General features: G+C 36.3%; 1 protein-coding gene across 1 annotated transcript; it reads right to left on the reverse strand.

The window, feature by feature from the left end:
* Positions 1-5,602: 5,602 nt before the first annotated feature.
* Positions 5,603-59,816, reverse strand: FAM160B1 (family with sequence similarity 160 member B1). The gene is made up of 17 exons (XM_036735058.1): positions 59,444-59,816; positions 51,774-51,852; positions 47,616-47,785; positions 44,131-44,235; positions 43,642-43,764; positions 35,073-35,366; positions 34,675-34,871; positions 33,638-33,752; positions 31,783-31,859; positions 31,487-31,679; positions 31,108-31,277; positions 21,752-21,895; positions 20,699-20,789; positions 16,502-16,645; positions 10,099-10,239; positions 8,948-9,051; positions 5,603-8,846 (listed from the first exon to the last, which is right to left on the reverse strand). The coding sequence occupies exons 1-17, from the start codon at positions 59,486-59,488 to the stop codon at positions 8,741-8,743; spliced, it is 2,298 nt and encodes a 765-aa protein (XP_036590953.1). The 5' UTR covers positions 59,489-59,816; the 3' UTR covers positions 5,603-8,740.
* Positions 59,817-60,948: the final 1,132 nt, after the last annotated feature.

Below are 60,948 nucleotides of genomic sequence, written 5' to 3' on the forward strand. Positions count from 1 at the left end.
CCTAGAAGTGGAATTGCTGGGTCAAAGGGTATGAACATTTCTATAGCCCCTTGGGCGTAGTTCCAAACCGCCCTCCAAAATGGCTGGATCAGCTCACAACTCCACCAGCAATGCAACAATGTTCCAATTTCCCCACATCCTTTCCAGCATTTATCATTCTCCTGATTTGTTATTTTAGCCAATCTGACAGGAGAGATGTGGTATCTAAGAGTTGTTTTGATTTGCATTTCTCTAATCAGCAGCGATCCAGAGCATTTTTCCATATGCCTGTAGATAGCTTTAATTTCTTCCTCTGAAAACTGCCTGTTCATATCCTTTGACCATTTCTCAATTGGGGATACAGACAGATTTTTTTAGATCAGTTGGCATGTTTCCATGCTAGGAATTCCTCACACTGATGAAACTGCAGGCCCAGACCAACATTTTTAAAAAGCAACATTATCATGAAGCCATTGAAGACTTATAAAATCGATTCCGGGTCAAGCCCAACTGAGGCTAATCCAATAATTCAGGGATCATGAAAATGCAATGAAAACAACCTTGCTTAAAATAAGAATTAAATGCTATTCCCCTCTGCCTCTTCTTTCACCACTACAATTACCTTGCCAAGTCAGAAAGGTATCCCTGCAGGGCAGTACGAATTCAGCTAAACCTCCAATGTTCAGTGAACATTTATTAAGAACTTACTATGTGCTAAGGACTGGGGATACAAAGAAAGGAAGAAGACATTACCTGCTCTCTAGGAGGACAGTCTTTTTTTTTTCTTTTTTTTAAATTTAATTTATTTAATATATTTAGTTTTCAGCATTGATTTTCACAAGACTTTGAATTGAGAATTTTCTCCCCATTTCTACCCTCCCCCCCACTCCAAGATGGTGTATATTCTTGTTGCCCTGTTCCCCAGTCAGCCCTCCCTTCTGTCACCCCACACCCCTCCCATCCTGTTCTCCCTTCCTTTCTTATAGGGCAAGATAAATTTCTACACCTTATTGCCTGTGTATCTTATTTCCTAGTTGCATGCAAAAACTTTTTTTTGTTGTTTTTGAACGTCTGTTTTTAAAACTTTGAGTTCCAAATTCTCTCCCCTCTTCCCTCCCCACCCGCCCTCCCTAGGGTGGCAAGCAATTCAACATAGACCACACGTGTGTCATTATGCAAAACCCTTCCACAATACTCATGTTGCAAAAGACTAACTATATTTTGCTCCTTCCTAACCTATCCCCCTTTATTAAATTTTCTCCCTTGACCCTGTCCTTTTTCAAAGTGTTTGTTTTTTATTATCTCCTCCCTGTATCTGCCCCCCTTCTATCATCCCCCCTTCTTTAATCTTCTTCCTCCTTCTTTCCTGTGGGGTAAGATACCCAATTGAGTGTGTATGGTATTGCCTCCTCAGGTCAAATCTGATGAGAGCAAGATTCACTCATTCTCCCTCACCTGCCCCCTCTTCCCTTGCTAGAGAACTGCTTTTTCTTGCCACTTTTATGTGAGATAATTTACCCCATTCTATCTCTCCCTTTCTCCCTCTCTCAATATATTCCTCTCTCATCCCTTAATTTTATTTTTTTCGGATATCATCCCTTCATATTCAACTCACCCTGTGCCCTCTGTGTGTGTATATATATATATATATATATATATATATATATATATATATATATATACACACACACACATACATACACACATATATACACACACACACACATATATGCATATTAGGAGCACAGTCTTAATGAGGGAGACAAAATGCAAACAACTATGTACAAACTAGCTTATGTGTGGGATAAACTGGAGACAATCAACAGAAGGAAGGTACTTAGAATGAAGAGAAATTAGGAAAGGATTCCTCCAGAAGGTGAAACTTTGTTGGGACTTGAAGGAAATTATCCTAGCCTACATTAAAGATAAGATTGAGAAAAGATTCAGACAATGTGCCCATGCAGGTACTATTCCCATGCTCAGGACTATGTACAAGCATACCTCATTTTACTCTCTTTATTGCACTTCACAAATATGTGTCGAGAAAGGCTCAGTGTCATTCTTCCAGCAGCATGTACTCACATTGTGTCTCTGTCACATTTTGGTAATTCTTGCAATATTTCAAATTTTCTTCGTTATTATTACATCTTTTATGGTAATCTGTGATCAGTGATCTTTATTAGTATTAGATCTTCCTTAGTATTGTAATTGTTCTGGGGTATTTTGAACCACACTCACAGTAAACAATCGCTAAATGTTTTGTGTTCTAACTGTTCCACTGACCAGCCATTTCTCATCTCTTTCTCCCTCTCCTAGGGCCTATTTTCTGAGACACAATATTGAAATTAGGCCAATTAATAACCCTACAATGGCCTCTGAGTGTTCAAGCGAAAGGGCCAATTGATGTGACAAACTTCATTGTCCCAGGTCAGCAAGCCATTAATATTGAAGAAAGATTTTCCTCCACCAGCAAAAAGACTATCACTTGCTGCAGGTTCAGATGGTTAGCATTTTGCAGCAAAAAAAAAAAAGTATTTTAAAATTAAGGTTATGTACATTTTTTTAAAGACATGTTACTGCACACTCAATGGATGACAGTATGGTGTAAACACTTTTCCCAATGGGAAACCAAAAACATTGTGTGATTCACTTTATTGTGATATTCACCTTATTGAGGTGGTCTGGTACCAAACCTATAGTATCTCTGAGGCATGCCTGTAATTATACCTGACACGGTCAACTATGGGGGAAGTCGTTAACTTAATACCTTTCAGACAAGACATTAACTTCGATGTCTTTCTGATCCGTGCTCAGTAATTTTTGAATTCAGTTGTACTGATTCCAACCCACATAATTGTTTCTGATCCTCGCTTCATGGACTATTACAGCTAAGTGGATCTCTACAGATCACCTCATTTTACCAATAAGGAGACTGAAGGCCAGAAGCAAAGGGACTTGTTCAAGGTCACATTGATAAGAGGCACAAATGCGACTTAAAACCAGGTCCCTCAACTCCTAAGTCCACTGTTCTTTTCATGAAAGCATGTTGCCTCTTCCAAGTTTTCACCGTGCAGCCCAGACAATCAAGCTCATATTTAGGAGCTATAGCGATAAGCAAAAGGGCTACTACTGAGACCTAGCTAACCCAGGGAAGGGATTGCCTTTTAAGCCAGGATATTACTTACCTGACATCCAGAAAGGTCTAAGCCATAAAAAACCCACAGGCTTCCTTTTCTTCTCAGATCCATTAGTAATTTAATTCACTATTTCTACATGTGCTTCCTATTTTACAGTCTACATCCTGGGAAGAAAAGGTCTTTTAAACCATAATATTTAACTACTGCTCCTGCCCTCTTGAGAGATATGAGCCATAATGGGGAGAAAGCACAGAGAACACAAACAAAAACACAACAATTTGAGTTACCGTTTTGCACCAATGCCAAAAAATGTAATTTTAATCAATCAACAAGCATTTTCTAAGAGCCTAATATATGCTAGCCATCGTGCAATGTACTGAGATGGGGGGATACAGATATAAAAGGCAGACAGGCCTTACCTTGTGAAGGAGCTTCCATTCTACTGAGGAGATACCCCTTAGGCAGAGATCAGTATATGCAAGCCATGCAGAAAATAGTAATTTTGTTGGGAGCAGCATTACCTACTGGAAATCATAGGATCATAGAACTAGAGCTAGAAGGGATCTCTGAGGTTATCTAGTAAACCCTAATTTAATGAATGAAGAAACTCAGGCCCAGGAAAATTAAGTGACTTGCCCAAGCTCACACAGGTAATAAGCATCAGAAGTGAACCCAGGGCCTGACTCCACAGCCAGGAGAAAGGTCACTTTATGGTGACATGCAGGCGTTGATTCCTGCTGGGAAATAGGATTTCCAGGAGGAAGGATTCCAGGAATGAGGGACAACCTGTACAAAGGCACTGAGGGGAGATGAAATGCTGCATCCCAAGAACAGCAAACAGACCAGGATGGCTGGAGCATAAACTAAATGAGGAAAGAGAGTCATTAGCCCAGCAAGGGGGAGGAATCAGACTGTGAATGGCTTTAAAAAGACCAAACTGAAGAGTTTTTTATTTTATAGTGGAGGCAAAAGTGAACCATTAAAATTTTTGTGAGCATGAATATGACAGAGAATATCAATGAAGGATGTACTGGGGATGAGAGAGAGCGGATGAGAGAGAACAGACCTGTGAGGAGGCTTTTGAAATAATGTGTATGAGAGGCCATGAAGGTTTGAACTACAGTGGTCACGCTGCAAGTGGACAGAAGAGGATGTATGCAAGAGATTCTGGAGGTAGAATTGACAACACTTGGCCACTGATTGGATAAGAGAGTAAATGCAAATTAAGATTTCACGATGATTCCCCAGTTGTGAACCTGGATGACTGGTGGTGACCTTGGCAGAAACAGGGAAGTTAGAAGGAAGAGGAAAGCATGATGAGTTTAGTACTCAGTATGTTCAGTTTGAGATACCTATAGGACACCCAGGTGGAGAAATCTAGAAGGCAACTGGAAATGCAGGACTCAAGCACAGAAGAGATGAGAACTACATATGTGATGTAAATTTGCCATAGAAATAGAAAAGTGACTCAGTTCTTCCTGAATTAACTTTTCACAGTATGGCTAAATTGTTTTATTTGAAGTGCTGTGGATTCTCAAATCAGACACATCTATAGTCAAATGTTAAGTATTAAAGAGTCAAATTTAAGTGATTTCCATTCTGGAATATTTTCAATGTTGCCTCCCATCATTTTTTTTTTTAAAGAAGTACAGAGGTGGATCTGGACCACCGGTGATTTCTTCATTGTGTAGAGATCCTGATGTGGAAACTCCCTCCATTGATGCATATGTAGTTTCTAATACATGCAGTGGTCAAATAAGAAAAAAAAAAAAACAACCATAGGAAAATACACCTGGTAGCTGGTATGTTGTTCCCATAGTAGTTTGCCACATAAGTTGTTTGGCATGGACCATGTTATGACAATAACTCCTCTCTCTCTCTTTCTCTCTCTCTCTCTTTCTCTCTGTAGCAGGCCTTGAATTTTCCAAGTTCTTGGGATTATGACACTGCTTTAAGGGATGAAATACTGGTAAATACTTAATTCATAAAAATTATAGATATACTTGGAAACACACACACACACACACACACACACACACACACACACACACACCATCCTGCAACTTTCTGTATAAATGGCTGGCAAAAGAGAGGAGAAGCAATGGTTAAGGGCTTCCACTCCTAATACATAAATCTCTTCTGCTGGTGTATCCTCATCCCATTATCTTCTCTACTTTCATATTCTAAAGCTTTAGGTTAAAAGGCAGGGATGAAAAGATGCTAGGCAGTCTGAGTAAATGGCTGGCTATGTTTCTTTCAGACTATGCTGTACACTATACTTATTCTATTCGGCTACCAATTCAGAGAATTTTATACTTAACTAAATGGCTAATCATCAGGCAAAATAGTAATAAGTTTTTGAAATCAAATGGTATTTGAAATGAAGTGACATTACGGTTACAGTGTTGTCATATAAACCATCCTTCCTTTAAATACATGCAACAAATTATACAATTCAAATTCCAAAAATATAAACATACATGTAGTTTAAATTAAATTAATTTATTTTTAGAATATCCCTCTTAGTCCTGCATGCATTGGTTAGCACAAAGTTGAACTTTATCACAATCTTCTTTGTAAAAGTTAAAGTATGTACTCTGATCACTGCTTGGGATAGTTTCTTCACTGGATAACCCCATGACTGCCAAACCATGGTAACACTGTTGAGTCAGCAATTTATACAAAGTTCAATAGAAAAAATTTACTGAATATCCTCTGTTTAATGTAAACAAGGCAGGAGGCAAACAAAGAGTTTATATAACACTATTTTACAGGGCCTGAAATGATTATCAATTGTGTGTTAAAGCACTGGATTATTACCATGGCATAGATATCTGGATTTATTATATAACCCAAAATATAAACACCATGTAATTTGTAAGTTAGCATTTTACAGTTTCTTTCTATTAATGCCTATAAACTTCATAATTAAGTGGTAATTTTACATTTGTACAATAATTTATGGAAATAACTTATCAACTTATGAAGTAATTCCATAATTTGAGCCCTGTAAAATTAGGTGTAACAATTTTTACACTAGCAACAGTGTAAGCAAGCTAAGGATTTTGGTCCTTATATATACACACAAGTAATGTACAACCAGACTGAAAAGCTGTGTATTAACTCACAGCTCCCATATTGCACAGACAGATATATTATGAGAACTATACATAGTCACAACATAAGCATTTCAATGGTAATAGGCTAAGACTGATGCTCATTATGAAAACTTCAATAGGGTTTGAAAACAGCAACTATATTGGTGGAGGAAAAAAATTTTTTTAAATGTGCACCCCTATTTACACAAATATGCAGCAAAGCTAAAATTAAATTTGGGATCTGCTTAAGGTGATCATCTCAGTGGTGTTTTTTAGTCCAATCCTAGCTATAAACAATCTTTTATTTAAATGTTCACTGATAGGAAATAAAGAGCCCTATACACGGAACAACAATAAAAACTAGCTATTTAGTGCAACTTTCCACTGACAAATCCAGATGCAACATTAAGTGATTTTTCATATCTTCTTAAACATGAAAAGTGCATGTGAAAATTAGAAAAAATTAAAAATAAAAGGAAAGTATATTTTAATTGTTAACTTATTTGGAAAAGTCACTGTATTAATAATTATGGTTTCATAAGCAGCACCCATTACAAAAACAAGTCCTAAAGCTCTTAGCTTGATTTCATGGATGAGCTGGAACACCCATTTCTGAGAGCGAGAACTGAACAGTATTTGGCTTGAGAGGTAACAGCATCACAGTGACATCTTAAGCATTAAACAATTCTATACCACACATAAGAAAATATTAATAAGCAACATTTACCTTAATGCATTAAATTTTAAATAACCCAAATAAGTAAACAATTTCTACACTAGAATAAGAATGCAGTACTTTTTGCATGAACTGACTGATAATAATAGCAGACTGAATGAGAAACCATTATAAAAATCTTTTAAAAGAAAACTACACATGATGTTAATACCTGCAGTTTAGGAATTAGATTATTTTTGTTATTTTACTTTGAAAATTTGGAATGTCATTACAAATTTAGATTAAATTACTTAGAAACATACATTCTTTTAAAAAGGTGGTGAATCTACTACTGTTAAGAATACTCATAATTATTTGATATCCTGTTCTTATATAATAATGAAAAGAAGCTTTATGAAACATAAAAGAACAGAAAAATGAAATAAAAGCAAAAGCCCTAAATACACAAAGGTTTATAATTTGGTCCTATATATAGGCAGTGCAGTCTTCATATATGCAAATATGTGCTAAGTAAATATACCTTCTCAAAGAGGCAGTGACAGATTCCCTTTAAACAACTATAGAGCTAACTTCTTTCCCCCAAATATCTTTAAGTGGACTGGTAATGAAGAAAAAGAAAGTGCAGCTGCTTAACTTTTAAAATGTTAACAACAAAAAAAGCTCCTAAACAGACAAACTTAGAAAAACTGATCTGAGTACTAAGAATCAATTAGATTAAAAGGCCAAGTGGCAGCAGCAAACACTGCTTTGTCCACAAGGCACTCATGACCAGAGCCGTTTGGATAAGCTACCTAAAAATCCAAGAGATCCCTTCAGCACTCACTTTCTACACATACATACGCACAGCAATTTACTAAAATCCTTTCACATACAAGCAGGACATTGAAAGACTATGATTTCTTTTTCTTTTAGACTCCTATACGACAAAGACTTCAATAAAGAAAAATGTAAACATTGAGGATGTTGGCATTCTGATTGCTGCTTACTAAAGTGGTATCAAGTCAGTTCCTTGCTTAGAAACTACCATGAAATTCAACAGGATAATAAAAAAATCACAAAACACATTGCCAAGGCACAAAATGTTCTTAACCCAATTTGTGTTAAATAAGCTTCTTAAAAAATACTGTTTTAGCAAACACAGTGGCAAATATGCTAGTTTAAATAAACTGGGACCAACATATGAAAGAAATTCTTAACACTGCTAAGTGAGATTAAAATAATATTTTGAAAAATATGTAATTGATTAAATATCCAGTACATGAATTAAGAATTTCTTCACTGTACTAAATTATCCTTTTTCTTATAAAAGATTGAAGGAAGCTAATTTGTTCTAAAAATTCTTATCTTCGGTTATCACATCCTACTTCTCCCTACTTATTTCTGTACTGAATGAATTTTTCTTTTTATGCATGTATAGCATTTTCTGATTCCCACTTTCCTTTCATGTTGTTTGATAAGAATTCTGGCATCAAAAAGTTACAAAAACCAGTGATTTTTCTTTGCTACATGTCAATCCAAAAGTACATACGCACTGAGCTTCAGAGTGTCAAAAAGCCCCACTATCTAAAATGATATTAAAATAAGACAAGATCATCAAAGTTATAACATCAGAAATTTTTACAGCTTTTGAAACAGTCATTAGAAATGTTTGTTTCCTGAAGTTCCTTTGATTGCATCCTGGGTTCAATGACGTGCAATTATATACAGAACCATTACAATAAAGACAATGTCAAAAACTGTACACTTATTACCAAGAATGTCCATTCAGTTGTGTCCTCCATGTTTCTGGCCAGTTTAAGGCTTCATCCTTTCTTGCCTGGGTGACATGGAGGCTACCATAAAGATATTCTTCAGGGTGTTGATGAAGTGTGATACTTCACAAATGCAATTGCTGCTAGTTCCTTACAAAACTCTTCTAGCACAATCACACCCTCTAGTAACGTCATGTGGTCAATCCTGGTAAACAGAAAAGAGCTTGGGTAATTACAAGGGAATCATCACAAAACAGCAATATGTTTACGATGTTTTATATGACAACACGAGAAACTATGACTTACATTGGGCCTTCAGGCTCCAAGCCAAGTAGTCGTTTTCTGACCAGCAGAAGTTTGGGGGTGAAATCTGGAATCCGCTGGATTCGGACCATAAGGTCTCCAACAACCTGTAACACACAGAAACAAAAGACACTATGTCCCTGAAATCCCATGCATGGGAACATCCTGAAAAATAAGAGCAGTTCACAGTAGTGTAAGTAGGGGGAATAAAGCTAAGGTTGGTTTCAGGAAAATTTGGTTTAAATTTAGGCTCTGATCTTAAAAGCTTAATTCTTTCTAGACAATGGTTGCCTTGTGTAGAAAAGAGGACAATAATATACGCTCAATCTACCTATAAGAGAATTAAAGTGCTGGTGTTCTGGTTAAGTGACCTGCCCAAGGTCACAGACATCATAAGGAGCAGTTCAAATCCAGAACTTCTGATTCCCACATTTAGTTCCATATTACAGTTTCTTTATCTATAGCTAAAGCAGAATTTCACAGACTCACGGACTAAGATCAGCATGGTGCAATGGAAACATGGAAAGAACACTGGACTTTAAGTAAAAGGACCTGAGTCCAACTCATAGTTCTGTCACTCTCTGGGTGACCTTGGGTAAGTCTATTAACCTCTTCAGCCTTTGTTTCTTCATTTGTAAAATGATGGGGCTGGACTAAGTAAGTTCCATAGTCCCTTCCAGCTCTAGAGCTATGATCTTATGATTGTTAGAGCAGGAAGGGACCTTAGAGCTTGTCTAATCCAATACCTTCATTTTAGTGCTAAAGAAACTAAGTCAAAAGGAAAGAAGTAAATTGCACATTTTACTCACATAGCTATTTAAAAAGCAAGACTCAAATGACTCCAAGTCCAATGTCCAGTATATATTAAGCATAACACCCATATGTGTTCACCGTCTTTTCGTGGTGGGTATATGTCTAATCTAACTGTTTTATATTAAGCCATTTCTTTATATATAACCTAAGTCATAGAATATAGGGGTTGGAAGAGATTTTGGAGTAGTGCATGTAAACTTGTTTCCGGGATTATGTATAAAATATTTCCTTTTGTGTGTACTTTATTAAATCTGGTATGTAATGCTATATATTTCCTTAATAATTTTAACAATATGCTGGCACTTTTATAGACCCTATAACACACAATATTAATCACTCACCCTGACAATAACAGAAAAAAGTGATCTACAGCCAGAAGCCAGATTCACATATGGATCCAAAAGGTACTCATGTATATGAGGATGAGGGAAAAGAGAAAGTCTGGATAACACTGATGTTACTTGTAAATTAACATCATATGGCTGTGGAAAGGAAAAAACAAAAAGAGAAGCATCTTAGGTGATTTTTCTTATAAATTTAATACCATTCTACTTAATTTACTGCTCAACCTAAATTCATCAGAAAACACAATCCACTATCTTACTTTTCCATTATGATATGCTGCAGCCAAAAGTAAAACAAATCTGTCACCATTAACCCTAACAACCTCAGCCAAAAAATTCTAACCCAAAAAACCTTAGATTTTTTTCATACACAGATACAGATACAGACACAGAAACATAACTAAGGTACTTCCTTTGTATTTTTCACTGTCTAATGTAGAAATCTCAGAAATCCTAATTTTTTGACTTAGGGAAAATCACTTTACTTCTGTGGGTGTTCATTGCCTTCTCCATAAAATGAAGAGGTACTGCTTCTCAGCATTTTGGCTAAGAACAAGTATGAGGCTGGACTATAGAAGTAGGTCTGTTCTAGTTCCTAAAACGTTCAATAAGCCATTTTCCCAACAGATAAGCAATCAAGATTAACATCTATATAATGCATATGGAAAACTGTAATATGGTCTCTCCTCTCCCTCCATGGGGAGATAGTGTGGGCGGAAAGGAGCCATGAATATAGTAGGGATGTAGGTGAAGGGGAAGGAAGAACGATTTATGATCATGTTCAACGCATTGTTCAATAATATTAAAGATAATTCATGGGAGACTCAACCAAATAGCTTTCTAAAAAGAAAACAAAAAAACAAACCTAGTCATGCCAGGTATAAATCTGGCAAACACGGGTAGTTTATAATAACAAGGCATGTTTTTTCAAGTGCTAAAAGAAACAAAGCTGGTATTCATTTGAGTAAATGGAAGACTTCAGTTGTATGGTCTCAATCAAATCTAGCTTTATCACTAAATTAATGAATTATCTTTTCAAAAGGTTTATTTATGAGCCACTCCCAATCTGAGAATTTTATCGGTTTTTGCCAGAACAGAAGAGAAACATACATTCCCTATCTTCATCTGTACTTTCTTTCTCTGATAATGACAGAGTTGTTCCCTGACAAGATACTACTAAGATAGCAAGAGCAACAGCTGGTGTATAAACTTTCATTTTTCTTTAGTTTCAAGCTGAAATGAAACGTTAAAAAAAAATAACTAAAGCAAGAATTCTACTTAAGGGTTATACTCTTGGTATCAAAGAATATGAAAGGATAACTCAAACTATGAAGAAATTTTTATATGAGATGGTCTTGAATTTTTAAGCTTATTTTAGTTCTGCCATTCGGCACCTAAGAAAAATATAATTAGAATGATAAATAGAAAATATTATGAATCGAAGTCCAAAATTTATTTATTTTGGACTACTAGAACCATTTGAGCACTAACTATATGATGTGACATTAATGATGGATCAGAATAAATTAAAACCCTTATCTAAAAACCACAATCATTTTACCTTAGGATATTTGTCTTTAATATTTCCTTTTTTAAAGGTACTAAGAAATCCAAAGAAAAAAATTAAAATTGAAGGAGGCTCAAGTTGAATCCTGAAATTCTTGCTTCCCAACATTTAGACTAATTAGCACATTTCTCAGAGTATTTAATGGTCAACCCGTCAGTTAAAAAAATTTATTAAATGTCCACTAGGTGCTGCACTGTGCTAAGCACTGGAACGATGACAAATAACAAGTTGTTTACATATACTAACTGATATCATAAATAGATAGCCAACTAAAGCTGTTAGTCAGAATAGGAGTAGCATTTATTGAATCTTCAGTGTTCAGATATTGTGCCCAACATATCATAACTGAATGACCAACTAGCTCACTGGTGCCTAGGAGAGATTTTCAACAAGGTAAATAAGGTAGTAAGATTAAAGAGTAGTATAACTCTTATATATACTAGACACCAAAACATTACCTAAGACCTATAGAAACCTTAATTTCCAAAAGCTTATACCACTCAAATACTACAGAACTTCTTGCGATAAACTTTTCATAAAAAGGATGCACTGGGGTGGAGCCAAGATGGCGGCTGGAAAGCAGGGACTTGCTTAAGCTCTCCCCCAGATCCCTCCAAACACCTATAAAAAAATCAGTCTCAGGCCATGGAAGAGCTCAAAAAGGATTTGGAAAAGCAAGTAAGAGAAGTAGAGGAAAAATTGGGAAGAGAAATGAGAGTGATGTGAGAAAACCATGAAAAACAAATCAATGACTGGCTAAAGGAGATCCAAAAACATACTGAAAAAAATAACACCTTAAAAAATAGACTAACTCAAATGGCAAAAGAGCTCCAAAAAGCCAATGAGGAGAAGAATGTCTTTAAAGGCAGAATTAGCCAAATGGAAAAGGAAATGCAAAAGACCATTGAAGAAAATACCACCTTAAAAATTGGATTACAGCAAGTGGAAGCTAGTGCCTTCAGGAGAAATCAAGATATTATAAAACAATGTGAAATATCTCATTGGAAAAACCACTGACCTGGAGAATAGATCCAGGAGAGATAATTTTAAAATTACTGGACTACCGGAAAGCAATGATCAAAAAAAGAGCCTAGACATCATCTTTCAAGAAGTTATCAAGGAGAACTGCCCTGATATTCTAAAGCCAAAGGGCAAAATAGAAATTGAAAGAATCCACAGAACGCCTCCTGAAAAAGATCCCAAAAAGAAAACTCCTAGGAATATTGTCACCAAATTCCAGAGTTCCCAGGTCAAGGAGAAAATACTGCAAGCAGCCAGAAAGAAACAATTGGAGTATTGTGGAAACACAATCACGATAACACAAGACCTAGCAGCTTCTACATTAAGGGATCGAAGGGCTTGGACTATCATATTCCAGAGGTGTATGGAGCTAGGATTAAAACCAAGAATCACCTTCCCAGCAAAACTGAGTATCACGCTCCAAGGCAAAATATGGACTTTCAATAAAATAGAGGACTTTCAAGCTTTCTCGATGAAAAGACCAGAGCTGAATAGAAAATCTGACTTTCAAACACAAGAATCAAGAAAAGGTAAACAAGAAAGTGAAGTCATAAGGGACTTACTAAAATTGAACTGTTTTGTTTACATTCCTACATGGAAAGATGATGTTTGTAATTCATGAGACCTTTCTCAGTATTAGGGTAGTTGAAGGGAATACACACACACACACACACACACACACACACACACACACACACACACAGGCAGAGGACACAGGGTGAGTTGAATGTGAAGGGATGATATCTAAAAGATTAAATTAAATCAAGGGGTGAAAGAGGAATATATTGAGAGAGGAAGAAAGGGAGAGATAGAATGGGGTAAATCATCTCACATAAAAGTGGCAAGAAAAAGCAGTTCTGTTGGAAGGGAAGAGGGAGCAGGTAAGGGGGAATGAGTGAATCTTGCTCTCATCAGATTTGACTTGAGGAGGAAATATCATACACACTCAACTGGATATCTTACCCCACAGGAAAGAAAGAGGAAGGGGATAAAAAATGGGGGATGGTAGAAGGGAGGGCAGACAGGGGGAGGAGGTTAATCAAAAGCAAACACTTTTGAAAAGGGACAGGGTTAAGGGAGAAAAATGAATAAAGGGGGACAGGATAGGAGGGAGCAAAATATAGTTATTCTTTCACAACATGAGTACTGTGGAAGGGTTTTGCATAATGAAACATGTGTGGCCTATGTTGAATTGCTTGCCTTCTTAGGGAGGGTGGATGGGGAGGGAAGAGGGGAGAGAATTTGGAACTCAAAGTTTTCAAAGCAGATGTTCAAAAAAAAAAGTTGCTTTTGCATGCAACTGGGAAGATATATAGGAAATGGGGCATAGAAATCTATCTTGCCCTACAAGAAAGTAAGGGAAAAGGGGATGGGGGGGTGGGGTGACAGAAGGGAGGGCTGACTGGAGAATGGGGCAATCAGAATATATGCCATCTTGGAGTGGGGAGGAGGGTAGACATGGGGAGAAAATTTGTAAATCAAAATCTTGTGGAAATTGATGCTGAAAACTAAAAATATTAAATAAAAAAAAATATAGCAGATGTCAAATAGGAAAATTGGTGACAGACCGGTTATTTTTACCCAGGAGAAATCACTGTTTCCTGCCTTCAGAGAATGAATATGGTTAGGGCCCAATTAGTGCAAATAACGAATCCTGTAGTCTTCTGTATCTGAATTCCCACCATTCAAAATTTTAAATATGCAAATATGGTCATTGGTCTCAGCCCAATGGAAACATGCAGTAGGAAACTGAATGTGATTACTTCATGGGATTCATTATCTGTATTAATATGGACATAGATGTATCCTGAATAGAAGTGGACCTTTCATTAATAACCAAGGGTCATAATTTTGAACATATTATGACTATACTCTAACAATGATAATACAATGATACTTGTAAGGTCTACAAAAAAAAAAGGCAATTTAAGCAGCAAGTACTTTGTCCATTCCTTTTTTATTTTGTAGCTAATTCCTAGGCTTTTTGGCCATTCATCAACATTTTCAGAGATTAGAACTTTCTGAATCATCACTTCAGTTATTAAATTCAATTTTTCTTTGAATTCAGGAGATAAGAATTGGTACCAGAATATTGAAAAGAATGAAATTCGAATTAGGATAAGTTTGTTTCTTAGAGGTGATGGAGAAGACACTATGTTGTGATGTGACAGGATGTCTTGACAGTTGTAGCTAGTTGTTTGTACAGCCAATCATGTTTCTCCTGTCTTAACTCAGAGTCTTTTATAAAGAAATCAGTATGACACATTGTTAGCATATTAAAAATTCATCATATTTCACTGCAAAAAAATAAAAAGGATGCATTTATTATTTCTTCTTTTCTGCATTAGGTTGCTCTAATACACAGTCAATTTTTTGTAGGTGCCATGTACAGCTGAAAATAAAGGTATATTCCTTTCTATTCCAAAAAAAACCTTTTCGAAAACTATTCACTATTAAGAGGCAATAGAAAACACAGAAAACCTACATCATTTTGTTTGTTTGTTTTTTTAAAAAACATGGTCTGACCCAATTTATGACATTTCTTTATTTTCTTAATTTTATTTCCTTTACCTGATTTTCCTCAGTACTTAATACTGTCTTTTTAAAGTTAAGGGATGGAATTTTTGTACTATTCCAGGATTTGTTTAAAAATCATTGACACATTTTCTGGAAGATCTCAGAGGGAAGCAATTTGAAAACATATAAAATTTTATTCTATATTGGGTAACTTAAAAGTGTTTTGCTCCCATTTCCCCCAAACTGTGCAGTCAGTAAAAAGTCATGTTTGAAAACTAACTACCCTTTGATATGTTAGTGCGTGAGAGAGAGAATAAGATCCAAACCCACATTACTCACTGGTAAAGGGAGTAAGTAGTTCAAATGTGTATCATCACTGAAGCCCAAGAAAGTCTTCTAGTGTGCCAGTTGATTGTGATTATTTTTATTCATTTTGGAGAAACAAAGTAATATTGTCATTTTTCCTCCCTCACCTGAAAAAATAACCAGAACCCTTCACAAGTTCTTTGCATAAAGATGTTTATGTGATGATCTATTCTCATGGAGTTTCAAAGAGAAAGAGCAGGATTCTTACATATCAAAACTATGAAGGTTTGACTATACCCTTACTTGTAGTCTGGACCAGGAGTCAGCAAACTATGGCCAGGGGGCCAAACAGCCATAAAAAACTATAAAAACTATTCTTAGCTCATGGGCTGTACAAAAACAGGGGACGGGTCAGTTTACTGACCCCAGGTTTAGATCAGCAAGCTTAGTTTTCTAATATGCCAGATAAACATAGATAGTTCAAGTGCTGCAACGGCAAACACAAAATGTTAAAAGCCCTGGAGGAAGGGTTCCCATTGCATTGAGTAGATTCTCATTAGTGGATTTATGAGAGGAATGTAGACAAGAAGTACGTAGGATGAGAGGTGTGCATGGGTTGAGAACGGATACAACAGAAGTAATAGTAGAATAGGTATCAAAAAGATATCAAGGACCCCCCCAAAATCATACTGAACTTGAGCAATTTTACAAGGAAAAAAAGCTAACGAATATTAATTTTCATATAATGTTACCTCTAACTCTCTAATGTTTTTTAAATGTCCATATAAATGCAAGTTTAGCTTCCTAAGCTAATCATTGAGGGAAATTGCTTAGGTCATCAAAAAGGCAGGTTACTAAACTGAGAAAGAGTATATCAAGTAAGACAATCGAAGAATATATAATTGCTATGTTGAAGAGCACAATTTACAGAGAATAGTAATTCTAAAGAACACAAAACACAGTATTCATAAATGTTTAATTTCCAATTACCTGATCAAGAATCCTTCCCATTCTGTCAAACAAAACTTTCAAGAAATGACCCTCAAAGAAAGCTGCTTCTAAATTGCATTTTTCCAATGTTTTCGGAGATCCAGGCCACTCCCATCTTAAGCAGATAGAACAATAGTCCCGAAACTAGGAAAAAGGAATTTGATAGTTGGACTAACAAATTTTAAGCAAAAATGATTTTCAGAAATACATTACTGAATATTTATTCAACAAAACAGGTATATGCTAGATACACAAGAGACTACAGTGGGACACAGTGAAAGGAGTAAAGAGTGCTGGATTTGAACTCAAAAGCCTTGGGTTTGAATCCTGACTACCAGCAATTGTTACCTCAAGCAAATCTCCTTAATCCCTTAGGGCTTTGGTTTCCATTAAATGAGGGGTTTGGAGTAGATGAATCTCCAGAGTGCCTACCAGCTCAATAGCTGTTATCCTCTGATCTTAACTGGGCTTTTCTTGGGGCATGGCTTGTATAGGCTCAAAGGAGGGACATCTAATTGAAATAGTCCTGAGGTGACAAGGTGGCAGAGTGCATAGAGCACAATAACAAAGCACCACTGTCACAAAAAGCTTTCTCAGTCTTTCCTTCAATATTCAATATTCAATAGATGGAAACATCTGGAATGACTTTAAAAGTAATATAAATCCTGACCAAAACACCAAATTTGTTATCAAATGGCACGAAAATGAGTAGATATTTATCAGCAAAAAAAAGCAATGGTATAGCATATGTCCACAGTTAGGGCCTATAACTGCTATTTTAAGAAAGAGGTATTTGCAAATTTAAGTGAGAATTTTTCTCTCATCTCTGATTATAAAATGTGAAGAAGCAACAATAAAAAGAACATCATCTTCTTAAAGAGGCAACTTGCAAAATTTACACAAAAGAATACTCCCTATATTGTATCTTCCTAAATTTACCTTAGTCTAGATAAAAGACATTCATGACAAAATGTAAACTGTAGTTTTAAAAAAAAAAACAAGAAATCACTTTAAAACTGACAAAATGCTTAAAATGCTAAGTTCCTCAAGTTACTGTGAATTTCAAAACACCTGTACAGATTCAAAGTGCTCCTAAAAGAAATAATCAACCTAGCATGAGGAAGATTCATAGCTATGCCATGTCAATATGATAAAAACAACCACACAAAAGTTAATTTATCATTTTAATGTTATAACAATCAAACTACCAAAGAGATACCTTATAGGGTACAATAAAATAATAACAAAACATTTAAAAAAATAAAAGACCTATAATATAAAGGGAAATAATAAAAAGAGGTAGGGATGACAAAGGAACTACACTTCTGGGCTTCAGACTATATGACAAAGCAGCAGTCATCAAAACAATTTAATATTGGTTAAAATAGGAATATTATGTCTTGTATAATACAGGTTACATATTGAAACATTAATAATAACGTGTTTAGTAATATGAATCAATGAAACAGACTGGACAAGAGAGAATCAGAAACAATGGAACTCAAGTTAACTATCAATTTCAAATGATTTTGGTCCTTAGGCTTTAACAGTTTATTTATATAACTCAAATTAAGCATTTTTACACTAAGCTCTTTGAAATTCTGATCCAAAAGTAGTTTTGAAAATTACTCTGATATTTACCAATTATCCAGAGTCCTCTTTAACATCTATATTATATTGTTCCATTGGAGCTTATAAATTTTAGACCTTTTATTCCATTATAAAGTAATATAGTTTTAAAACAAATTTGAAAGAATTGGTTTAAATATATTGTTTTAAACCATAAATCATCTACAAGTACATTTAGGTAATTCACAATTTGGGAGGCCGAAAGATTACAATTTAAGTATTTAGTTGTTTAAAAGAAGGATTCCATGAGAAAATACATTTGAATTTCAAATTAGGGATCCCAGGAACACCTTTCCTTCCACTGTTTGTTTAGCAGCTGGAATGATTTTATGAGAAAACACATTTGAAGTTACAACTTCAGATACAAGAAAGCCCTCTCACCCTGCTGTGCTGAGTCATATAGCACAGGGGAAAGAGCAGTGGATTAGGAACAAGAAGACCCAGTTTTGGATCCTGGTTCTGTCACTTATCACCGACGCGACTGTGCAAATCACTCGGACTCTCTGGGCCCTCTCTTATTTGCAAAATGAGAGAAACATCAGATGGCCCCTTTCCAGGTCTGAATCTATGACTTTGAGTTTTTGGTATCGGCTCTCGGGGCCTGGAGCTTGGTTTGGAGAAAAGCAGTGAATGAGGACTAGGCACAGGGACTAGGGAGTGGGAGAGTCAGGTAAGAGATGTTAGAAAACAGAATGGCTGCTGGGGGAATGAAGAAGTGGTTTATTTTATTTGGGAGCCTGTTCTCAATCCTCCTCCTGCTTGACCTTTCTTCACTCTTTGACAATGTAGGCCACCCTCTTTTTCCTTGATACTCTCTTCTATCTAGTTTCCATGATACTGTTCTGTGCTAGTTCTCCTCCTATCTGACCACTCTTATGTCTCCTTTGCTGATCTTCCTCCAGGTCATAACCACTAAAATAGGTGTTTACCAGGGCTCTCACCCAGGCTTTTTTTCCCCCCTCTATACTATTTCCTTTAGTGATCATATCAGCTCCAATGCATTCAACTGGCAACTCTATGATAATGATACTCAATCTACTTATTCAGCTTTAACCTCTCCTGATCTCCAATTTCACATCTCCAGCTATTTAGTGGACATCTCAAACAGGTTGCCTTGTATTCATCTTTAATATAACATATCCAAAACTGAACTAATTTTCTTCCCCCACCCCTCAAGCTCTTCCTTCTTCCTAACTTCCCTATCACTGTCAAGGGTACTACCATCCTGATAGTCAGGCTCACAACCTGGATGTCATTCTCAACCCCTTGCTCTTTCTTGCCCCCAATATACAATCTATTGCCAAGTCCTGTCAATTTTACCTTTGTAATATCTCTTGTATATGTTTCCTATACTCTTCTAACACTGCCACTACCCTGTGATGCAGGCTCTCAACACCTTACATCTAGAGTACTGCAAAAGCCTGCTGGGTAGTCATCCTGCCATAAGTCTCTTCCCTACTTTAGCCCATCTTCCACTCAGCTGTGAAACCGATGTTCTCAAACTGCAAGTCTGATCAGGTCATCCTCCTATTCAATTAACCACAGTGGACTCCTATCACCTCCAGGATCAAATATAAAATCCTCTGTTTGGTATTCATTACCCTTCACAACCTAGCCCCCTCTTACCTTTCCTGTCCTACTCTTTTTTTACAACTTACTCCCTCCATGTATTCTGCAATCCGGTAACACTGGCTTCCTTGTTGGAATGTCCATTCCATATCCCAATTCTGCATTTTCATTGCTACTCCTCACACCTAGAATTCTCTCCCTCCCTTATCTTTGCCTCCTGGCTTCCTTCAGGTTCTAGCTAAAATCTCACCTTCTACTAGAATCCTTTTTTGAATTCCCTTAATGCCAGTGTCTTATCTTTATTATTTCCAGTTTATCCTTTATATATCTTATCTGTATATTGTTATTTGCATGTTTTTCCCCCTATAAGACTGTAAACTCCTTAAGGATGAGACTGTTTTTTATGTTTCTTTGCATCTCTAGCACTTAGCACAGTGCCTGGCTGGCTTCAATGAGAAAGAAAGAGGTTTTCCCTTCCCAGTCTTTTTTCAGATTGGCTGGTGGAGGAACGAAGATGTGGAAAGTTCTTTCTTTTTTCAAGAGGTAGAGAGGGAAGAGTAAGGAACAGGTGGGCAGGCTTTTCTTCCTCAGTTCTCCCTTATTGTCAGAGTCTATAGAGGCTTCCTCTAATGAGGGAAGGGAGAATTAAGGAGGGTAGGGAAGAGGAAGAAGTGGTAGCTGAGCACTGGCAGCAAGATATATTTTTTCATTCTTTCTCCCTGTTTCTCTCTCCCGATCTTTTCTCCCTCTAACAGCACTGAGTTGAAGAAACCTTGTCTGGTGGGGGCTAGGGGAAGGAGTGCTTAGGAATGACTAGGGGAAGGAAGAAAGGGAGGGAAATAATCTAGTACTAGGAACGTAGAAAGGGGCATAGGTAAGTCACACCTATATACACAAAGAATTAGAAAATATATTTTATACTGTTCTCGTTTCAGAATCTGTACCTCCTTAATGAATTCATTATAAAAATTTAATGAAAAAATTAGTTGCTTTACTTACCTGCCTATGAGCATCTCTGAGGTAGGTGTCATAACCTGTGCCCTCCACCTGGTAGGATGATTTTGCTTCATCAGGTACTAGACAGAGAAAACTTAAAACAAACAAATAAAAAAAAGTAAGACATCCCAAGTACTACTGTGTCTATATTTAACAGTATCTTTAAAGGCAATTGCCTTTGCCTAGTGATGCCTTGAGCAGAAGTAAGTCACTTCAAGAGGAGACTTCTTTGAAAAATTATTGATGATGATAATGTATTACTTGCCTAACTTTACAGCGAATATATAACCAGCAAAATATTTTTCTGTAACTTCAAAAGTCACACTTAAAGGCATTTTTATTGAGCAACTTGGGTTTGTTTTTTGTTTTACCTTAATGCTCATGAACAAGCAGGCATAATATTTGTTCATCAGTGGAAACAGATTTTCAGTTCCCAAGTAAATTTAAGAAATTGTTGATCTTAAGTATTAAGTAAATCTATAAAGACATCAACCCTATCCTAGTATGCGATCTCAAATTAGTGCTTAAGCAAAGAGAGAAGAGAAAGGGTTTTTGGTCATCGGGAAGCAGAGGCAGGTAAATGTCTATATTTTGTTGGCCTCATTCAGTAAAATTTAAACAGAAATAAGAAAAATGGATAGAAACATGTGTTTGGCCAAGAAAATTTATTTGAATCAAAAGACAATACAGTATTGTTTAATGTTTCCCAATTACTATACTATTTAATTCTAAGAATCTATAAGAATAACCAATATTTTGATTCTGTTTAAAAAACACACACACAAATATATATATTTGCATATTTAGACTCTAGTCAAATATGTTTTCTCTTGGGCTTGACTACTACCCTCAGCTTTAATCTTCAAGAATGGCAAATGGTTGTCAGTTTCCTTATATGGTATTAAATAAGTAAAAGCTGTGAAAGTGAAGGTTTCCACTGGCTTCACAATAAGTTTTTGGAAAAATTTAAATGAATAGCTATGTAAATAACAGTCATATGTATTATACATAAAAATCAAAGTACAGACATGTAAATCTATTTAAACAGAAACTTACCTATTTACAATTTTATGGACTTCAGTTTTCCCATCATTTTTGGGGTGTTCTGGAGTAGTAGGTGGTGAAGAACTAAGCCACTCTTGATTTGACAAAGTGTTTTCTGGTGAAAGATCAGTAAATAATGGATCTTCTTCCAAATCCCTAAGTTAAATTTTAGAAATAAGGAAAACATTTTGTTACAACATTTCTAAAATGGGACATGAACCTTAAGAACGCAAAGAAGATGATACTGGAGAACAAAGATTTGGAGCTCTTAAAAAGAGACTTCATATATGAGAACTATAGACTCTTAGCCAAATGAAGTGCATCTAACAAGCAGTAGTAGAATATATTTTTTAATGACTTATAGATACACAAATTGATTTTAGACAGGAAAATGGAGAGGGAGGAGGAAAAAAACCAAACCTATCCATACATTCACTAAGTCAAATACCACAGGAATAAGTGATATGAGAAGAGAAAGGAAAATAAAGCTAAAGGCCCAGCAATTAATTCATAGATCACATCCAAAAAAGGAAGCCAACAATACTCAAGGCCTCAAATTAGAGCAAAGGGTAGGTAATAACTGAATTACAGAGTTTTAACTCAAGAATAAAATTTGGTTATGATAAAGCAAAAGAGAAGTACATTTTATCCAAAAGGAAAACACAAAAAGGGCAATGGAGTAGCACTGTATACCAAGAAGATTTACTCATGTGAGGAGAACCACAAACCAGATTGGGGAAGCATAAAAGAGAACATTTGGGTTAGGACTAACAAAAATACAAAGTAATACCGTGGTAAGCATGCACCTGCCAGAAAGAAATGGACAAAGAGTTTCAGAAACAGATCACAAATCTGCCACATGGGAATGACAGTGAAATCAGGTATTTGGACATCTGCTAATCTCTGATGCTAAATGTAGTTACAGGACTAAAACTCTAGGGCAGAAGCTGGCTTAAAAAAAGCTAAGTTGATCTGAAGGACAAAATTTCCTTGATAAACACAAATGTTTCAAGTAGGGAAGAAAAAAGGCTGATGTTGATGCACTGGCCAATAATGATTTTAGAAAGACATGTACAGAAAGAAGATGAAATCAAGTGCAGACAATAGAATAAAGTGGCACAGTTCATAACGGTGTCAAGAATACTAAAAGTCAGAGTGAGATGAGGTTGGAAATGAATGCTAATATCAAAAATATGCACGTGGGGTTTTTTTTTGTGTTTTTTACAAACTGTGTTTGAGGCAAGAATGAAAAAATCAGACGGACAGTACTGCTACCAGTAGTGAAAAGAATAACAACAGATAATGGGATGATGGAAAGAAGGCAGAATGACTCAACTCTTACTCTGCTACTGACTTCTCTTATAAAGAAACATCTTCAGCTGGAGAAACAAGTGAGACTCAAGCTAAGTAAGCATATGGTAAGATAAAACAAAGCTCAATGAATTCAAGTCACCAGGTCTAGGCAATCTATGTCCTGGGGCAATAAAAAAATTCTTGTGAATGCAAATACTGAATGCCTGTTATGTATTTTGGAAAAAAAAAAAAACTATGGAGAATGGCAGTGGTGCTACAGGTAAGAATGGCAAATGTCCCAACTTCCAAAAAATGGAAATATAGACTTCTTAAACTACAGGTTGATGAACCTGACTGACTTTAATTCCTGGCAAAATTCTAAAATAGATTGTTAAAAGCATGATTTCTAAGCACTTAGAAAGGGATGTGTTGATTAGTAAGTCAGCATAAGTTCACCAAGAGCAAATTATCCAAACCAATATCATTTTTTTTGGACAGGGTTACTAGAATGGCAGACCAGGGGATGATCATAAATACAGTATGTCTGAATGCTTACAAGGTATTTGACAAAGTCTCTAATGTTTGTAGAAAATATAATGAATGTGTTCTGGATGATTGTAAAGTTAGAGAGATTCAGAACTAGTTTAATTACTAAAACCAAAGAAGAAGGACGGTCTGGATTAAAATTTCTACTGAAGTGATCTGGGCATCTGCCTCTGAATTAGATCTGTTTTCATCACTATTTCTATCATTTACTTGCTGAAGGCATAAACATCATGCTTATCAAATTTATAGATGGCACAGCATCAAGGATTTAAACGTAGGATCAGAACAGTTTGGCAGCTGGACGGGGAAGAAAAAGAACTTTTGTTTATTTAAAAAAAAACAACCCTAAAATCCACATTTAAATAAATACAGTTTTCAGGTGGGATGTGATAAGTTTGCCAAAAAAGGGAAGAAAACAAACTTTTATATAATGATAAAGCCTAAAACACCTTGTAAAGGATATACAGTGACTCTTCTTTCATAGGCGAAGAGTTTGGTGGCTTGAAAGGAAAGAAACTTTTATCTATTAAAAACTTGTGTAATGGATGTGGAAGGAATGTTCAGAGTCAGAGACTGTTAGTTAAATTTGTGGCCTGAGGAATGGCTAGGGCTGAAGAGTATTATGGTTCTAGAGCTCATAGATATGTAACTGTTTTAGGCTTAAAAACAACCAAAATGACAAATCAAATGGCTGTTAGGAGATTGTAGGAACTTAGATAAGGAGGGGTGATTTAGTAATTAACAGTAAATGGGAGTTTGCAACTTTTTACCCAGAAAGAGAAAAGCAAGTTCCAAACCAGAGATCTGAGTCACAGAAGGGAGTGACCACATAGGATGAGGTGGTGAAGAATGGACAAGAGAGGGAGGAGGAGAAAGCAGAATATGGTGAGGTAGGCTGTGAGCTGTGTGAAGAAGCCAGCAACATCAGGGTGGGTTAGCTGCTTATTCCTACTCAGCTGCAAAAAGGCTGATTCCATTAGGAGACCACTATTGCTCTTTAGTGTAACAGTTGTGAAGCCTCTCAGATGTATCTATTGCTCTCTTATGCCTTCTCTGGTTTGAAAGGGAAAAGCAGGCAGGGGAAATAAAGGTTTTGAAGCTGATTTACTGTTTGATGGGCTGGCTAACAACTGATAGACTATGCACTGCCCAGAGAGCCAGCAGGATAACCATTAAGATGCAGGGAATTAGCAGTCAATAAAATAGACTAATACTTCTTCAACAGCCTTTTAAGTGTGACTGTGAGTTAAAAGAGCTTGTGAACGCTTCATCAGTTGAGAGTAAAAGAATTAAATTAAGCCAAAAGGAAACCAGTTAGAAACAGGAAATTATCGAGTAGAAAAATGGTTTCCCATGATAGAGATGTTCCTAAATGGATCAATGATATCAAGGCATGCAATTCAGAACTGTGAATGACCCCAAGCACATAGTTTTGCTCATTCAGGTCAACTTTCTGTGTGTTCATGGAAGACTGTGAACCAGGTTTATGGAACAGATTGTCTATTCCTATATTTGCTTATAATGGGTCCTTATAATGCTATAATTATTGTTGCTTTTATCATATTGTTAAGTAAATGGTTATGTATAAGATCTAATATTATCATGATTTTGGGTGACTGGGTTTGTTTTAGTAGAAGCAAACTTATAGCGGTTGTGCTAAGTAGGGGGAGTGTATCCTCCCATAACAGGGTTACCCCTCACAACCAAAAGAAGTTTAAGCATAGTCACCTGGTGGTGGCCCTTCTCTGGGAATTCAGACCTGCCAGTGTAAGGGGGAAGTGAAGGTGATCTAGCCAGGGCAGGGAGAGAGTGAGTGGCCCACATTCCTTGAAAGGGATTACAACATGGAGGTCCATGTCAGAGATGCCACACATATGGATTATATAGATCTAAAAGAAATTTTAGAGGGCATCTAATCTAATACTCTGATTTTACAGGTAAGGAAACTGAGGACCAGAGACCTGTAGTAAATGGCAGAGCCAGGATTCAACATGAAGTCCTATGACCATAAATTTATTGCTCTTTCTAATGTACCAAGCTGCTTCCCATGAAGATAGAGATCTAAAGTTACTAAACAAGAAAATTGGGAACCGAAAATATCTTGATGAGGTAGGATTAAGAGACAAATCTAATAAGATATGGTTTAATAGGAATAGATGTAAAGGACTATGCTTGGGTTAAAATAATCAATGACCTAAGTACATGATGGGAGAGGAATGTACATAAAATAATTCAAGTGAAAAATACACGAAGATTTTAGTGGATTGTAAACAGTATCATTCAAACTTGTGTCATAGAAGTCAAAAAAAAAGCAGCTACTTTGATCTTAAGCTGCTTAAAGAAATAAAATGTGGAGTACAAAGGGCATTATAGTCCCACTGTATCCCTGCATCCTCATGGATGACATCTGGAGTATTTTGTTCATATTTTAGTACCACATTAAGGGAAAAAATATTCCTATGTTTTGTTTTTACTCTACCTTTTAAAAAAATGTATTTCCCACCCCCCTCCTGCCCCTTCACTATCCAGGGAGACAAATCAGTGTTATCATTTGTTTTATATCACCTTCTTTTAAAAAATATCTCTCCCCTACCTTTCACTACCCAGGAAGCCATCACTTGTAACAAAGAATAAATAAAAGGCAGGAACAATTTAGCAAACTAGACAACCTTAACAAAGTCTTAAGATATATGTAATATTCTACACTCACCTCTGCAAAAAAAGGAGGGAAGTTTTTTTTTTCCATTTCTACTTCAAGGTCAAGCTTGATGATTATAATTTTGGGAAACCACATTTTAAGAAAGACAATGACAAGCTCAAGTCTGTCAAAAGTCTGGCAAACAGGGGTATTTTTTAAAAAGGCTACCTGAATGGGAAGCAAACTGATCAGCTCTCATACACCTAGCATTCCAGTAAAACCCTAAAGTTCACACCAGACTGAATCATTTCATCTACCTTTGACCTGCACAAAGTTAGCCAGTCTTGAGTAAAGCTCATGCCAGTACAGTATCCCTGCACAACTAGAGATACATGTAGCCAGCAAAGCTCTGTGGAATAAGAGTAGAAGGCTCCCCTAAGAAAACCCCAAAGTGGTTTGAAAAAAAAGCCATGGAGAAGGTAAAGGAGAGAGGAAAGGGAAATCCTAGAAGCCCCATGGAAGAGCAACACGGAGTAATTAGCAGTGAGCCACCACAGTGCTCAGACTGGGACAGACCAGACTCAGGAGCTATGTGGCCCCTAATACCTTGCCCTGAGATACTAGAAAGGGTTCTGAAGATCCAGTGCTTTGAACCTCAAAGATGAGTGGTGATGATCATGGAGCTAAGCATAAGAAGGTGGAAATCAGGGCAAGAGCCTAGGGATCCCAGGTTGAGAACAAGCAGGGCTGACCATCCAAAACTACAACGGGGTGCTTGAGCCTGGGACAAAGCCCTAGTTGATGAATTTAAGTTGGAAAACTGAGTAAATCAGAGAAAACACCATCTAGCATTTAAAAACTATTTGAATCTAACTCCATAACAACTGTAAAGAGAGGAAAATAAATTTCTGCAAAGACTATTCAAAAATCTAAAAAAAGAAATGAAGGATCAAAAATGAAATACAACTTCTCAAGGAAAGAAATAAAACAAGAATAAGTAGCAAAATCTCACCCAAGAAACGGAATCCCTGAAAACTAGAAAAGACCAAAGAGAAATCAATAACTCTGTGAGACAGCTAGAAAAATCAGAACAAAAGCAAGACTACAAAAATAGAAAATTTAAGATACCTGATATTAAAAACATCCAATTTGGAAAGAGAAATCATTTGAGAATTATTGGACTTTCTGAAAACCATGACTTAAAAAAAATCCCTGGCTGATATATTCTTTAAAATCATTAAAAAAACAGCCCAGAACTTTTAGAATTAAGAAGCAAAATAAAGATGAATAGAATTCACCAATCTCCTCTTGAAAGGAGCCTCAAAAGGAAAATTCTCAGGAATGTCACAGTCAAAATCCAGAGCTCCCATGTCAGAGAAAAAATACTGCAAACATTTAGAATGAAGCTGCTGAAATATCAAAGGACTATGACCAGGATCACATAAGACCTGGAAACTTCTACTAAAAAAAACAGATCTTGGAATATGATATTCAAAAGGCAAAAATATAGGTTTGCAACCAAGAATAATTTACCCTACAAAGCTGAATATAATTCTATAGGGGAAAAAATGACCTTCAATGGAATACAGGACTTTCAGACATTCTTGATGAAAAAACCAGAGCTAAGTGGGAACTTTGAAATAGAACTCCAAGAGTTGAAACTGACAAATGTAATAGTAACTGGAGGGAGCTATATGAAGATACAGTGCTAACATTCCAATGGAGAAGAATAAGTGATGAGGCAGCTAGGTAGTATAGTGAACAGAACATTGGGCTTGGAGTCAGGAAGATTTAAGTTCAAATTCAGACTCAGACACTCGCTAGCTGTGTGACTTTAGGCAAGCAGGGTCTCCATGAGGATCAAATGAGATAATATTAATAAATTGCTTATTAGCACAGGACCTGGCACATAGGACTCATTACACAAATGCTTATTCTCCCCCTTCTTCCCTTCAGAACCTTAATGTATTTAAAAGGAAATGAAATAGTTAAGAAAATCAGAGGCTCTGGAAGTATACTGGTTCTATTCTGAGGGTCTTTAAGAAAGGAAACAGAAGGAAGAGTAAAAGGAAGAAAACATGAATGTAGAAAGAAATAATCATAATCACAGTAGCAGTAATAGTAATAATAATAATAATGTAATGATAGCAGGTAACATTTACACAGCAGTAACCATGTGCCACGCACTGTGCTAAGCACTCTACAATTATCACCACACAACAATCCTGGGAGGCATGCTGTCATTATCCCCATTTTATAATTGAGGGAACTGAGGCGAGCATGGGTTAAGTGACTTGCCCAGGGTAGAAGAAGGGAGTGGAACCTGGTATTTTTCATAATTTAGGTATGTGGAAGGAATGTGCAAATATGGAATAAGGGGAGGTGGGGAGTGGGCATCAGATGAATTTTATTCTTATCTGAAGTGGACAAAGGAAAGTTGAACAACATAAAAACAGCATAGTGTAAAAATGCTTCGACATTAATAAGGAAACAAACAGGATTAGGAAGGTGGCAGGGTTCAAAGAAAATAATGCCAAGGAGAAAAGAATCACAAGGAAAACAACCTTCTTGATCTTGAAAGAGGGCAGAAGGGAGTACCTTAGATTGCCTCTTAGCCAATTAAGAAATGGCTGAACAAACTGGAATACATAATTGTATTAGAGTGAAGTTAGCAGAACCAAGAGAACAATTTATACAAAGGACAACACTGTAAAGGAAAGTAACTCTGAAAGGTCTTCATAACTGTGATCAAAGCAATGGCCAGCTATGTCTTTTGAGATATGTTACCAATTCCTGAAAAAGGGTAGACTGCCACAAGGTCCAGACAAACATGTTTGGATATGGCCACCACATGGATTTGTTTGCCTAACTTTTGCTTTATTTGTAACAATGTTACTTTTATTTTCTCTACTTAAGCTAATGGTAGAAGGAAAAAGAGGTCAGGAGGAGGGTAAGCAATAGTGAAACCCCTCCCTTCAAAAACAGAGACCAAAATAATACTTTTAAATGCACAAAAAAGAATAAAAGGAAACTCAGATAGAAGCACAGACAAGCAGGACAATTTTGAAAGCAACATGTAGAATTTATGCACTTTTAAAAGCCAAAATTTCTTTTGTGTGGATGGGAATGTCCCTTTTTTTTGTATTTAAGTTCATAATTTAAAAAATTAAATTAAAAAAATAAAGCATAGTACTAAGATGAAGTAGGGAAGAGGGGATTGGAAACCATGCCATAAACATAGTTCAAGAAATTGAAGAAGTATTTAGCTTGAAAAGAAGACTTACTGACAGCTGCCTTTGTGTACATGAAGAGTTATCCTGTGGAACTAAGGTTAAATTTGTTTTATCTGGACCCAAAGGACTTAATAGAAGTAGCAGAGGCGTTAAGGTCAGTTAGGTAGCACTGTGCATACAGCACTTGACCTGGAGTCTGGAATACTCATCTTCCTGAGTTCAAATCTGGCCTCAGATATTTATTAGTTGTGTGACCCTGGGCAAGTCACTTCACCCTGTTTGCCTCAGTTTCCTCATCTGTAAAATGAGCTGGAGAAGGAAATAGCAAATCTCTCCAGTGTCTTTGCCAAGAAAACCTCAAATGGGGTCATGAAGAGTCAGACATAACTGAAAAATGACTGAAAAACAACAAAGCAGAGGATCAGATTTCAATTCAACATAAGCAAAATTCCTTAATGATTAAAGACGTTCAGAAGTAGAATGGCCTGCTTCAGAAACATGAAGACTTTCAGTGATAGAGAACAAGTGAAGGCTAGATGATAAACCATCAGCTATCTTCTAGACCAACATGAGTTAGACTAGATATCTCCAACTCTATCAACTAAAAGTTGTACAATATCTCTGAAATTCTATTTCTACTATTTAGATAGTATGTCCTCATTTAGCTGACAAAAAAATAGGGAATATTCTTCTAATATTCCTTAACTAACTATTGACAAGTTAGCTTTTGTTAATCCAAATCAATTTTGTCTTAAGCTTAAAGCAGACAGAACAAATTTTTTTGTGATTAAGAGTATGGTAGGATTAAAACATCCATCTCAGTATGTCTAAAATCTGTGATTTCATCAATGTGGGCATTATTGTTGTGGGTACTTCCTCCAAGCCATCTATAACAAGAGTCCTAGAGAGTTGTCTGGGGCTCAGAAGGATGAAGTGGCTTTCTCATGATTACACAGCTAGTTAAGTGGCAGAAGTGGACTGTGAACCAATGTCTTCCTGATTTTAAGTCTGGTAATCTAGTAGTAAGTCTAGTAGTACTATACTATGCTGTCATGGCAGCTAAGCTTTATTCAACTAAACTACTAGAATGTTTGGGATTTGGGTTTTTCATCTCCTAAAGAAAAATGAGACATGAGGAAAGAGAAAGCAAAAAGTGAAATAGATTATGGGGCACATGAAACCATGCTGTAAGAGAATCAGAGAAGAACAGGATTGTTTAGTTTACAGAGTACTTATAGATAATATGTGGCTGTCTTCATATTTTTAAGGGCTTCATTATATGAAGAAAATATCATTTATTATTTTTTTGTGAATAGGGAAGAATTACAACCAATTATTACTTTTTTGTGCAATGAGAGGTGGGGAGGAGCAGTGAAAAGGAAGATTTCAGCTTAAAGAAAGGTTTTTCAAGAATTACAACTGACCCTAAAATATAACTGGTTCCCTTGTCAAATTGTGATTTCCTGTCATTGGAGCTGTTCACGCAGAGGTTGAATTTAATAATATTTATTTATCCTGTAGGGACACTATAGAAAGCATTCATTCATGCATTAGGTATGAAGTTGGACCAGGTTATTACTCAGATTCTTTCAATTCTAAGATTCCATGTTTAAGAAACTGTCTACTAAAGATGCTCAGTTGACACATTAAAAACTTACACTGCTCCTGCTATTAATCCATTCTCCACCACATCTTTATCTTCTGGGCATAAAGGTTTATATTCTGTGTAGTTTCTTTCTTCAAGATTTCTCAGAACCAAGTTATAAAGAATGTGCTCATTGGGTTTTTGTAATAGATGTTCAAACATCCTTAAAGTCATAATGCTAATCTGTAACCAAAAGTATAAGAATGAATTTTAAAATATCTTGTAAAATTATTATTCTTGCCTTTGTGCATATAGTTTTTGTTTCCAAATTTTAGTAACTAAATACATGGAAAAATGCATGTAGTATATATATATACCTATATTTTATATAAAAAGTACATATTAGTATCTTAAACACTCTAATGTTAAATTCAAAATTGTTCTTTTCTCACCTCATCAGATATATGATCACAGTGCTCAATTAATCTATGCCGAAGTGGATGTCTGTTAATTTCTGCTAGTGTTTCTGGTTCCCTCTGCTCTCCAAGAATAAAAGAAACCATTTCTTGAAGTAAAACATCAGAGGTTACTTGCCGAACAATGCGATGGAGCAAAGCGGTAGATGTCAGAATACCCATCTCTGAACTGGACAAAGTAAAGAGATACTAAGTGTTGGCAGAAAAGACTAGCTTGACATAAAAACATTGATTTTATTATTATTTATTTTCAATGGAAAGAGGCTACTCACGTTTGCATTAACTGTGGTTCCATGACACCAATGAAAAACCTTTCCCGAACAGCTCTCGCCAGAGCAACAGCAGCAGACTAAAATACAGCATAAGAGTAACATTTTATAAATTGGAAAAAAAAACACCTTGTACTTTAAATAATATTTAGGAAATTTAAAAAACTAATTTCCTAATTTAATTATGCAGGGAAAATAATCTTCCTCCTTAAGTATATATGGACCCAAACTGAGAAGCATCTGGGTGTAAAGCAAATAGAGTGCTGGATTTGGAGTCAGGGAGATATAGGTTCAAATACTGCTTTGGACACTTAGTTGCATGACTACAAAGAATTTAACCTTAGTCTAAGACTATAAATAATGGATGTTGTTTGTCCTTCGTTCTTGAAGAGCACGACGACATCAGGAAGGTGAAGTGAATTGGACTTAAGTGACAGAGAGCTATGCAAAGTGACAAGCCTTATCCTCTCCTCCAGAGCTATCTAGGCACAATGGCAAGACATAGATCAAGATGACTGAAAATGATAGATGACAACTGCATTGGCAGGAGGGAGTTCCTGTACCAACAAAATCACTCACAACTAGTCAGTACTCTCCCAGAAAGACTACATCAGCCCTGGAACTCATACCTCTTCGCTATCCTCTGCCACTAATTAGAGGACAGAAAGCTGAGAGCTCCTCCCAGAACCTTCACTTCAGGTGGGCACCTAGGCCAGTCATCTTTTTATTATTTCCCATCTAGCTACACTCCTCTGGACTTCTCAATCATGCCTCAACAGGCAGCCCTCCCTTGGTTTTAACTTCCTTTGTGTGTAACCTTTCTCCAGCAGACTATAAGCTCCTTGAAGGCAAGGGCTGTATGTTTTGCTTTCTTTGTATCCAGTGGTTAGTACAGTGTCTGGCACATAACAGGTGCTTAACACATGTTTACTGACTGACCAACGAGGGCCCTGATGTAGTGAAACAATGCACCCAAATTATACATTACTTCTGGGCCCTATCACACACATGTCAAGGCAAATGTCCAGAAACATGAGAATAAAGGCATAAGTAGTATCTAGGTAGCCTGTCAAGAGTTTATAAGCTAATCTGATCGCTGCTAAGTTCATTTATTTTATATCTGTTCCAGAAAACTAGTGAGTAGTATATAGTGTGCTGGACCTGGAGTCAGAAGGTTTGCATTTGAATTCCACCTCGGACACTCTTATGTGACCCTGGGCAAGTCACTGAGCCTTTGTGAGCTTCGGTTTCCTTCTCTGTACAACAGGAATAATAACAGCACCTTCACCACAAGGCTGTTACACTGGTCAAATTAAAGAATGCATGGAAAGTGCTTCAAAGACCATTCGTTACGATTATCGTAATCATGACAGTTAAAGCATTCTAGGCAAACGGCAGAGAAGTCACTTGAAGTCAGTCTGCTAAGAAGTGAGGCTGAGTTTCCTTTTTCAGGGGTGGGAGGAGCTCATGGAATAATCTACTGATCACTAGAGGAATAAGTACAGCAGCTCTTTCTTACAAGACAGCAAGTTTTCTAAGTTTCTCAAAGAAATACATTATTTTCATTATGCTTTATAATATTTCTGAATATTATAGAAGCAAATATTATACCCATTCTACACACTAGAAAATGAGGTCATGGTAACTGGTCCGAGGTAATAAAAAAAAAATCCAGAACTTGAACCTCAGTCTGTTTACATCTTCTTAGGAAAAATTTTTTGTTTTTTAAACTAGACTATGGAAGCCTTATTAACATCCTTAAAATCTATCTTGGGTTTCATGCAAGAAGTTCAAATTTCACATAGCAGATACAAATTTATATTTTTTAAATGATGTGTGAGTCAAAGATATTTCAAACCTTTTGTGCTTCTTTAATTAGCTGATCACAGTAATCAAACCATGAGAGAAAGGAAATTAAGGCTCGTTTTCCTGGAAAAGCTGATGCATCTTCTTTGTGACTATATGAATCCAAGCTGTAATATACAGAAAAGCACTTAGTACAAGATATCAAAAAAAGTTTAATTATAGCTTTCAAGATGCACACATTTCATTCTGTCACCTGGGTTCATTTCTTGTTCGTAGTAGAATGCGGAGAGTAAGAATAATTTCCAAAAATACAGGGTGTTTACACAATGTAGTGAAAGGGAAACAAAGAAGGATTAGAAAAACAAATCATTTCAGTTGTCTCTTTAGTGCGCAGAAATGGAAATGCTGAAGAAAAAAAATGGATTTTAAGGAGAAAAGAAAATATGCCTGATTACCTCTTCTGACATTCCCCATAATCTCTGAAAACTAACAACAGAAAGGTAGGTTGCCTAGTTGTTGGTATGGAAGAGAAGTGAAGGAAGGTAAGAGAATCTGCAAATAAATGATAAGTAGGTAGGTAAGTCTTCTTTCCCTTTTCTGGTGTGCAGAGTGATAACAGGGCTGTCAGTTCATGGATAGCTAAATAAAAGGCCCTTATTCAAGTAAGAGACTAAAACAGTACCACAACTCTGGCTTAAAAATGTGAGGGAAGGGCAGGATTTAAAGGTAAATATCCCAGGCATGCAAGCAACCAAATACATAAAAGGTTTATCTCCAGAACTAGGGAACTTGATTCCTGAGTAAGAGAACAGAACTATCTATTTATAAAGATTACCTTCTTAAACAAAGACAAAAAAAAATGTGATTTAAATATGTAACTGCTTGTACTCTCCAATACCCATTACAATAATTCATTCAAAATTAGGTACTTCTACAAACTTGAAACAGAGCAGTGAAAATGTAAACATCTCTAGAAGAGAAATGACATAAAGTTTTCAAAAGTAAAGGTTACTATAAAACAGAAATTACTGAAAAATTTACAATTTATTTTTTTTTCCTTTATGGAGAGATACAAATGAAGTTTCTTACCCCCAGTTAATTGCTTCCACCGTTTCAATATCTAAAGGATCCACCGACTGAGGTAAGGCCTTATAGAGGGAAGCAAGTCTGTCTGTCAGTAGTTCACATAAACAAGTGCTCTGGGTAAGGCATTTGGCAGCTGCAGGTTCTGGCAAACTTACTAACAACATCAGACCCTCACATGCCTTCACAGCTATTCGACCATCCTATAAAAAAGAAAACAGTAGCCCTTCAAATCACATTCAACTAAGTAGTTTTAGGGGAAAAAAAATATTTAAAAACATAGTAATACATTTTCTTCTAAACTAAGAAGAGATTTTTAAGATCCTAAAAGTTTTATTTCAAACTTTTGTCACCACAACCATGCAAGAAGAAAATGACAAGATTTGTAAATAACAAGAACTTACTGGGCTTCTAGTAAGATTTAGCAAAGAATTCACTAAATTGTAATCCTGATGAGGACGAGTAGCAGAAGCCTCAGGCAATGAAGCAACATTTAGCTGATCCAATCTTGTGGACAGATCATCTGGCTGATGAGGAAGATCATCTTCTATCTCTGTTGGCTCCATTCCAATACTACCAGAGAGGTCCTCAGGCGGAGAGGCCTGCCTTGTATCTGTTGTCAAGGAATCCTGTCCTTTTAATGTATCCTCCGTAACTACATCTGATTCTCCTTTGGAAGCCAATGATTTTAATTTGTTCTGAAAAGAATCACAACATTCTCAAAGTCACACCAACAGCCCTAAAAACTATAATGCCTAGGGAAAAAAAGTGGATTTTTCTACAATCAGTATTTTATAAGTGCAGGTACTACAGCAATCAACAAGGTATTAATTATCTCCAGAAAAAAATACTGCAGCTAAACATAATACTATGGATCAAATAGATTTAATATATCCCTTAACTGTTTAAATACTAGGTGGAAAATCTTTTCAGCAGAGACAAGTGACCACTAGTTTTGGTATTAAAAATACCCAAAAAAATCTTGGGAAAAAATCTTGAGACAAGATCTAAAGTTCATATAGTCATGCCATCATGAAGGCAATATCAATGAAATCTTAAAGTAAAGGAAAAGATCAATTTTAAAGCAAAAGTTTTCAGCTGGGGCACATAAACAGATGAGCAAAAACTATATAACAGACACAAATGAGAATCCATCATACCCTGTCTTAAAATGATTATAGCAAGTTAATTCAAGATTTTCCTTTCAACAAACTAAAATCACAATACTAGTAAACTTTGTATTACTGTTAGAAATAGGATTTATCATTAATTATCTTGAGAAATCAAGCTGAGGACACATGAAGTAGAGGGGAACAACTGCAAGGAAAATAACAGACTATAAATAGTTATTACACAGCAATCCATAAACAAGTATTTATTAAACATCTAGATGTGCCAGGCAATTTGGCTATAAGCACAAAGAATGAAATAATAACCATTTGCAATGATCAAAGAAAAGGGGAACTGACCTATTTATACAAAAATACTTATAGCAATTCTTTTTGTGGTGGCAAAGAATTGGATATTGAGGGGATGCCCATAAAATGGGAAATGGCTGAACATGCTGTGGTATATGATAGGGATGGAATAGTACTGTCAATAAGATATGATAAGCAAGATGCTTTCAGAAAAACCTGGGAAGACTGATATGAAAACTCAAGCAAAGTGAAGTGGGCAGAACCAGGTGAACATTGTACACAGTAATAGCAATATTGTAAGGATGCTCAACTGTGAAAGACTTAGCTACTCTGATCAAGACAATTCCATAAGGACCCATGATGAAAAATGCTATCTATCTCCAGAGAGAGAACTGATAAACTGAACGCAGATTGAAGAATACTTTTTAAACTTTTGTTTTTGTCTGTATTTTCTTTTGTAACAAGGCTAATATGAAAACATGTTTTGCATGACTACACATGTATCACTGTTAAAAAAAACTGTTTGCCTTCTCAAGGAGAGGGAAAAGAAGCAAGGTAAGGAGAGAATTTGGAACTCAAAATTGTTTTAAATGATTGTTAAACTTTTTAACATGTAATTGGTTAATATTTAATGAAATAAATAAGAACTTTTTTATAAAAAACAATCATTGAACTACATGAATGCTATGACCAAAAAAAAAAAGGGGGGGGGCTAGACTTCATATTTCAAGAAATCTTAAAAGAAAATTGCTTACATTTCTCAGAATCAGTGGGCAAAGTATAAATAAAAAGAATCCACCTGTCAGCTTATAAAAGAACCCTCCAAATGAAAACTCCCAGGAATATCAGCCAAAATTCAGTGTTTTCAAGTCCAAGAAAAAATATTGCAAGCAGCCAGAAAGAAGTAATTCAAGTAACAAAAAGCCACAGTTAAGATTACACATGATTTAGCAGCTACCACTATAAAGGCATCAAGAACCTGGAATACAGTGTTCCAGAGGGCAAAAGATACAGGCATACAACCAAGAATAACTTACTCAGCAAAACTGAGTATAATCCTAAAGGGAAAAAAACTAAAGATAAAAATGGATCTTCAATGAAATAGAAGACTTCTAAGAAATCCTGATGAAAATATCAGAGCTGTGGAGAAACTCTGAAGTTCAAACAAAGGAGTGAAGAGAAACTTAAAAGGTAAACATGAATGATCAATGATAAAAGACTAAATAAAGGCATAAAATGTTTAGGATCATAAAGGGAATCTGAGTAGAGATAGCTTGGGAGTGATTCTGTTATGTCTTGATGATCTTAAGAGAAGAATGAAGGGAGAATTAAGAGGGAAAGCACACTATACTGGACATGGGTGGGGATGAAGGGAAAGGAAAGAAATTATCTTACATAGTCGGTACACAAGTAGGAGTCTATACAAACGAGGAGGAGGAGGAGGAGGAGGAGGAGGAGGAGGAGTGTGTGTGTGTGTGTGTGTGTGTGTGTGGAGGGAACAGCTTACACTCCAACCTCTCTCTCAACTGAACTGGTTAAAAGAAAGAAGGAAGAATACACACACACACACACACACACACACACACACACACACACACACACACACACACACACACACAGAGATGGGCACAGAAGAGAAGGGTGAGAGAGAATTAGAAGCAAGGTAGCTTAAGGGAGAGATAGTCCTAACTGAAACAAACTCTAAGAATGTAACAAAATATAGTTCTTTTTGAGGTAGCAAAGAATTGGAATCTGAGGGGGTGCCTATAAATTGGATGATGTTTAATTTATGGTATATAAATGTCATGGAATACTATTGTGTTATAAGAAATAGTGGCAAGAAAGTGGAGCCAAGATGGCAGAGTAAGGCAAGGACTAGCCTGAGTTCTCCCCCAAACTCCTCCAAATACCTTTAAAAATAACTAAACAAATTCTGGAGCAGCAGAACCCACAAAAAGACCGAGGGAAACAAATTTCCAGCCCAAGACAACTTGGAAGGTCGGCAGGAAAGTCTGTTGTACCAGGATGAGACAGGAACATAGTCCAGTGCAGGCCATACCAGCACAAACTGGGCCCCAGCAAACCTGGAGCAGGCCTTGGGGCAACTGACTCACTGGCAGCAATGGCGGTTTCCAGACCTTTCAGCCCACAGGTGCCAAAGACAACTTGGAAGGTCAGTAGGAAAGGTCTGTCTCACCTGAGTGAGTAAAGTACAATCCAGTGCAGGCCATGCCAGCACAGTCCCAGCCACAGCAAACCAGGAGCATGTCTTGGGAGCCACTGAATCAGCAGCAGCAGTAGCTGTTTCTGGAGCTCTCAGCCCACAGACAGTAAGGGGGCTGAACAACTGGTCAGAAGGAGATTGCAGGGGTCTTTTTGCTAGCACTGAGGCAGGACTCTGTTGTTCTGCCCAAACACAGATCTAGGTCCCAGTCCTGAGTGACAGTTCCAGGGTGAGGAGGAGCACCAGCACAGCAGAAGTTGTAGCAACAACAGAGGAGGGCCCCTCCTTACACCAGGGCAGAAAAGAGTGCTTATGGTCACTCACAAACCAGAGCACAGGCCAGGAGAGTAGAAAACACCTTTCCTTCGATCATACCACTTTGGAAAAACTGAAAACTTACAAGTCCTTAGAATTATCTCTGAAAACTGCTGCACAAACCCCCTGAAGCTTGGAACAATGTGCCCTCCACCCTGGAAACTGAGCCCTACTTTAACAAAGAGCTAAAAGTCAACTAATAGGCTGAGAAAGAATAAACAACAGGAAAAAAAAAAACCTCTGACTACTGAAAGTTACTATGGTGGCAAGGCAGATCAAAACACACACTCAGAAGAAGACAACAAAATCAAAGCTCCTACATCCAAAGCCTCCATAGAAAAATATGAATTGGTCTCAGGCCATGGAAGAGTTCAAAAAGGATTTTGAAAACTAAGAGATAGAGGAAAAATGGGAAAAGAAATGCAAATGATGCAAGAAAATCATGAAAAACAAGTCAACAGCTTGGAAAAGGAGACATAAAAAAAATACTGAAGAAAATAACACCTCAAAGAACAGATTAGGCCAAATGGAAAAGGAGGTCCAAAAGCTCACTGAAGAAAATAATTCCTTAAAAATTATAATGGAGTAAATATTTGGGAGCTAATTACTTTATGAAAAATCAAGAAACAATTAAAAAAAAAACCAAAAGACTGAAGAAATAGAAGACAATGTGAAGTATCTCACTGGAAAAACAACTAACCTAGAAAACAGATCCAGGAGAAATAATTTAAAAATTATTGGACTACCTGAAAGCCATGATCAAAAAAGGAGCCTAGACATCATCTTTCAAGACATTATCAAGGCACATTGCCCTGATAATCTAGAACCAGAGGGGAGAATTGAGAGAATCCACTGATCACCTCCTGAAAGAGACCCCAAAATGAAAGCTCCCAGGAATATCAGCCAAATTCCAGAGTTCTCTGATCAAGGAGAAAATATTGTAAGCAGCCAGCAGGAAACAATTCAAGCATTGTGGAGCCACAGTCAGAAAAACACAAGACTTAGCAGCTTCCACATTAAAGCACAGAAGGGCTTAGAATATGATATTCCAGAGGACAAAGGAGCTAGAATTACAACCAAGAATCACCTACCCAGCAAAACTGAGTATAATCCTTCAGGGGAAAAAGATGGATATTTAATGAGATAGAGGACTTTTAAACAGTCTTGATGAAAAGACCAGAAGTGAATAGAAAATTTTACTTTCAAATGCAAGACTCAAGAGAAGTATAAAAAGGTAAACAGGAAAGGGAAATCATAAGAGACTTTAATAAGTTTAAACCATTTACATTCCTACATGAGAAGATGATATTTGTAACTCATAAGACCTTTCTCATTATTATGGCAGTTAGAAGGAGTATATATAGAGAGAGGGCACAGGTGTGAGTTGAATATGAAGGGATGATATCTAAAAAATAAAATTAAGGGGTGAGAAAGGAATGTACTGAGAAAAAGGGAAAGGGAGAGGTAGAAGGAGATAAATTATCTCACATAAAAGGGGCAAGAAAAAGTTTTTGCAGTGGAGGGGAAGAGGTGGGAGAGAAGGGGGAATGAGTGAACCTTACTCTCATTAGGAATGGCTCAAAGAGGGAATAACATGCAGACTCAATTGGGTACAGAAATCTATCTTACTTACCCTACAGGAAAGTAGGAGGGGAAGGGGATAGGGGTGTAGTTGATAGAAGGGAGGGCAGATTAGAGGAGGGGGTAGTCAGAAGCAAAATACTTTTGAGGAGGGACAGGGTGAAAGGAGAGAGAGAACAGAATACATAGAGGGGGGGGTGGGATAGGATGGAGGGAAATATAATTAGCAACAGTAAAAAGTTTTTGAGGCAAGTTTCTCTAATAAAGGCCTCATTCCTCAAACATATAGAGGAGTTAAATTTATAAAATAAGAGCCATTCCCCAATTGATAAATGATAAAAAAAAAGATATAATCAGTTTTCATATGAAGTAATCAAAGCTATCTATAGCCATATGAAAAAAATGTTCTAACTCACTACTGACTGGAAAAGTGCAAATTAAAACAATACGGAGGTATTATCTCATACCTATTAGATTGGCTAATAGTACAGAAAAGGTAAATGACAAATGTTGGAGGGAACGTGGAAAAAATGAAACTTTAATGCACTGTTGGTGGAGTTGTGAACTGAGTCAACCATTCTGTAGAGCAATTATTTGCAACTATGCTCCAAGGGCTATAAAACCATGCATACCCTTTGACCTAGCAACACGAGTATTAGGTCTGTATCCCTAAAGAGAGAAAAAACAAAAAGCAAAAGAACCTATATATACATAAAAGTATTTATAGCAGCTCTTTTCTGGGGATATAGAATTAGAAGCTGAGAGGATGCCTATCAATTGGGAATGGCTAAACAAGTTGTAGTATGTGATTATGATGGAATATTATTAACTATAAGAAATGATGAGCTGGACCCCCTCAGAAAAACCTGAAAAGACTTGCATGGGCTGAGAAATGTACCACGTACAAAGTAACAGCAATATTGTAAAATGATCAGTACAGAATGACTTAGCTATTCTCAGCAACACAATGATCCAAGACAGCTCTGAAGGACTTGTGATGAAAAATGCTATCCATCCCCAGAGAAAGAACTGATCGTGTCTGAATACAAATTGAAGTATATTTTTTTTACTTCATTTTTCTTGAGGCTTTTTTTTTCTTGTCTATGTTTTCTTTCACAACACAACTATTACGGATATGTTTTGCAGGACTACACATATATAACCTACGTGCAATTGCTTGTCTTCTCAGTGAGGGGGGTAAGGAAGGAGGAATAGAGAGTATTTGGAACTCAAAGTTTTAAAAACGAATCTTAAAAATTGTTTTTACTTGTAACTGGGGAAAAATAAAATACTAAATAAAAGCTTAAAAAATGGAGTTTCAGAGAAGCCTGGGAAAACTTGTATGAATTGATGCAAAGTAAAGTAAATAAAATTAGAACAATTTATATAATTACAACGATATGGTAAAACCAAACAACTGAAAGAATTAGGAACTTTTATCAGCACAATGACCAACCGCAATTCCAGAGGAGTAATGGAAAAACATGATACCTCCTATAGAAGTGAAATACTTAAGAGTACAGAATGAGACAAAAAATTTTGGACATGGCCAATAAAGAAATTTGTTTTGATTGGCTTTATAAGGGGTTTTGTTATTTTGTTTTCAATTGAGATGGGGGAGAGGATTACAATGGGAATGGGAGAATGCAATTTTTTTTCATCGAAACAAATGTCATTTTTTAAAGAGGGTCTTAGAGTATTTAGAATTTATTTCATGTTGTGAAATTCCTTTCACTTCCCATTTACATCACAAAATCACATTCCCTAAACTTCACCTAGCCCTGTTAGTAAAAGTTTACTAGTAAAAGAACGAAATACAATAAAATCTCATTAATTCAGATTCAATTAGTTAAAATTTATAACAATTTAGGCATGCTGGGCTGACATTTGCCTTTTTACTATGCGTAAGGTTTGCTAAACTAAAAGAGTAGATATTTCAGGTAAAATAACTAGAATGTCAAGGACAAACTATTTTCAAGCACCTTAGAAGCACCGTTTACAGCTAATATACTAATTAACAATCATTACCCTCTTTCATTATAGCAAATCAAATAAAGAACTCTAGTAGGCAGTACAGTAAATTTTAAGTTTGAAAAATCCATGTTATGGTTGGAAAACTTCAGTAGATATCAGAGAGATAACAATGGTGCACACATTTATAGTATTTAAAATTGAGAAAATGACTTGCTCAGGGTCACAAAGCTAGTAGGTGCTAGGTGAGAGGTTCTTAAATTGGAGTCCATGGACAAGGAGTCTATGGATAGATTTCAGGTAGTACATTGGATGGGGAAAAAATTACATCTTTATTTTCACTAACCTCTAATTCATCATTTCCTTCTAACAGAAATGTAAGCAACAAAAATTATTCTGAGAAGGGTTTACAGGCCTCATTAGACTGCCAAAGGTGTCCATGACACACAAAAAAAGGTTAAAGAAATACGAAACATAGCTAATATTACTAACCATTATATTAAAAAAATTTCCTCTGTTCTAGGGTCAGGATTTCAATACAGGTCTCCTAATTCCCAGTCCACCATTCTTTCCACTACAAGAGAAGATATGTCTAATTTCAGAAATTTTCTTTTAAGTGAAATTATAGTATGCATTTTCCTATCATTGATAAATAGGAGACATAGATAATATACTAACCATAATTTAAAAAAAAAAACAAAACTATTTTCAGAATATACTAATGCATTTCTTGCATCAAATTCATGCAATTTGGAAGCCTACCTGAACTGCCTAAGAGGTAAAATTAAATAAACCATGAATTCAATACTAATTTAAATTTTGCATCCTCAGTGACTTCAGTGCTAGGAAACATGCTTATACTTGAAGCTAACATTGCTCATTATGAAGCTATTCAATAAATGTACTTTCCCCACTCAATATAAAAGCAAAATTTTCAAATGTTTCAATAAAACACATTTTTTACAAAAAGGAAATGCAAAATAATTGGTAAAATAATGTAAAATTGGCCATATTACCTAGCATATTGAATTTAAGAGAAACCCCACCCATTCTTTATACCTGGAATAAAATTAGACATCTACACTTATCTCTATACTATATCAGATTTATCAGACAGTAGTTACAGCAAACCTGGCTGGAGATTTTATCTACAGGGGGCTTTTTAGTCTACTCCACCACTCCTTGTGTCCTCCTTTCCAGCTGAGCCTTAGTGCTGGTCTGCTACATCTTAATTCTGAAACTGTATTTCACAATGAAAATTCCATCAATGTGATTCAAGTGCATTCTTTTTAGCATCATTAAATTGGGAATAAAATATCAAGTGCTAAATAAAAAGTTAAGTCTTAGCAACTGACAAAAATAAGTAGTTTAAGTCTTTAATATTTCCAAAAGCAAAGTTCTTATAAAATTATAAATTGAAGCCAGTACTGAAAATCTTTAGCTATAAAGCATACTTCTACATACCTCAAGAAAAAAATTGACCAAATAGGGATCTTGCTTCAATTTTGCACACACTATACAGAGAAACTGAATTTCTTCATTTTCAGTTGGAGTTGCAAGAACTTCACCACAAAGTCTGATTAATTTCTGTTTAAAAAAATAAAACGTTTTTATAATTCATATAAATACTAATTAAGTTAAGGTAAGGATTTTTGATACTTCAAATCTGTAGAAGACGTATACCACATGTTACGTAGATAGGAAAAATATTCTCATTTTCCAATGTATTTCTTAGTATCTTCAATGTTTCAAATAAAAAATTGATAGTTATATCAATGAATTTTGACACAGTACCTTATATAAATAGCTGGCACTCAAAAATTTGATTAGCTCTAACCATTCCCTTTTAAAGACAAGTTTTTGTGTAATTAGAACCTTTAGGAAAAGATCTAAAGTAATTTCTACATCAAACCAAATAAAAGAAATATTTTTATGTTAAAGAGGAAAAAATACCTGCACTGGTCTGTGTACATTAATGTGTGGAAGTAGTGGTTGTCGAATTCTCCCTAAAAGTTTGGTATAGAAAGCCAATACCTGCTGCTTCATTCCTGGAGGACACTATAAACACAAGAAAAAGAGAAAGAGACAATAAAGATATATTTAGCCCCAAAGTGAAGAGATATGGAAAAGAATTTTCATTAATTTATTGCCTTCTGAAAAATCACAACATGCAATTAGATAATTAAAATATAAGAATGAAAATATAAAGTATCATAATTTATATTCTGGAAATAAAATTCTGTATCAGACTGTACAGTATGTGAAGTTAAAGACTTGTAATTACTGAAACTTTGTTGACACGATAATGTTGAGATCTAAATGTGGTACCAGCAAAGTCAGATTGTGTATATTCTAATATACATTTAGATATATATTTATATCTAATAAAAAATATACAAGATATATCTAATATACATTGTAATATACATTTATTTTTGAAATATATATATTTCACCACTAAAGAGGTTATTATTTTATAATGGCTGGAAACTTCCTAACGTGCAAACAGATATAAACGAATGGGATTTTTTGGGCACACATGTATCAATGGACTGACAGCTTTACTTGACTTATTTGTAAAATGATATCCACTGCATCTTTTACAGCTAGTGAAGATTTTAATAAAGTTTTTGAAATACAAACCCAAATATGCTGTATTAAACATGCAATAGCAGCTAAAAATTAAAAGAAACTGAGGACTGACACTGAGATTAAATGGGTAAGGAATTACCAATGAAGTTATATTAGTCACATCTCCTATAATCAATACTAATTATACTGCCTTTCAATGAGCATTTTCTAAGCACTAAAAAAATATGTATCAGGAAAAAATACAAACTATTACTGTAGTTACAAAAACGTTTGTTCAGTAATTCACATGTTGCTCTCATTTCATACTATTATATATGTGTAATCATTAATAACAAATATACTGGTATAGCCCTTATTATTTTGCTCAAGAACCATTATCTTTATCTAGTACTTTTATTAAAAAAAAAGTGAAAAGTGAATTGCAGAGCACCTGGTATACTAGGAAGAAATAAAAATTGAATGAACTGAGAACTGAATAAGATAACATAAGATACTCAGTAATGTCTATTCATACATACACACACACACACACACACACACACACACACACACACACAAATCAATAATAATGTTAGCCAACTTAAATTTATAATGCTTAGGAAGACATGTTTAAAGAAAATTTACTTCTACATCTGCTTATCTGAACATCATTCATAGAAAGGATCAGATTGCAAAATTTTATATTGCTGGAAGAGCACAGAGATATCATCTAGCACCCTAGCCATTATTTGAAAGGTGAGGAAACTAAAAGCTACATTATCCTAATTGGTGTAGGTGAGTCAGCTAATGCAAAAGCACATGAATCAACACATATAGCCAGACCCCAAAACCATGTTTCCCATCCCATCACACTGGCCATCTCCTTTGTTCCTTGATGGTCCTCTCTAGGCCGTAGGACTTCTTGAGATCATGAAGTAAGAGATCTTACCCCGCTGGCTCTAGAAGTTCTACCCTGAGGCTCAATTTGTCCTGACAGGTATGTCACATGATCCACTATAATTAGCTGGTCCTAAATCATGTTTCACATTTCACTGTCCATCTTCTGACCCTCTATCTGTCCTGCCATCCAACCTACTTGGATGGTTACGTTTATGTTAGAATTTTCGATATATTTAGTGTATTATTTGTTATTCAGAAGTTTTGAAATGAATGATCTCCTAGGAATATTGTCACCAAATTCCAGAGCTCCCAGGTCAAGGAGAAAATACTGCAAGCCAGCCAGAAAGAAACAATTGGAGTATTGTGGAAACACAATCAGGATAACACAAGATCTGGCAGCTTCTACATTAAGGGAATACGACATTCCGGAGGTCAATGGAGCTAGGATTAAAACCTAGAATCACATACCCAGCAAAACTGAGTATCATGCTCCAAGGCAAAAGATGGATTTTCAATAAAATAGAAGACCTTCAAGCTTTCTCAGTGAAAAGACCAGAGCTGAATAGAAAATATGACTTTCAAACACAAGAATCAAGAGAAGCATGAAAAGGTAAACAAGAAAGAGAAATCACAAGGGTCTTACTAAAGTTGAACTGTTTTGTTTACATTCCTACATGGAAAGATGATGTGTATGATTCATGAGACCTCAGTATTAGAGTACCTGAAAGGAATATGCATATATATGTGTATGTATGTATATGTGTGTGTGTGTGTATGTAGTTGTATATTATATATACAGACAGAGGGCATGAGGGAGTGGAATCTGAAGGGAAGATATCTAAAAGCAATAAAATCAAATTAAGGGATGAGAGAGGAATACATTGAGAGAGGGAGAAAGGGAGAGATAGAATGGAATAAACTATCTTGCATAAAAGTGGCAAGAAAAAGCAGTTCTGTAGGAAGGGAAGAGGGGGCAGGTGAGGAAGAACGAGTAAATCTTGCTCTCATCGGATTTGACCTGAGGAGGGAATACCATACACACTCAGTTGGGTATCTTACCCCACAGGAAAGAAGGAGGAAGATAAAAAAGGGGGTATGACAGAAGGGAGGGCAGATAGGGGGAGGAGGTAATCAAAAACAAACACTTTCAAAAAGGGACAAGGTCAAGGGAGAAAATTCAATAAAGGGGGATAGGTTAGGAAGGAGCAAAATACAGTTAGTCTTTCACAACATGAGTATTGTGGGAGGGTTTTACATAATGATACACATGTGGCCTATGTTGAATTGCTTGCCTTCTTAGGGAGGGTGGGGGGGGGGGAGGGGAGGGAAGAGGGGAGAGAATTTGGAACTCAAAGTTTTAAAAACAGATGTTCAAAAACAAAAACAAAAAAAGTTTTTGCATGCAACTAGGAAATAAGATACACAGGCAACGGGGCGTAGAAATGTATCTTGCCCTACAAGAGAAGAAGGGAAAAGGGGTCGGGAGGGGAGTGGGGTGACAGAAGGGAGGGCTGACTGGGGAACGGGGCAACCAGAATATATGCCATCTTGGAGTGGGCGGGAGGGTAGAAATGGGGAGAAAATTTGTAATTCAAACTCTTATGAAAATCAATGCTGAAAACTAAATATATATTATAAATAAAATTAAATTTTAAAAAATAAAATAAAATACGGCCCGTGGGCTGCACCGGCCCGCCTGTGGGTTTTAATTTTCATGAGTGAAAAAATAAAATAATAACTTGCATGGAATGCATATTAGATTTTTTATTCCATCACTAATAAATAATCTTGTTGATGTTGAAAAAAAAAAAGAAATGAATGATCTCTGCTCACTAAGGACAACACAGTCTACACAAATAAATGACTTAATTTTAGCAAGCTTGATCCCCGGTCACTCCATATTTTGATTACAAAGTATTCATAAAGTTTCTTAAAATGCATCAGAACGGAAAGAGTTAAGAACTTACATCTGCTTTCCCTAACGTGTATAATGTTTCCAAGATCTTGTGATGAAGTAAATATTCCATACAAGGCCCAGTCTCTCCAAAGTCTAGTTCATTTTCTTCTTGTATCAAGATATCTAGCATCTGTTCCAGATGAGATGGAATGTTTGTATCTGTCACTGGAGCTTTATCATCTAAAGAGTAAAAATAGTATCCAGCAAACATACATTAAAATATATTTTTATTTTTAATCACATAGATTTTAAAATACCTGTATTTTCTTAACACTATTCAGACTCTATACAATATGAGTGAATCCACATGGCTTGTTTTCTCATTAAAAATAATACTTTTTGCCATAATCCTGTTGGAAGAACTTATTCAATATTCTGGATTAAATCTTGTTCATCCAAAATAACCAATAAGGAACTTCTTTTGCACTTACCATGTTTTAGTTTGTAGGATATTTCTCTCTGCCTGCATTATCTCCCCCTAATTATAAGGTCAACAAGGCCAAGCATATCTTTTTTTATGTCTGTATCTCCACTAGTACAATGCACCATAGTAGGGGCTTAATAAATTGTTCTTGAATTAAATAGAATTGCAGTGTATTTTCCATAAGATAACATGATTACGGAAGGAAATAGCAACATCAACTCAACACTTCCAAAAATAATAAATAAATGTTTAATTTAACCATAATTTGGACAACCTGACTTTTAAGATGACTTATAAAGAAAATTGGATACCCTTAGGGTCAGGGCTGGGAAGAAGAGGGGAGGAAAGTTGGGGAGGAGAGGAAGGCACAGAGAAGAAAGTGAGTACCACTGGGTTCTTTCTTGATTTTGTAATTGGTTTGATTCTGTAATGAGATATTGAGAAAGTCAATTTATCCTACCTGGTCATCATTTCTTCATGTGTGGTTTTTTTGTTTTTTTAAATAAACGAGGAAACAAAAGAAAACCCTTTTAAAGTTATGAAAATCTTTTGATTAGACTTTTCAAATCTGCTGTTAAGGCATAGTAAACATTACAGATTTCCCCCCAGCATTCACATACATACTTTTATACTCATATCATTGAATTTGGTCAGGAAAAAGTGTTCTCCCCTTTTTAATCCAACCTATTTTTATATTATAACAATGGATTAAACAATGAGCTAGGCCCAGAATTTAATAAGAGGAAGAAAGTGACTTAGATAACATCTGGGAAATTGTGCAACAATTTCAATGATCTTAAGCTTTTAACATCAGCACTCTTGCAGTAACGTTACATGACTGAAAATTACAAAACGCCAAACATCTCCACTATAGCACAGAGATGGCAAGTGCAGTGGTACAAAGGCTAAATTTATAGTTAAAGGACCTGGCTTCAAAGTAGGGGTCTTTTACTTATTACCTGTAGACTTATATGTTCAAAAATATTTATGGCACCTCTTTTTGCAACAGCAAAGAACCAGAACATAAGGGGGTACCCATTAATTGGGGAATGGTTAAACAAATTATGATGTATGAATGTAATAAAATATTACTATATTTTAAGAAATGACAAGAGACTTCAGAGAAGCCTGCAAAGCTTGTAATGAATAAATGCAAAATAAATAGAACAAGAAGAACAATTTATACAATAACAATATTGTAAAAACAAACAACTTTGAAAGACACAAGAACTATGATCAATACAATGACCAACCATGAAAAATGAGGTATATTTTTGGCCATTGCTGAAACAGGAATTTTTTTTGCTTGACTATTTACTGTAAGGGTCTTATTTTTCTTATTCTATTTGGAGGAGAGAAAATAAACTTTTGTTGGAAAAATTATTAAAATAAATACATTCTATTGACATGACCATGAGTAAGTTGTTTCACCCCTTGAGGCTTAAACTGGAAGGAGTTCACAGGATCACAGAATTAAGAGCTGGAAGAGACCTGGCCTTAACAGATCATCCTTATTTTTAAAATGAGGAAGCTAAGGTCCAGAGAAGTTAAGTAACTTGCCCATGGTCACATAGTTATCACAGAATAGAAATATGAACCCAGGTCCTGTGACAACAAACCAGTACCATTTCCAATACACTATACTGCTTCTAATACAGAATTGGAAGAACACTCAGAAGTCATTAAACCTAATGCTCATTTTTATAAAGAAACTAGGCCCAGAAAGATTAAATAAACCATTTACAATTAGTAAATAGGAGAAATTTTTGGTATTTGATATCCTTTCTAGCTCTAAAGCTATGATTCTGTGATCCTCAAAATTGTAGGTGATCCAAAGGACCATGCAAAGACTCAGAGCTGGCATTAACAGGCTGCATAAAATATATTGCCAACATTAACTTGAACCCCAAAAGATGAAAAAGATGTCACTCAGGAGATGTTTGAACACCAAAGAAGATGGAAGAACCGTGCAGTGAGAGGAAAGGATAGCAGTGTTGCACTGTTATGAATATAATGTTAGAAGACAACAGAGGAAAGCCTCCAGCACACACTGGGTATCCCCCATGGGAAAGACTGATGGGAGGAGATGGATAAGAATCTCAGAGAATAAAAAGTCAGATAAGTTTCTATCTACACTGTTAAAAGAAGGAATACCAGTAGAGATGAAATAATGGATTCATGAAAGTTTTAAAGAATTTTTTAAAAGCTCAAGTTACTATAAAAATACATTTTATTTGTCCAACTTCAAAGCATGTCTGAATATAAAAGATAACAAAAGACACCAAATTCTTGGTTAACTCCTCTACTTGGGTCTTCTCTGAACTTCTAAATTTAATATGTACTGTACTATGTTGCTATAACTCAATTTGACAAGTAATCATTAAGTATTTCCTACGCATATGGCACAGGGCTAGGGATACAAAAGATACAAACTTTAAAAAAAAATTTCCTCACTTTAAGAAACTCACATTCTAAAAGTTATATGCTTGATGTGTTGATTTCTCTAAAGTGTTAGCTTATTGTTTCATTCTTTTTACTTGTATTGCCAGTTATTTGACATAGTGCCTTACACAAAGTATAGTTGCTTAATGAATATTTGTTGATAGGTTGAGTTGTACACAAATTTGTATGTACACTGTGTGTATAATACATGTATTTAATAGCATCTATTAAGATCCTATTTGTTTCTTACCTAGAACCAGGGAATTTATGGGAATTTGAAAGGAAATAGAAGGTTGGTCTTTGTCCTTGTTCAGCTTATAAGTAATTTTTATGTGTGAATATTTTATCTGCCAAAAGATATTGGAAACTTCTTGAGATTTATTCCCTGGGATAGTTCTGATAACAGGTACTGAAAAGATAGCTACTGGCTATTTGTCTTTGCACTGGCTGCCTCACTCATGCTTGAAATGTACTCCTTCCTCATGTCCACCTCTTAGAATGTTTAATTCACTCCCTTCAAAACTCAGCTTGAGGGACCTCTCCTAAATGCACTGATCTACTCAGCTGCTACTGCCATAACATGCCTCTCCCTACAAAAACAAATACTTTATATTTGCTTATATGTGTACATCTCATTTTCTTCCAATAGAATATAAGCTGCCTGGAGGCAAGGACTGTTTCATTTTTCTTTTTGTGCATCCAGTGCCTAGCATAGTCCTTGGAACTGAACAAATGCTTATTGATCAACTGACTGAAAAAAAAATATTTTTTAAATTTTGATTTGAAAATTATTCATGAATTTTCCACAAATTCACCAGACCATAACAACTATTCAAAATGGACCATTTGCTATTTATCATTAAGAAAACAATTACTACTAGAAAGACTCCTTGATGTTGAAAAATGAATGAAAAGAAATTAACTTAAAATGTGTCATGGTAAATGTGTTTTCCTCAGTGGTGCTGGGAGTGGGGATTCAAGAGCTGAGAACAGTCATCAGGAAAGGTAGCAACCTTTAATAAACATTTCTGTGAATTTCTACTGTTCAGATTGAACAGAAAAGAAGGAAGTAAAAAATTAGGTCCAACACCAAAGGACACATTTCCGATTACAGAAAATAAAAAAATGAATGATGACATTGACTACTATTTGCCTTTGCTATCTTAGGACACTTTTAAAAATGTGAATCAAAGCAGAATAAGTTGTTTTTAAAAAAACACCCTTTGGGGGGAAGTTACATCCAGCATTTCATAAATCTAGCTTTTCTTCATATACAATTTCTGTACCTAATTCAAAAATTACCTGAAGTCTCTATGTAGTAATGGGTAATTGCCTTCCAGTGATAAACAAAATCTTCTTGTAAAGGAAGAGAAGGAGCAAGCTATAAAGAAAGAAAAAAAAAATCTCATAATTTAGAAAATAGCATTATTTTATTTTCCATAGAATGAAAAAGAATTCTTGTTTATTTATATATAATATCATATAAAACACCCACTTTTAAATGCCTTTTGCTCCAGGCTGGGTATTAAAGTGAACCATAAAATACTCAAAGAGAAGAAAATAGAAATAGAATTTATATAGAAGATAGAAAATATAAATTATCAACATCACAATTTACCATTACTGTTAGACCTTTTCTTGGTATAGTTTTAAAAAATGTTTTTTATTAATTACTCTACTGGTAAGGATGTGTCATATTTTATCAAAGAAAATAGTTAACCCATCCTCATTTTGCCAATATTTATTTTTAAACTAAGGCTCACATCAATATTTAGTATCAGCAGAATGAAACTATATCAAGGGAACTTTGGACTTTGGACTAAATTATAAAACAGTACTATTTCCACATCAGCAGGAAAGAATATATAAAGCCAACTAAGTAATCAGACTAAAAGTAACATTTTCAGAGACATTTAAAACTAAGTCTTTCCCATTTTATGCTACAATAGATATTAAATGAATATCACTTACGTTAGCAAATTTTCATTTCAGAAATATACCTGTTACTTTATGTCACATTTTATATTTTAAAAAGTTTCTATTTCTACTTTGAAATTCATTTCAGGCCATTCTAAGGATCAAAATTGCATATTTTCAAGCTCTGTACATGACAGCTACAGAATCTCAGATTTCTACTAACAAAAAGAGAAAGAACAAAACAGTTTGGACCCAACAACAACTGATCTGAGTATTTTAGCAATATAGTTTGTATTACATAATTACAACATATTTTGTGATGCTGGGAAATAATTTATCACATTTCATAAAAATTTTATTATTTTATTAAAGGCGGAGAGCCTGTCAAGCTTGACTTTGAATGAGCAGACTTGATAGCTAGAAATTTAAAACAGATAATACTATGTCATCCTGAACACAGAACCCAAAATTTCATACTGTTTCTGTTATTTTTAGGGAAGCTAATAAGTAAATAAATTGCCAGAGGGGACTTGAAATTGGAAATACCAATGCCTTAACAAATGCTAGACTACTTAAGAGGATACAAATACCCAACTATTTCCCATATTTCAAGTAAAAGGAGAAAACATGCTTAACATACTTTTAACAAACTATTTGGTTATTCACATATATAAGCACATAGATACACACATTTTTATCCATGTAACCATTGGTAGAGAGAGTTTCCTCTTCTGGGAGTTCCCCTATCAATGACCTTTCAGGTCTAGTCCCTAGGTCTACCACTATTCATGTATGCTACTCAACAAAGTCAGATACCTATTGTGACCTTTTTATTATTTTAAAATCACTTAGTAGACATATAAGACTGAAAGGATCCCTACAGACCGATTTCCATTCCAAGGAGCTGGATCAAAATAGCTTACATTTACAGTGTTTTAAGATTTGTAAAGTACTTTACATACCTTATTTCATTTGATTCTTATAACAACTCACCTTAGTGAAGTGTTATTATTATCCTTAATAACTGGGAACTAAGGCTCAGAAGAGTTAAATGACTTGGCCAGCATCCTACAGCTGGTAAATTTCTGAGGCAGGATTTAACACAGGATCATCCAAGGAAACCCTTCAAATAAACCTTATAGATAATTCTAACAAAAAGCAGACTTGAAAATGAATTGCACTTGAGTGAGGGAGGGCTGTGCAGAGTCACCAGCCTCACTTTCTCCTCAAAAGCCATCTGGGTGAACATTTTGATGGCTGAAATCCATCTAGTTATCTGGGGCAGGGGTGGTGAACCTGCAGCCTCTACATGGCCCTGTAGGTCCTCAAGTGCAACCCTTTCACTGAATCCAAACTTCATAGAACAAACTTGGACTCAGTCAAAAGGCTGCACCCAAGGACCTAGATGGCCACAAGTAACCTCTAGGCGCAGGTTAGGTTCCCCACCTATGTCTTAGGGTATTACCAGATAGATTTCCTCCTTAAAGATAGGGCCACAAACTCAATTCACTCTCAAGGACTGGACAACAGGTTCCCCTGAAAGCACCACTTAAGGGTTACTTTTCTGAACCCCCAGGCTCACAGTGAATATAAATAGGGTTACTTTTCTGAGGCCCCAGGCTCACAGTGAATATAAATAGTAATAGTTTCTCTTTTGGCCAGCAACCCTGAGGGTCTTCCCCTCCCAGTTTGATTTTTCTTTTTTCTTTGTTTTCATTAAAGATGCTATCCATTGGATCCATTGGCTCACTTCTTTAAAAAGCCTATTCACTAAATTGGCCTTGCCTCACTCAAAGTGAGACATCGGAATGACCTTAGCTTAAAAAGTCCAAGGTCTCTCACTGCATCCTGGGCCATCTCCAATCACCCTGATCTATATCTGGCCATTGGACTCAAATGACTATGGAGGAAAAAGGGAGGCCGGTGACTTTGCACAGCCCTCCCTCACTCAAATCCAATTCATTTGCAAGTCATGTCATCATCTTCCTGAAGTCATAGTCCTCTTCCAGAACAAAGGACAAACCAGGACAAAAAGCAGGTCTTAAAAAATACACCCATAATCCACAACTTCTATTATCTCTAGTCATGCCTTTTCTTTTTTCTCTCTTCCTACTTCCTCTCCAAACATTAGTGATCTAAAAAAAAATAAATCTATCCAATAGGAAGATGTTGATTTCTACAAATCTTTTTGAAGTCATTAAAAGCCTTTATTAAAGAAGAAAAAATAAAAACATGAACTTGGGAATGGTGTAAATAAATAAATAAATGTAAGGAAGATTGAAGATATTATGAGAAACATTAAGTATGAGACAAATAAGGGAAAGAGAAAAGAGTAGTTAACTGGGGAAGTTAATAGTGAGAGAGGCCATTATACAATCTTGTTTTAGCCTGATACCTACTTTTAAAAAGATTTTTCTTCAAAACATGCATATTTCCCTAAATTCAGTTTCATCAGAAATATCAGTTGTGTGACAGATTTCAAAATTTAGTAGCTATTAGGGAAGACATATCTAGTTATTCTTAAAGATTTAGTGCTTTTGTTTCATTTTTAAATCTTCAAAGATTTAGAAAGAATGATAGATGAATCAAAGGAGGTAGCAGTTGTGCCAGATAACTTTACCAATGCAACTCTCAATCTTTCTACAGGGAGGGCCACTGCGAAATAAAAAATTCAAGACTAGGCTTCTGCTATAAGGCTAACTAACATGGACCATGTGTTTGCTTTGTAAACACCTCTCTCCTAAAGATGAGATTTGAAATAAGAAACTTATTTTAAACAGAAAGTTAGATAGGTTCAAGTAATAGTTTAAGTTTCCAATATTTCAAATAAGGGATTAGTAAGACAACACCATAGTAAATCTACCTATTCCATTACTAATCCCCTTTGGACTAAGCAAAGTACATTTCGTTTTGCAACTTGACTACACTGATCATATATCATAGTTATCTGTGAGGTGCCTAATGTGATCTCCTCCCCATTAGAACTGTTAGTTTGAATGCAAGAGTAGTAAATTAGAAATGTGGAATCAATCACTGCATAGAAACTCTAATTCTACCACTAAAAAATAATGAAGTGTGATTAGGAAGATTTCTTAGAGTTTTGCTTTATCCTATACAGATCAAGTGCAAAATGTGGAGGCTAATGGTGAGGAATCTTTTATACTCCTTCAAAAAAAAATTTGAGTTTCCCTCACAGTAATAAATACATTCTTGGCTTTGATAGCAAGCAAAAGTGTTCAATAACAAAGTTTATATATATGTATATATCCCTCCTTCACTTATATAAACAATGGTGGCATATTTTCTATTATTGAAAGAAACTTGAGGACCTATCCTGACCAAACAGTTCTTAAAAAAAAAAAAATCAGTCCTACCTTTCTTTTCCTTAGTGCTATCTCTTTTCCCCTTAGCCCCTTAATGTTTCCCTCTCTTTCTTAAAATACTGTCGGATCCTGTAAGGCCTACATCAAGTCTACTATCTGTAGAAGGTACTCACTAACAACTCCAGCCAATGATTTCTCTCCTGCTCTAAAACGTGTTGCCTGTAGAAATCATATGACACTTAATCACATGCTTCCTTATAATTGATTGTATTTGTATAATTGTATTTATATATGTCATCTCACCAATGAGATAATAAAAATCTTAAAGGCAAGGGTAACCTCCATATCACAATGTTTTATGCATATGTTATGAAATGGTTCTGGAATGGAGTCATAGACATATTTAAGACAGAACAAATATATGATTCTGACTTTTTAAATCCTTGTTGATGTTTAGTTGTTTTAGTTGTAACCAACTTTTCACGACCTCATTTGGGATTTTCTTGGCAAAGATCTGGAATGGCTTGCCATTTCCTTCTTAATTCATTTTATAGATGAGGAAACTGAAACAAACAGGGTTAAATGACATGCTAAGAGTTGCACAGCTTGTAAGTGTCTGAGGCTGGATTTGAATTCAGGTCTTCCAGACTTTGGACTCCCGGACCCATGCTCCAACCACTGTACCACCTAGCTACCCTTTTAAATCCTATGCTAATAATTTTGGAAATTATTCACCTCAAAAATCCCTTTTTACCTAGTTGGAGGGAAACAAGACTTTACACAAAAACTGAAGTAAACATGATTATCCCCCTTCATAATGTCTAGGGGATATTACCCTGTCTATGGGGAAACATGCTCCTTAAAACTGGAATTAGACTAGCAAGGAATTTAAAGCAAAGGAAGGCAATCTCTTTCCTCTTTAGTTGCTTCAAATTATATAGTCCCCAAATCATCTAAAAACACATCTCAGATGTGTGGCATGTAACACTGATATGTTTACTGGCAATAAACAGGATTACAATCGTATAATGGATACAATCTGGCTCACAGAAGTTAGTTAAAAATGAAGACAGCTAGCTGGAATTTTGTTAAAAGAATTTTTCTTGGTCAATAGATTATCTTAGTTGCAGCTAAGATAAAATTAAATAAGAAACGTTTATTAAACAAGGAGAATTTCCAGTTGCAAACTGTTTTAATGCATATTCACAAACTGCTTGACAACTCTAATGATTCAGCAAAGAGGAGAAAAATAAATTGCAAGAGACAGCATAGAATGAAGAAGCCTGGAAAGGAATATCAAAAGGGCTAAAAATGATTTTAAAATTATTCAGCACAGGCACTGGAAGAAAAATAATACCACTTTCCAGTAGTCTTCATGAAACCCCTATAATTATACACTTGGACAGCTGCATTCAGACTGAATCACATAGCAGAGGGAAACCATAGAAAATCAACAGAATGAGTGAAGAATAAAGACTTATGAAGAAAAAATATTCTAAGAGTTAAATTAATACAGTTTGGATTAAAAATATGACTATGGAAGAAAGTTCTTTGAATACCGAAAGGGAAGACACACTAAAATAGTGAACACATGGAATATTCAAATTAAGATTTAATACAATGTTCCATGAGAGGCTGGGTAGAGAAAGAACTGGGCTCAAAGCCAGGAAGACCTGATTTCAATCCTGTGTGACCCTGGGCAAGTCATTTTACTTTCTCAGTGCTCTAAAGAACTCTGAAGACTATGAGTTGCAGAGAAGATGCTGAAGAACAGTAGTAGAGGGAGTTATCTCATGTAGGAATTGCCTATATTACTGAAATCACAGTTCGAGTCCCTATTCCTTATCCTATGATAACAGGATAAAATTTTAAAAGTCCAAAGTTGTTTGATCTACAAAGAAGCAAATTCTAATAAAACTAGCAACACAGGAAAGTAAACAGAGGAAACAACACTGGCTCAAAACATTAATACTAAATTAATAGAAGTTCTACAAAATGTTTAAATTCATAGGACCACATTAGTTCCTATGATTGATCACGGGGAAAAAGGATTGTTGATTTTCATCAACAACTTGAAAGAAACCAAAGAACTCATTATCATAGAGATAGTCTAAGGGTGCCAACAACATTTGCAATTATAGAAGTTAAGATAAATAAAGGCAGAAAACTTGGGTCTTAGAATAGACTCAAATTTTATAGGGAAGAGGGGGGAGAAAGGCCATCTTCTGCCCTTTCCAAATACAACTGCCATACATATCATCCTTAATAGATGAATGAGTTGAAACAATGACAGATGCCTTATTTTCCCTAATAAATAAAAGATTTTTTAAAATCTTGCTATCCTAAATTAAAGGAATTTTAATTATCTTTGGAATATAACACGAAGGATGATGTTAACAGCCTAGGAGAGGTGAACACAGAAAACTAATAAATGTACACTATACTTGAGTTTTAAAATCTATCTTATCTTCTCTAGCTTCAATGCTATTCTTAAACGTTGGAAATTCCACTCCTTTCTAATCTCATACTGTACAAGTTTTCCCACAGTGCTTCCAATAAAGCTAAAATCAACACCTGTCGATTTAAACTCTTGCTTGACAAAAGTTGTATGTTGTGGTTTTTTAAGTTTTATTTTGTTAATGAGCCCAGTAAAAGGGATTATAACTATTGGAAAGATTACATTGCTAATTAAATAGCCTGTCATGATAAAATCAAGAATTATTGACACCTTTTAAAAAAATGAACATGGAACTAGACTATTAAAAACTATTTCAAGTTGGGGAAAATAATCTAAATATCATCGGCTTTAAAATAAGGCAAGAATTATTTTTTTAAAAAAATAACAAGTCATTGTTACATATTCTGTTTGCTCATTTACCGACTTCTGTCTTCCTAGTTATTAGACAGCATCTTTATATACATGTCTCTGAAATTCTGAAAAAGTAAACAGAACTGCAGGATAAAAGAAAAGATCCAGGAAAGGCAGAAGACAAGAAAGGAAACAGATGGCATCGGTGAAAGCTCGGGTATTGTTTAAATCCATACTTCATTAATACCCCCCTCCCTCCCAAGCCCCATTTCAGAAAAGCGAAAATCAACCAAGTGCACCTAAGGGCCTCGAAAAAAATAAAAGAAAAAGCAAAGAGGCAGCCGGAGCTCATGAAAGGAGCCGTGCTCAACTGGGCCCAGAAAGGTCGGGGAGCACAGGGAGGACACACCTCCTCCTTCCTTTCAAGAAAACCAAAACAAGCCCTGGGGTCCGGTTCCTCGCTTTGTTTGGGCTCGGCCAGGAAGTCTTTTTCCAGGGGAGGGCTAACGGTCCAGGAGCCGAGGGCTGGGGGGCCCTGCCCAGGCCCAAGTGTCAGGAGCCCCGGCTCCACTTTGATAGAGGAGGAATGGAATGGGGGGGGGGGGACGCCCTGGCTGCGCCCCACTCCCCCACCCGCTCCGTGCCGGACGCAGAGGCCCCAGACCCGCAGCGCCGGGCTCGGGACCACGAGCCCCGGTCACCCTCTTCCTCCCCTCCCCCGCCATGACTGGGGCACCAGCCCCGGGGAGGCCGGGATGGACCCCAGACCCTCCAGGGTCTCCTCTCCGCCTCCAGGAGGTCTCCATGGCCGAGCTCGCGACCCTCACGGGGTCCCCGGGCCATTCCCTAGAGTCCTGGGCCCGCCAGGTAGGCCCTGCGGGGATCCCCGGCCTGCCGTGCTGTCCGCGACACCGCGGCCTTACCGCCTCCACGGCGTGCTGCAGGATGGACGTGAACTTGGAGAACATCCTGTCCCGGGACTGCAGCAGCTTCTCCCGGGACGACCTGGAGAGCTCTTCGATCCGCCGCCGCCGCCCCTGCTGCGGCTGCCGGGGCCGCTCCAGAGTGAAGGCCGGTGCGGCGCTGGGCGGGACGAACGGAGCGAGGGAGTGAGGGAGGGAGGGGGCACGGGCGGCGGGAGCCCGGTGAGGCAGCCCGGGAGCAGCTGGGTTGGGGGGGGGGGGGTAATTGGGATAGCCGCCGGGGACCCCCTGAGGCTACGGCTCCGCCGACACCGTGGCACTGTGCTGACACCGCGCTCCTTCCGCCCGCCGCCGCCGCTCCGCCTCCCAGGCCGCCAGGGGGTGCGGCCGAGGCTTCCCCGCCCCTCCCCTCCGGCCCCGGGAGGGAAGAGAAGTCTGGGAGGGGGAGGGGCAAAGGGACGGGAGAGGGGAACCCCGGAGGGGGGGGCGGGAAGAGGGCCAGGAAGAGCGGAGAGAGGAGGCGCGGGGAGGTGGGGAGGAGGGGAGGAGGAAGAGGGACGGGGCTGACCCAGGATGCTCCGTGCCAACCTGGGAAAGAACGCATGGAAAAGAACCTACCCTTCGGGTTTGCCAGGACCCAACTTCGTAGGAGGTGCACGTAGATCTACTGAATTCGTTATTTATTCGTTTGTTTTTACCTAAAAAAACAAACTGGGCTGGTGAGAAGAGTGGGGCGGTGGAAGACCACAGAACAGCCCTTGGTACTTGGGCTCCCCCATGAGAATATAATAAGCCACCTTAGGGCAGAGACTGTCTTCTGTCACAGCGCTTGGCACAGTCTGCCATATAGTAGGCGCTTAATAAATGCTTGTGGACCAACTACTAAACTCTTGACATGTGCCGAGGACTGTGTTAAGCCCAAAGAATAGCCCCACCCCACCCCCCAAAAATAAACAGAACGAAAGGCTAAAACGCGATCTCTGGCTTTAAAGAGCTTAATTCTGATGGAAGGAGGTGAGGTTTGGAGACAGCTGATGAATATGTACGTAGGAAACGTGAGCTAAGTATGTGTAAGGTCGCGTTTTTATTCATTTATTTTTCCTTCTTTTTTTTTTTGACCAGGCTAGTGAGAAGCCAGCGATCTGGGACTGTGTGAAGGGCCAGGTGTTCAGGTCAGCATGTCAGTTAACAAACATTTATTAATCACCAGACTCAGCGCTAAGTCTGCGGATACAAAGAAAGACCAAAAAAACCCAAACAAAATAAAACAAACAGGATCCTTGCTCTCCAAGACCTTTCCTATTAATGGAGGAAACAGCGTTCCAAGATGTATATACGAGATTTTATATATATATATATAATTATATGTATGTGTATGTACATATATACATATATGTACACACATATATATATATACACCAAGATGGAAGATCAAATGTAATAATTATAAGGGTCTGTGGGACCCCAGCTTTTGAAAAAACTTTAAAATATTGGCAATTTAAATC

The sequence above is a fragment of the Trichosurus vulpecula genome, chromosome 8 (genome assembly GCF_011100635.1).
Source record: "Trichosurus vulpecula isolate mTriVul1 chromosome 8, mTriVul1.pri, whole genome shotgun sequence".
NCBI lineage: Eukaryota > Metazoa > Chordata > Mammalia > Diprotodontia > Phalangeridae > Trichosurus > Trichosurus vulpecula.

Coding starts and splice junctions, on each gene's coding strand:
- FAM160B1 (XM_036735058.1), bottom strand. CDS start 59,488: ATGTTCTCCAAGTTCACGTCCATCCTGCAGCACGCCGTGGAGGCG. Junction 47,786..51,773: donor TTACTACATAGAGACTTCAG/GTAATTTTTGAA, acceptor TTTACTCTTTAG/ATGATAAAGCTCCAGTGACA. Junction 35,367..43,641: donor TGGTCAATTTTTTTCTTGAG/GTATGTAGAAGT, acceptor GATTCTTTTCAG/AACAAATTAAAATCATTGGC.